Source organism: Neoarius graeffei, chromosome 7 (genome assembly GCF_027579695.1).
Source record: "Neoarius graeffei isolate fNeoGra1 chromosome 7, fNeoGra1.pri, whole genome shotgun sequence".
Taxonomy (NCBI): Eukaryota; Metazoa; Chordata; class Actinopteri; order Siluriformes; family Ariidae; genus Neoarius; species Neoarius graeffei.
Genome location: NC_083575.1, coordinates 18,737,254 through 18,798,201, shown reverse-complemented (window position 1 = coordinate 18,798,201; position 60,948 = coordinate 18,737,254). Strand labels below are relative to the sequence as shown.

Below are 60,948 nucleotides of genomic sequence, written 5' to 3'. Positions count from 1 at the left end.
GCAGCTGACAGCATCCACTTTAACAGGAGTATAATAAAGTACTTAGAAACCCACCCAAGAACAGGAACCTGAGGCCACGGTAGGCATAGGTTCACAGAAACTGGACAGTTAAAGATTGTAATCTTTCAGAGAACCTGTTCCCACTGTCACCTGTGTTGCTTGTTCTAGGCTGGCAGGAGCAGAACGTGATGTGGTCTTTTGCTGTTTTAACCCATTTGCCTTGTGCTGGAAATTCTGAGACACTTTTCACCATGATTGCAAAAAGAGTGGCTATTGTGTTAGCTTGAACCAGTCCGGCCATTCTCCTCTGACTCCTCCTTCCCCCACACACAGTTCCGAACAGGCAGAAAAATGGCTTTTTCAAGCTTTTAGTTTTAAACTGTATAAAGAATTTCTTTTTTTTTAACTGGATATGGCTGTGGGGCGGTACGGTGGTGTAGTGGTTAGCGCTGTCGCCTCACAGCAAGAAGGTCCGGGCTCGAGCCCCGTGGCCGGCGAGGACCTTTCTGTGTGGAGTTTGCATGTTCTCCCCGTGTCCGCGTGGGTTTCCTCTGGGTGCTCTGGTTTCCCCCACAGTCCAAAGACATGCAGGTTAGGTTAACTGGTGACTCTAAATTGACCGTAGGTGTGAACGTGAGTGTGAATGGTTGTCTGTGTCTATGTGTCAGCCCTGTGATGACCTGGCAACTTGTCCAGGGTGTACCCCGCCTTTCACCCGTAGTCAGCTGGGATAGGCTCCAGCTTGCCTGCAACCCTGTAGAACAGGATAAAGCGGCTAGAGATAATGAGATGAGAATGGGATATGGCTGTATTAAAATGCTTATTAAATGACAGATCTTGAAGTTTAATTTTTAAGCCCTTATTCATGCAATCTCAGAATTTAAGTGGTACAGAGCTACACCTGTCCACCTCCAGCCTGTTCTTTTGACACTAGCTTTCTGACCCTACCCACTCTGTGCGTGTTGTAGGCTCATTTATCAAAATTACATTAAAAGCAACATAATGACCTAATTATCAAATGATGAATCAAATACTGAAACTACATAAAATGTTTAAAGTAATAATTTAATACCCATCAATCGTAAGAAATATGACTTACTGGAATCATGCTGAAAACGGGTACTTTTGCAACAAGTAACAGTACAAAAGAAGACCCATGAATAAAGAATATTTACATTTGAAGTAAACTATCACAACACGCACGATGAAAACAGATGTAATTGAAAATCTGAAAAAGAAAGAATCTGATATCCTACAGCAAGGCGGAAAAATAATTCAGGAGAAGATACAAAAACCTCAAGTACACTCTGAAGGAAAAGGTAATAGAAAAGACAAATACTGTACAAAAATCAGTCTAACCCCTGCATTCATGTGGTTTATGTTTTATATATATATATATATATATATATATAAAAAAAAAGAGAGAGATATTCCACGCTTATGAGTACTGAAATGGGGACATGAACTTATTTTTAAAAATTCACCTAAAATCATTTCTTTTTTTTTTTACCATCAGGTCACAAAACATGTAATCTTTAATGAATGATATGTTAAAAGATAACTTTAATTTTCTGAGATGTAATAAAAACATATTTATATGCCAAAGTCAGAATGTAACAGAAGTGTTGTGGACATATATATTCTCAATTTTAACAATGTAGAATTACTTTTTGAAACATAGGAAGGTGATGTTTTAGCAAATATAATTAATAAACATGTGTAGTAGAATAAACATACACATTCTTTCAATAAGATTAACATGGTATATAGCTAGATTGTAATTAATTTGTAACAGACGTGAGATGGACAATTGTAACAGAAGTAATGTAACAGACATCATTTTGGAACTCATAGGCTTGACTTTGGCATATAAATATGTTTTTATTACATCTCAGAAAATTAAAGTTATCTTTTAACATATCATTCATTAAAGATTACATGTTTTGTGACCTGATGGTAAAAAAAAGAAATGATTTTAGGTGAATTTTTAAAAATAAGTTCATGTCCCCATTTCAGTACTCATAAGCGTGGAATATCTCTCTCTTATATATATATATATATATATATATATATATATATATATATATATATATATATATATATATATATATATAAAAATAAAACAAATGCAAAATTAGCATAATTTATTTTATCTCTGACAAGAAGGTGAGCACACAAGTAGGCTACAACAGATTCTAACCATCCAATTCACACCAGTTGTCCTGTGGGTGTATCTCTGTACAGCAAACTGTGCTTTTCTCTGAAAAGAAATGAAAACATTCAACATAAAACAGGAAAAATGCGTGATTCTACAAGACCAACTATTTTTATGATTAGGTGTTTAAGGTTTATGATTTTAAAAAACAAAACACAATGTATTTTTAAAAAGTGCACAAGGCAATGGAGGAATATTAACAGCATATTGCTTTTGGTGCAAGAGGCACTTTTTGCTTCCTGCTAAAGTGATCCAGCTCAGTTCAGTAGTAATTACCCTGACTAGAGTTGAAACTCTTACGTTTTATTTTACTCATTACCCAGCCATTTAAGAAAACATGTATATTTACAAATTAAATCAGAACATCCTGCTCCCATACTGTATTTTCAGAAGCAAAATGGCTCACCGCCATGAAACACAAACAAGCATAGAGGACACCTGAAGAAAATTTCGGATTTATTTCCTCTACTAAAGACGAAACAAACCAGGTCTTTGGTCATTCAACTTCTTGTTCTTGTTAAATAGAGATGTTCATTAAAAAAAAAAAAAAAAAAAAAAACACCCACTACACCCCAAAAAACAAAAAAACCACCCCACCCCCACTTCTAAACTCAAGCCCTAAAGTGGCTGAAACAAAGTAGTGAAAATTGGTAGAGAAATAAATTATAGTATATTTCTGCTTAGATTGATGGGCTGTTTGACTTGTCTGTTTTTATGACGAATGGAATGATTCTAAAATGCGTGAATGAGTAATCGTATTTCTGGTGGATGCAGGAACCTTTCACAATAGATGTCAAAGTCATGAATACAGAAAGGACTTGCTAGGTGAGCCAGGATACTCCTGTGACTTGAAGCATAATTCTGCTTCCCTTCTGATACACCATCAAACTCTTCGCCTGTCTTGCCTGGTGTTTATCCTTTTCTCACTGGTAAGGATCTAGTACTGGTTGTGGGAGGAGCAGCAGCAGCACCACCACCTGTGGTCTCAGAAGGAGGCCATTAATTTGTGCTTTCACTGCATTTTTGACATCTCATATTTTGTCGTCATGAGTTCCTGCAAAGTGACCCACATTGAAAAGCACAGTAAATTCTGTATTTAAAAAAAAACTTAACTTTGAAAAAAAATAGTGTAAAATTGATTTAACAAACCTCATCGGAGTCAAGAAGAACAGGCAAAGCACTGAAATTCAAGAAACATACATAGTCATGCAAGTTAGAGGAGCTCTGAACACTTTCTGCTTAGTGTGCATGAAACCATGCAGGAAAAAAAAAAAAAAAACACAACAACAAAAAAAACTATTTTAAACAGGACACATGTTGAAACAAGGAACTTCAGTCAATCCAGCCTGAGAAATACAGTGGGGCAAAAAAGTATTTAGTCAGCCACCAATTGTGCAAGTTCTCCCACTTAAAAAGATGAGAGAGGCCTGTAATTTTCATCATAGGTACACTTCAACTATGTGAGACAGAATGGGGGGAAAGAATCCAGGAAATCACATTGTAGGATTTTTAATTAATTAATTGGTAAATTCCTCAGTAAAATAAGTATTTGGTCACCTACAAACAAGCAAGATTTCTGGCTCTCACAGACCTGTAACAACTTCTTTAAGAGGCTCCTCTGTCCTCCACTCGTTACCTGTATTAATGGCACCTGTTTGAACTCGTTATCAGTGTAAAAGACACCTGTCCACAACCTCAAACAGTCACACTCCAAACTCCACTATGGCCAAGACCAAAGAGCTGTCAAAGGACACCAGAAACAAAATTGTAGACCTGCACCAGGCTAGGAAGACTGAATCTGCAATAGGTAAGCAGCTTGGTGTGAAGAAATCAACTGTGGGAGCAATTATTAGAAAATGGAAGACATACAAGACCACTGATAATCTCCCTCAATCTGGGGCTCCATGCAAGATCTCACCCCGTGGGGTCAAAATGATCACAAGAATGGTGAGCAAAAATCCCAGAACTACACGGGGGGACCTAGTGAATGACCTGCAGAGAGCTGGGACCAAAGTAACAAAGGCTACCATCAGTAACACTACGCCGCCAGGGACTCAAATCCTGCAGTGCCAGACGTGTCCCCCTGCTTAAGCCAGTACATGTTCAGGCCCGTCTGAAGCTTGCTAGAGAGCATTTGGATGATCCAGAAGAGGATTGGGAGAAGGTCATATGGTCAGATGAAACCAAAATAGAACTTTTTGGTAAAAACTCAACTTGTCATGTTTGGAGGAGAAAGAATGCTGAGTTGCATCCAAAGAACACCATACCTACTGTGAAGCATGGGGGTGGAAACATCACTGTGTAAAGGAAAGAATGAATGGGGCCATATATTGTGAGATTTTGAGTGAAAACCTCCTTCCATCAGCAAGGGCATTGAAGATGAAACGTGGCTGGGTCTTTCAGCATGACAATGATCACCGCCCGGGCAACGAAAGAGTGGCTTCGTAAGAAGCATTTCAAGGTCCTGGAGTGGCCTAGCCAGTCTCCAGATCTCAACCCCATAGAATATCTTTGGAGGGAGTTGAAAGTCCGTGTTGCCCAGCGACAGCCCCAAAACATCACTGCTCTAGAGGAGATCTGCATGGAGGAATGGGCCAAAATACCAGCAACAGTGTGTGAAAACCTTGTGAAGACTTACAGAAAACGTTTGACCTCTGCCATTGCCAACAAAGGGTATATAACAAAGTATTGAGATGAACTTTTGTTATTGACCAAATACTTATTTTCCACCATAATTTGCAAATAAATTCTTTAAAAATCAGACAGACAATGTGATTTTCTGGATTTTTTCTCTCATTTTGTCTCTCATAGTTGAGATATACCTATGATGAAAATTACAGGCCTCTCATCTTTTTAAGTGGGAGAACTTGCACAACTGGTGACTGACTAAATACTTTTTTGCCCCACTGTATATGCATACAGTGATGCTTGAAAGTTTGTGAACCCTTTAGAAATTTTCTGTATAAATATGACCTAAAATATGGGATTTTTCACACAAGTCCTAAAAGTAGATAAAGAGAACCCAGTTAAACAAATGAGACAAAAATAATATACTTGGCCATTTATTTAAGGAAAATGATCCACTATTACATATGAGTGGCAAAAGTATATGAACCTCTAGGATTAGCAGTTAATTGGAAGGAGAAATTAGAGTCAGGTGTTTGTCATCCCATTGATTGAAAATCAGGTGTGAGTGGGCACCCTGTTTTATTTAAAGAACAGGGATCTATCAAAGCCTGATCTTCACAACACATTTGTGGAAGTGTATCATGGCACGAACAAAGGAGATTTCTGAGGACCTCAGAAAAAGCATTGTTGATGCTCATCAGGCCGGAAAAGGTTACAAAACCATCTCTAAAGAGTTTGGACTCCACCACAGTCAGACAGATTGTGTACAAATGGAGGAAATTCAAGACCATTGTTACCCTCCTCAGGAGTGGTTGACCAACAAAGATCACTCCAAGAGCAAGGCATGTAATAGTCGGCGAGGTCACAAAGGACCCCAGGGTAACTTCTAAGCAACTGAAGGCCTCTCTCACATTGGCTAATGTTCATGAGTCCACCATCAGGAGAACACTGAACAACAGTGGTGTGCGTGGCAGGGTTGCAAGGAGAAAGCCACTGCTGTCCAAAAAGAACATTGCTGCTCATCTGCAGTTTGCTAAAGATCAAGTGGACAAGCCAGAAGGCTATTGGAAAAAATGTTTTGTGGATGGATGGGACCAAAATAGAACTTTTTGCTTTAAATGAGAAGTGTTATGTTTGGAGAAAGGAAAACCCTGCATTCCAGCATAAGAACCTTATCCCATCTGTGAAACATGGTGGTCGTAGCATCATGGTTTGGGCCCATTTTGCTGCATCTGGGCCAGGACAGCTTGCAAATCATTGATGGAACAATGAATTCTGAATTATACCAGCGAATTCTAAAGAAAAATGTCAGGACATGTGTCAATGAACTGAATCTCAAGAGAAGATGGGTCATGCAGCGAGACAATGACCCTAAGCACACAAGTCATTCTACCAAAGAAAGGTTAAAGAAGAATAATGTTTTGGAATGGCCAAGTCAAAGTCCTGACCTTAATCCAATCGAAATGTTGTGGAAGGACCTGAAGCGAGCAGTTCATGTGAGGAAACCCACCAAACATCCCAGAGTTGAAGCTGTTCTGTACAGAGGAATGGGCTAAAATTCCTCCAAGCAGGACTGATCAGCAGTTACCAGAAACATTTAGTTGCGGTTATTGCTGCACAAGGGGGTCACACCAGATACTGAAAGCAAAGGTTCACATACTTTTGTCACTCACATATGTAACTTTGGATCATTTTACTCAATAAATAAATAACAAATATAATATTTTTGTCACATTTGTTTAACTGGGTTCTCTTTATCTACTTTTAGAACTTGTGTGAAAATCTGATGTTTCAGGTCATATTTATGCAGAAATATAGAAAATTCTAAAGGGTTCACAAACTTTCAAGCACCACTGTATGTTGAAAACATTTTCACTTATGCGCCTTCACTCACTCATGAATATATTCACCACTCAGAGATAAACGTCATATCTTGGCACAACCATGTAATATCCTCTATGTTAAGCACAATATATTCCCCAAGTAAAATCACCATCAGCAATATTTTGTTAGAAAATGTCTAATGTGATGACTGTTCATGCCAGCTTCCTCTACTGTTGACTTGCAGCTCTTCTTTCTACACAACAGATATTATAATTTCATAACACTGAGAAAGTTGATGAGATACTGTTACTCTTCAGCAGGGATCATGTGTAAGATACAGATCAAGTAGCAAAACTACAAGCATATGGAAAAAGAAAAATCAGATTAAAAACACTTGCATTAATCTTTTTCATGATCATTAGGATAAATTTGTGATATTACACGAGGATAAATCAAATGAAAACCTTAAAAATGCAACATAAAACAGCAACCAGAAGATTTTTTTTCTTCTACAGGAATCTTGGTAAGTGCTGGAACAATTGCATTGAACAAAATGGAGATTATGTAGCAATATTAAGCACTTCTGGGACACCCATTTTCAATACACAATACCCAAAAAAAAAAAAAAAAAAGGTTTTCCTTTAACTTACCCTGTATAATTAACCTACAAGTGAACAAAGCAACATTTTTTTCTTTAATAAGATACTTACACATCTGTTAAAGAGGAAGGAATGTTGTCTTCCACCCACTTCAAGTCTTCATCCTGGGGGGGGAATATTCCTCCAGTCAGTTTGCATACTATTTGTTTTAAATTACAGTCCAAAATTACTGGCACCTTTGGTAAAAGGTATTTGTGGTTAATAAAATAATTTCATCATAAAATCTACCCTGCCCGAGTGAGAACCCTGCATTTAGTACTGTGTGCAACCTCCCTTTACCCAAAATAACAGCACTGAGGCTCGTATTATGCTTGAGAAGACACCGAGAATAAAGAGCAAGGAATCTACAATACACAAGCTCTCCACATTCACCAGGCCTCATAGGTTTGCAATGATATTTCGCTCAGGGGATTGGGATGACCACATCAAGAGCTTGAGCCTGTTGGCACCGAATCATTTTTGTGTGGACTGGGATGCATGTTTTGGACTGTTGTCCAGCTGGAAATTCCAACCATGACCCAGGTGGAGCTTCCTGGTAGAAGCAGTTAGATTTTTATTTTACTTCATGGCACTCATTATGCCATGTATCCTAACAAGAGTCCCAGGGTCTTTGGAGGAAAACCAACATCAGAAATCCAACACCAACAATGCAGATTAGGCTCTTTTCTGTATGACCATAAATCTTTTTGCACCAAACCCATCTTTGTGTTTGTCACCAAAAAACTATTTTTGTTTCACTTGACCATAGAACGCAGTTCCAGTCAAAGCTCGAGTAGCATCTAACAAACTACAAGGATTTTTTTTTTGTTAGATGAAAGAAAACACCACCTTCTGGTCGGCCTTTCAAATCACGCCTAGTAGCATGGAGCCGGTAGTAGATTTGGAGAATTTGGAGTGAGCCCAAAATACTACCAACAACTTCTACACATGTTCCTCACTGTTCACAGAAGAAAATTACATGGTCCTCTTCCAAGTCATGCTTATTACATCTCCAGTTCTTTTAACCATTTTGCTTATTGCCCCAACAGTGGATATGGGCATTTTGAGGTTTACAGCTTTTTTTTTTTTAATATTCAAATATTTACTAATTTACGTGGTGTAGTAGTTAGCACTGTTGCCTCACAGCAAGAAGATTCTGGGTTTGAGCCCAGCAGCCGGAGGGGCCCTTTCTGTGTGGAGTTTGTATGTTCTCCCTGTGTCTCCGTGGGTTTCCTCTGGGTGCTCCAGTTTCCCCCACGGTTCAAAGACATGCAGTTAGGTTAACATGGGGCGGCCTTGGGCTGAAGTGCCCTTGAGCAAGGTACCTAACCCCTGACTGCTCCCCGGGGCGTTGCGGTATGGCTGCCCCACTGCTCTGGGTGAGTGTGTTCACTGCTTCAGATGGGTTAAATGCAGAGGATGAAGCTCACTGTGCTTGAAGTGTGCATGTGACAAATGGCTTCTTCTTCTATTTGTATTCATTGAATTTGTGTATCTTCCCCATGTTAACAAATGACTATGTTGGTGAATTTGGCCTCTTTGTCATCCCATATTTACAGTTAAGGTCAAAATTATTAGCCCCCATGAAATTTTGGAACATTACGATAAAATTCTCCCCAAAATTTGTAACACTGATGTAATTTTAAAATATCAACCATTCATAAGTGTTATTCAGTAGTATCTGGTGCATTTTGGAATGTAAGATTAATATTTAAGTATCCTTAATCTCAAATATAGTGAAAAATGGGGTGGTCAAAATTATTAGCCCCTACGCAATTTCCTTGCGTTTAAAACACACACGACCAGCCTGTCAGCTTTCAAGCCACACCTGTGCAGTCAATTATCTCCCAGACAATACCTGAACATCCAATCAGCATTGATTGTTACTTAAGGGACTTGAAGGAACAGGCCTAGAGGCAGTTGAACACATTTCTGAGAGGGATCTGCATTTAAAGCCATGCCGATGACAAAAGAAATCACTCTGGACCTCAGAAAGAAAATAGTTGAGGCCCATACCAAGGGGGAAGGCTATACTGTCATTTATAGATGCTTCACAGGCTCTAGAACAGCTGTGCGATGCATCATTGCAAAGTACAAGGAGTTCCATTTTGTGCGTAACAAACCTGGGCGTGGATGAAAATGCAAATTATCTCAATCCCAAGAGAGAAAAATCATCAGGGATGTTGGCAAGAATCCCCGCACATCCACCAAAATGACTGTTGCTGACCTTGCCTCTTCTGGAGTTGAGGTCTTGAGGAAGACAGTAGCAAGGGCTCTTCATTGTGGAGAGCTCTGAGGTCATTGCCCAAGAAAAACCCCATTACTCCAAAAACGGCATCTCAAAGCCAGACTGAACTTTGCCCATGCACATTTGAAAGTTAAAGATGAGTTTTGGAAGTCTGTCCTTTGGTTTGATGAGACAAAACTGGAGCTGTTTGGGCACATGGATGTTGCCTTTGTTTGGCGAAAGAAGGGCAAGGCCTACAACCCCAAAAATACAGTTCCCACAGTGAAACATCGTCGTGGGAGCATCATGTTATGGGACTGTTTTGCTGCCTCAGGCACAGGGAGCCTTGTTCGGGTACATGGAATCATGAAAAAGGAACATTATGTTGACATTTTGAGGGATAACATCAAGACATCTGCTCTTAGTCTAGGCTTAGGTCGCCGCTGGGTCTTTCAGCATGATAATGACCCAAAGCACACATCGAAAGTGGTCCAAAACTTCCTAAAGGACACCAAAATTAAGGTCCTGGAGTGGCCTGCACAGAGCCCAGACCTCAATCCCATTGAGAATCTATGGCACATGCTCAAAACAAAAAAGTCCATGCCCCAAAACCATACAATTTGGACCAGCTGGAGCTCTTTGCCAAGGAGGAATGGGCTAAAATACCTACAGAGACATGTGCCAACCTTGTCAAGGACTATCCAAAGAGGTTGATGTCAGTTGTGGCACAGAAAGGGTACACTATTGATGGTCAGGGGGCTAATAATTTTGACCATGTCATTTTTCTGTTTTCTTGTTACAAGTCAGAGCATGAATAAAATATCATCAAACTTAGTGGCCATTCTGTCTTTTCTCTTTTGGAATCAAACTATACACATTTTTGGAAATTGTCACTTTCATGGATAAACAAAGGGGGCTAATAATTGTCTGATTTCACAAAGGGGGCTAATAATTTTGACCTTAACTGTAAACCCCTGTGAAACACAGATGGCTGGTTATGACTTTCTAAACCCTCAGGTGATGTTAAAAAGTAAAATATACACAGGGTAATGCTTTAGTTACATTCTGTTTATAATAATTTAGGGGAGACAATTGTGACAAATGCCATTTTGTTTAAAGATCCAAGTTATTTTCTTCTGATAAATTTATTTCAATTAATTTTAAAAATATTCTCACACTTTCAATATGAGGGTAAGTTTTATTTGAGTGAATTTTTTGTTTTCATCCATGTTTACCATGGGTGACAATAATTCTGCAGCTGACTGTATATTTGGTATTGTGTTGCTTTTTTCTCCCTCAGCTGATACTGACCACACTAGATGCAGGAGGTTTCGTAGTTCCATTAGTCTCAGTCTTAGCAGTTCTCAATTTTATGCCATCAGCTAGAAATAAAGCAAGACACTGATAAAGTCACAGAGCACACAGCATAGAAGAAAATTTTGATGCTCCCATAAAGTTATGTACAGATTGTTGCTTACCAATGTTTGCGGACACCAAGAATTCTTCAATCTCTTCATCATCGGAATCATCAATTAATGGTGTGAATGCATATCTATAGCAATGGGTAGGAGAGGACACAGAGATTCACTTTGAAAGTTCAAGCTTGCTTGCACTGAGATCAATCACTAAACAAAGTTTAAAAATGTTCTCTGGATACATTTGTCTAGGTTTAATGGTTTAAAAAAACTATAAATGAAAAATCAATCAATCAATCAATCAATCAATCAATCTAAATTTTGGTAGAAAAAAAGTTTACACTCCAGAGGTAAAGCCCAAATATGAACTTAGACTGCATAAATTCTATACACTTGAGCAACATGCCTTTAAAAGATTTTTCAAGTGTAGGTCATAAAAAGAATCTTCCATGACACCTAATTATTTTTGTTTAGTGGACCAAAAGAAACTGAATTTGAATCACAGACTTCCAATTTATGCGTTTTTTAAAATGGAACAACTAAATTTAGGGCCATATGGCCCTAAATTCACTTCCACTATTTTTTCCTGCTTCACCATGACCCAATTCAAGATACTACATCCTGAAATCACGTGGTGGTCTTTCCTTGTTAGCGCAAAGAATTGTGGGATACAAATTTGAAACAGGAGAGAAAATCGGAGGACGTGAATGTGAACGAAACGTGAAAGACCGACTACGGTAATGGAGTGAGAAGAAAAGACGTTATGTTGCAAAAGGAAGGAAATGCAGGACCAAACTAAAATATCGGCGATCAGCGAGCTCCTTGGTGTGATCAGCTGTTCGTTTGGTGACAGAATGCTGTAACCATCAGTGCATGGTCAAGGTGAACCTGTAGATGGAATTGCAGTGTTGCAGTAATGCAACACTGTGGATGCCAGCTGCCATAAAACCCAAAAGACGACGACGTAGGTAAATCTGCACGTGCACACAGACTTCCTCTGTATGCTGGACTGCGCAAAAGTGAGTGATTTCATGCACATTATTTGCTAGGGAATCCCCTCAAATTAAATAACTTCCCAGCCACAGAATGGCCTGTTTTTTTGTGGGTTTTTTTCTGAGATATTATAGAAATAAACATGCAAATCACAATGACCAAATTTCAGACGGAGCTAAATTTCAAAAGCCGTCTAGCCTTAAGGATTATTTGAGGCCCGATGACGCGACGCTGCAGCATTAACAAGCCCTGACGCTTTGGCATTAGTATAGCAGACACTGAAATCAGTCTGTTGTCAAAGCTTGCCTTTGGTTATTTGCAGATGGTCTCCAGAGAAACATGATGACAAGCAGTATGACAGAAAACAGAAACCTCCAGAAGGCATCATCTACCCAGAGCTCCATCCAATCCTGCTAAAAACAACCACCACAGGTAAAACACACCACACATCTCTCTTTTTAAAAGAGAAAGCATGAAAACTATAGGTGCATCAGATACTCACAGCCTGACAGTCTGCTAATCGGAATTTCTTTGTCGTCCATACCATGAAAATGACAGAAGCTACAAATGAGACAAAATGTAAATACTATGTACTATAGACACATGTAAAATAATGAAAACATTCAACAAAATCAATGAGTTTTTTTTAAAATCATAAAAACATCTGGGATGCCTCAGGATCTGGAGCCTATCCTAAGAACAGGAATTAATTTGCATTTTAATTTTTTAATTTACTCACCAATTACAGCGAAGATGAGGGTATTGGTGAAGTGTCTGTACAATGACAGTTTCACTGGGTTTCTCCTGAGTTTCAGCGTCTTTATGGTTTGTGCAAGACTAACAAATATTTAAGAAATCGTCAAGGAAATAAACCCTTAGAGCAGAATTGTCATAGCTTGTGAACAGCGACAACAAAAAGAAAGGTCAAAGGATCAAAGAGGCAGTCAAAGAAACTTCATTCAAAAAATAAGAGCACTGCTAATTATGAATGAAAACTACAGGATAATTCATTTTCAGCAAATGAACTGGAACCTCACTAGCATTCATTCATGTTAGCCATGGTGAAACACACCCACTAAAGGCTTATAAACAAACACTGAAGTAAGCCTGCAGAAATTAAACATGATGATGGAGGAAGCCCTTGTGTATGCACCGGTCAATCTAAAAGGATATCCACCAACAGAGAGAGGAGTCAAGCAGTGCCAGGGGAATGTTGGCCAGCAAGGCCAGGTCAGAATCTTTGGCCTGAGAAAGACAGATATGGAATGGGGAGGCAAGAAGAAAAAAAAAAAAAAAGCATTAGAAAAGCAAGAATAAGTGAAAGGATAACCTCAGGGAAAAAGGAAAGGCTTGATTGGCTTCAGATTTATCAAGTAGAGAACTCACACATGACAATATAGGTCAGTTCAATTGTTGTAACATACTTTTAGTCAGTTATACATTAAAACCATCAGATCCTGATCAAGCACGTTTTTAAGCAATTACAATTCATGACAGTGTAAAAAAAAAAGTGTTTTAATGCATTCCACATAATCCGTTTTATGTTTTTATTGCAGGCTATATAGTGGGCTGTAGTGTTCTTAAAGTTAATTAATAATGTGAATTGCACTACAAGGCCAAATGTTTGTGGACACCTGACCATCACAGCTTTCTGAACATTCCATTCCAGATTGAGTCCTCCCTTTGTTGTTATAACAAGTTTCACTCAACTCTTCTGGGAAAGCTTTCCACGAGATTCTGAAGTGTGACTATGGGGATTTTGTGCTCATTCAGTTACCACAGCATTAGTGAGGTCAGGCACTGATGCTGAGTGAGGAGGCCTGGGGTGCAGTCAGCATTCACCTCATTGCAAAAGTGCTCAGTGGGGTTTAGATCAGGGCTCTGGGTAGGCTGCTCGAGTTCTTCCACTCCAACTTCAGCAAACTTCATGGAGTTTGCTTTGTGCGGAGCACCACTGCCAAGCTGGAACAGTTCCAAGGGAAACTGTAATGCTACAGCATACAAGGACCTTCTATACAACTGTGCGCTTCCAACATTGTGACAAAAGTTTGGGAAAGACCCATATACCGCATGAGCGTGATTGCCAGGTGGCCACAAACATTTGGGCATATAGTGCATTTGCTAAATATAAAAATCTTAAGCTAAATATAAATGCCATTTTCTAATTATTTTTGGGAAAACAATTAAAAAAAAAAATAAATCACTGACCCAGAATGGTTTAGCATCCAGCTGCATTGAGCAATAAGTGACATTCATGTACAGACTACATTGAAAATCTTTGTTTTCTGAATCAATGTGAGGTCTTGAAGCCTCACTGTAGTTTGTGCAGATCTGGCTCATTTGATTACTGATGCAGATAAATGTATTACAACAGGCCAGTTCTGTCCTGTGGTGGGTCATGGGAGTTTTTATGGCTGCAAGTTGGTTGGGAACCTCTACTTTGATGGACTTTACTGGAACATGTAAACATCCAGCCAAATTACACAGATTAAAGGTTTCCAGGTTCATATGGTTGCATGACTGGAAGAGCAAAACCTTTGGAAGGATATGAACCAAATGGTGCCGGAGTCAAACATACTCAGGACAATGGCAGTGATCAGAGCTGGTCCGCTGTCCCGGCCCTTTCAGAGCAACACACAACACATTAACACAGAGCAAGAGAAACCAGATTCACCCCCTTCTTTATGTTTTACAGAATAATTATATTAACAATTACATTTTACATTTGTTAAAGGAACCCCCCCCAATGACCATTATTGTGCATCCAAGAATTTTCTTGAAACAATGCCATTTTGACTATGTGCTGATAGTTGAGGTAAACGGAGTTGTTTAAACGGAGCAATGCAGCAGTACTTTATTCCTTTAGTCTGTCCAGCTCTCTCATTTCCTCCTCTGTACACTCTGCTCAAACAGTTCATCTTCCAAAGCTTCAACTTTCATACCAATACCGCCATCAACACCATCATGTTGTCATCTTGTAGCTCTCTGCTGTGTTGTATAGCTGCACTGAATTCTGGAACTTTTGAGTTCAACATTTTTCTTTGCCTTCACTACTTCTACACTGCATTTCTCATTAATAGGACACTGAATGTTGCTGGAAAATTGTGAATAAGAAAAGAAGCTCTTGCAAATTTTTAGGTGTTAACAGCAAAACCTGACTATGATTAGAAGTTGGCAGTGACAATATAGCACGAACCAACAAATTAGCATCCCTATTGCTAAACACATCATAAATATTTCAAGAAACATCTTTAATGTGTTTTAGGGTGGAGCTTTCCTTTAATTAGATAACTAGTCAGTAGTAAGTACAATTTAAGTAAACAGAACGTAGTTAGAATTCAAAACACAAGCAGATAAATTCCAAATTACATCACAAATGGCACATTTGGCTTCATTTAGATACAGTACCAGTCAAAAGTTTGGACACGCCTTCTAATTCAATGTTTTTTCTTTATTTTTATTAATTTAAAAAGACTTCATGTCAAAGTAATGATGGACTCATTTCTCTCCACTTAATTGGACAGTTCTTAACATATGGATGACTACAGTTGTGGAATAGGGCCATTTACTACATTTTTAATTGTTTACTATTTGGTCTCAAATGCATTAAAAAAGGCAAGCTGTTAACTGAAAAGCATTTAAAGTGACTACCTCATGAAGTTGGTTAAGATAATACCAACTGAGGCCCTTCACATGACCTCAATGTAACTGCAGATTTGTTTATGCAGACATATTGCCTGGTGCGCTTTGTGTGTCAACAACCGGCACAAGCGCATGCAAGTGACTGTAAGCCCAATTCAGTAAACATCTACAGATAAACTTGTAAAAGTTACATCTAAAAGAACAATGCCAGAGACCTGTAGTGTTTTTGGATGTAATAACAGACATGGAGGTAAACTTTGTTTAACTTTTCACCGTTTCCCGGTGAACCCAGAAAAACGAGAAAAATGGCTAGATGCAGTTAAATGGGAAGACTGGAGGCCAACAAAGCATTCCTGTGTGTGTGGATAACATTTTATATCAGGTTAGTATGAAAGCTTTGTGCACCCATTATTTCTCCCAGCACTTTTTCTAGCTCAAGGCCATTCAGTTATAAAAATCCCATAGATCTATAGCATACTCAAGTTAACATTCAACAAGTCCATATGTTGGCATGACATGGCATGACATGGACAGAACTTTCTTCTAGATAGTAGAGCTTTTAACAGGTTGCATGGTCTGACAACTCAGTACAGTCTACTGGTACATAAGCGTGTCATACTTAACAGCTCTACACCAAAAAAACAAACAAAACAAAAAACACACTCATGCCAAGTGGCAAATGCATGTTAACATGTATGTGGGCTTTGGACGCGATATATTAAACCTAATGCTTGGCTAGACTAGCAGCATGTTTGTTATGTACTGATGATGTAGACTAGGCTAAACACCATAAAATATGCTAGATCTAGGCTCTGGCTTTTTTTTTATTACTGTTAGAAGTCTACAGTTGAGCTTACCTTTGTCATAATAAAGCTTTTTTCTTCTTTTTAAATCAGGAATTTCCCATAACATTCTAGTATGTACGAAATCTGCCTCAAAATATTGGCAGGCATCTGTACTTTTGTATGCCTTTAGCTTCTCCGGTGTATTTAGAAGTCCTAAATAGTTCAGGATGTCAGTGTCCCAAATCGGGTAGCTGGTTTACCAAATACTTTTCAAGTGGAAGAAATACATTTGTGGGTAAATTAAGAAGAAAAAGCCTTTATTTTTGTCACATGCACACTCAAGGACATCAAAATTACTCCTCTGCATTTAACCCATTTGAAGTAGTGAATACAATGAAAGCAATGAGCGCGCACACACATACCCAGAGCAGTGGGCAAAACAAATAAACATTTGTGGGTATGTTATATGGATCTGTGATGCCTGCATGTTTCAGCTTCTGGATGTAATGTGATCTGCTGATATAAATTTAATTGTTTCAGAGAGATTGTACTGACTGCAGTCATTTCAATTTTTATTATTAACGGTCGCAGCTGGTTTTTTGCCTGGCAATATGGTGGACGCTACATAAACAAAAATCTGTGGTGTCGGTAAAAAGCCCCTATATTGTGCAAAGCTGTCATCAAGGTAAACACTGGCTACTTTGAAGAATCTAAAATGTGAAACATTTTGTTAACGCTTTTATTTACCACATAATTCCATACAGGTTCCATATGTTATTTCATTAGTTTTGATAATCTTTGTCAATATTTTTCTACAAAATGTAGAAAATGTACAGAATCGAAAATATACAAAAACCTATGAATGAGTAGGTGTGTCCAAACTTTTGACTGGTACTGTACATAAGAGAACCTTATGCATACAAGCAGTAAAGCTTATTTACCCCAGTAATCCTCAAAATACCCTCAATGGCAGCAAAGGCAAAGTAGAGGACCCCAAGACCCACGACTCTGTGCATAACAGTGCCCAAGCGTGGCCTGGGTGGGAAAGAAAAAAGAAACCATTTAAAAACAAAACAAACAAACACCTCATTTAATGTTTGTCACAAATCACTGATATCTATTCATCTCTCTCCCGTGTATATGACAAGTGTTTTACTGGAAAATACGCGACTCATTTTTCATACGCACTACATCCGGGACATGGAGTGACACATTCTTCAATACATCACTTGTGAGGAAATCAATGAATTGTTTCGATAAATTTGGGTACTTTCTGTTTGTGAATGTGTCTATATAATAAAAATCACATGTTGGCTTGAAGATATTAAAGTTTATCTTCTCATGTTGAAAAACTTGTATTTTTCCAAACGAAAGCATCACGGATCTGAGTGACACATGTCCAGATATTTCACGCCACTGATGTCACTCCTAGTGTTTTCCAGCTGACTTGAACTGTTGTCAAAATGGCGAACCGGTTCAAAAATAAAAGTTCTTTTGATTAACTTGTGTATTTTTTGTGGATGTGTCCATATAAATATAAAGAACATTACACAGTGGCACGAAGATATGAAGTTTATCTTGTGTTGAAAAATATCTCACTCATTCGCTTTGCTCACTCATGAAACGTAGTCACCACTCAAAGATAAATTTCATATCTTTGTGTTATATATCTCATTTCCTCCTCTGTACACTCTGCTCAAAAAAATATTAAAAAAAAAAAGGTTTTTACCCACTACTCACTTGACTATACCATAGCCCAGACTGACAATGATGACCAAGAGTCGAGCCAGTGTTCTCTTCAGAGCTGACACAAGTTCAGCAAAAACCAGCAAGCTTTGAGCTACAGAAAGAAGAAAGAACCGAGAGCATTTATGGCACTCCAAATGGGCAAACAAACAAAACGAGAGTAATTATAAAAAGTATTTATATTCAAAGCTTTTTAATGTAATTTTTTTTATTAGAGGTGTGAGATTTAGACAAGTCATTTAAAAATGTTTTCACACAAGATATGCATTTCTTGTGATGGTTTAAAGGTCATAGGCAAGGGTCAGAGGTGGAACGTAGAATATCAACTTTATTTTCTAGAAGAATGACCCAACAAGCAAATTCAATCTTCCTAGTGTCTAATTTCCACCCTAAAATTTAATAAAATGGTTAAAATCTACTGGTTTGTGCAAGTTCCGAAGGTTTGTTTACATCTCTCTCACGCGCACTTTTACCGCCAGGGGACAGTCGTCGTGACGTCATTCAAGGCAAACAGAAGTTGTGTTTACTTGCAAACCAAGCACACGTGTACAGACTTTGGTCCTGAGAGGTTGTGTAAAATGTCTGAAAGCGACAGCGATTTTGAAGTAGGAACTCCCCAAATTGAATATCGAGAGGTGAAACCATATATGTATGAACCTATGGCCGTTGCGAAGCCATAGTGGATATAGGTAACGATTACTTGACAGTGCGCCAGTAGGCCACATTAGCCTGCCATCTGCAGTATTTCCCGGTGTCAATATATTGGGCCTGACATCTCATCTCATCCATCAACGATTTTTTTTCAACTACCTAGCATTTAAATGAAAAAGGTAAAAACCTCCAATTTTCTCCTTTTTGCTTGAGCGTTGCTGGTCCATTTCTTCTCCGACTGCTTGATTTTGTGCTTGAATTGTCGGAACAGCGTCAGGTTTGAGCCTTCTCTGTCCGACACGGACACCTAAACTCTCCAACAGATGGGGATTCTTCAAAAATGAATCGTCGAAGTGATTGGAGCACAGAGTGGCGTATTTACCCGGCTGCCAACCCTCTGGCTTCACGCGCACAATCCACTCTCTCCGCCTTGTCTCCACTTTCAGAAAAAGCCAACCCTCCCGCGCCGCCTCGTCTCCTCTCTTGGAAAAAGGTAAAAACTTCTTCCTGAACCGGTCCCGCTGTTACAGTTCACTGCACAACAATATGGTTTTTCTTTGGAAATTCCCAAACGTATGTCTGCACTCAAGCCGAACGGCAATGCAAGTAAACAGAAGTGGACTGAACTCAAGTGGTTTGTTTGTCTTGAATGACACCACACGCCGAGTGGTCACAAAAATCACTGAAAAGAAATTCACCGCGATCCGCGCTAAATTGTTTTAATTATTACTTAACAATACTTCTTGGGATCAGAAGAAAATTAGTTTAACATATAAAGTTTCAAATGTGCATAAATTGAAAACCGTTGCTTATGATCTTTAAGTCCAAGCAATAGCACCAGAAAAACATATCAATAACAATAATCACTGGTTTTGTGGCATGACAAAATTACAAACAGTAACATGGTTTGGATGAAGCAAGCCCCAAACCATGTTTTCAAGACATCAAGAGTCTGGCTCTCTGAGCTGCCCCTGGGCTCCAAAAACAGCACCACTGCACCAACCGTACTGAACTTGGGGCTCAAACAGAGCCAAAAACAGTGTGTCCAGAAAAGGACTCAAGTTAGCAAACTTGCAGACCAATGACTATTTCTCAAGAAAGCATCATTTTACTCAAAGTACACTTATATAACACACACACACACGTATGTACGTGTGTGTGTGTGTATATATATATATATATATATATACATACACACACACACACGTACATACGTGTGTGTGTTATATATTATATATATATATATATATATATTTTTTTTTTTTTACACGTTTGCAAATATAATATATTTTTTATATATAAATAAAAAAGACGTGTAAAATAAAAAAAAAAATCTCACACACACGTATCACTCTCCATCCAGCATCCAGTCACTAAAAGAGGTCATTGTTGAAGAATGGAAAAAGATTGATGTTGCAAAATGTCACCAACTTGTTCATTCCATGCCTAGAAGACTTGGTGCCGTCATTAAAGATCATGGAGGCCATACAAAGTATTAGATGTAGTAGTTTTTGTTGTGGGGTGTACTCATTTTTGCACCACCCTAATTTGAGTAAAACTGAAAAATCTGTAATCTAAGTTTATATTATTAACCTTACTTTCACCCCCTCCTAGAACTGCCACCTTATTGTGGTGGAGGGGTTTGTGTGCTTGAATGATCCTAGGAGCTATGTTGTCAGGGGCATTACGCCCATGTTAGGGTCTCCCAAGGCAGACAGGTCCTAGGTGACAGGCCAGACCAAGAGCAGTTCACCAAAACCCCTTATGGATAATAATCAATCAAGGACCGTGACGTCGCCCGGTATGGCGCAGCCGGGGCCCCACCCTGGAGCCAGGCCCGGGGTTGGGGCTCGTATGTGAGCGCTTGGTGGCCGGGCCTTTGCCCATGGGGCCCGGCCGGGCTCAGCCCGAAGAGGTGACGTGGGCCCGACCTCCTGTGGGTTCACCACCCACAGAGGTAGCTGTAGGGGGCCGGTGCAGTGTGGATTGGGCGGCAGTCGAAGGCAGGGGCCTCGACAACCTGATCCCCAAACACAGTGGCTAGCTGTTGGGACATGGAATGTCATTTCGCTGGGGGGGAAAGAGCCTGAGCTTGTGCAGGAGGTTGAGAGGTACCGGCTAGAGATAGTCGGGCTCACCTCCACGCACAGCTTGAGGAGTATGGGGTTCGGGGCTCTTTGCTAAGGGCTGTCCGGTCCCTGTACGCACAGAGCAGGAGTCTGGTTCGCATTGCCAGCAGTAAGTCAGACCTGTTCCCAGTGCATGTTGGACTCCGGCAGGGCTGCCCTTTGTCACCGGTTCTGTTTATAATTTTTATGGACAGAATTTCTAGGCGCAGCCAGGGGCCGGAGGGAATCCTGTTTGGGAACCACAGGATTTTATCTCTGCTTTTTGCAGATGATTATGTCCTGTTGGCTTCTTCAAACCAGGACCTTCAGCATGTACTGGGGTGGTTTACAGTAGAGTGTGAAGCGGCTGGGATGAGAATCAGCACCTCCAAGTCCGAGGCCATGGTTCTTGACTGGAAAAAGGTGGCTTGCCCTCTCCAGGTTGGCGGAGAAGTCCTGCCTCAAGTGGAGGAGTTTAAGTATCTCGGGATCTTGTTCACGAGTGAGGGAAAGATAGAGCGTGAGATCGACAGGCGGATCGGTGTGGCCTCCGCAGTGATGCGGTCGCTTTACCGGCCTGTCGTGGTGAAGAAGGAGCTGAGCCAAAAGGCGAAGCTCTCGATTTACCGGTCGATCTACGTTCTGACTCTCACCTATGGTCATGAGCTTTGGGTAATGACCGAAAGAACAAGATCGCGGATACAAGCGGCCAAAATGAGTTTCCTTCGCAGGGTGGCTGGGCGCTCCCTTAGAGATAGGGTGAGAAGCACAGTCACTCGGGAAGAGCTCGGAGTAGAGCCGCTGCTCCTCCACATCGAGAGGAATCAGCTGAGGTGGCTCGGGCATCTCTTTCGGATGCCTCCTGGACGCCTCCCTGGGGAGGTGTTCTGGGCATGTCCCCCTGGGAGGAGGCCCCGGGGAAGACCCAGAACACGCTGGAGGGACTATATCTCTCAGCTGGCCTGGGAACGCCTCGGTGTTCTTCCCGAGGAGCTGGCCGAGGTGTCTGGGGAAAGGGAAGTTTGGGCTTCCATGCTCAGACTGCTGCCTCCACGACCCGGCCCCGGATAAGCAGAAGAAGACGAGATGAGACAAGACCTTACTTTCATGTTATAAGTTAAACAGATATTATATTAAACTTTGTCTTTTCAACATTTTGGAACTTGTGTTCATTGAGATATTGTTTAAAATGTTACTTTTCAAAGGGGGTGTACTCATTTACACTGAGCACTAATACAGGTAGTTGTCGACTTACGACTGCATTTGGTTACGACTGACCGGTCGTAAACCGATCTGGTCGTAAGTCGGCCTATGTTAAATGAACGCAAGTATATTGTGATGTGTAATGATATTGTAATCATCTTAAAGTCTTATTTTATCAACATTTTCTTATTTCATTACCTTGGCTCATTATTTGGTTTAAATAAAACACTGCATACTACACTGCACACAGTACAATTCGTTTAATATGTGCAAAACAAAAAATACGAAATACAGGTGTGAAAAATAGAAAACATTTTAGTTTGAAACATAGCAAAATACAAAATTTAGTGACCGCTGACATCACTGGTGCTTGGCTGTGGGTCGTCTACATCATCATCAGCTGTTGCAGCGCTCGGGCTGGCAGGAGCATTTGCTCGTTTCATAAACCAGGAGCTGGGGCGGAAACTGTATGACGGAGTGCGCGAGGGAGCGCGAGAGAGACTGCGCATGTGCCTGGAGCTGGGGCGGAAACTGTTGTACGCAGCGAGAGGCGCTGCCAGGAGCTGGGGCGGAAACTGTCGTACGCTCAGCTAGCTCTGGGCGGAAACTGTCGTACGCTCAGCTAGCTCAGCTGGGAAACACTTGCCAGTCATAACCAGACGGTTGTAAAGTCGATCAGTCGTAAGTCGCATAGGTTGTAAGTCGACGACTACCTGCGCGCGTGTGTGTGTGTGTATATATATATATATATATATATATATATATATATATATAAAATACACACAAAACCATGTTTTTGCTTTACTTTTGCTTGTGTGTGTGTGTCACTTACATGCTGAGCCAACAGAATTAGTGTTCTCATACTCCGCACAGAACACTGCCATCTCTATCATGCCCAGGAAGATCACGCCAGCTATCCAGAACTGGATACGCAACAGGTCTTTCCAGTAGCAAGAGGCCCAGATGAACCAGAGCAGAGCATACAGGATGTAGACAATGCACATCACCATGTAGAACTAAGGAGGTGGACAAAACACCACACAAGTTAAAAGGCTTATATAAACATTTAAATAGGCCTTAAAAGGCATAAGATGATTCAAAGTGTATCGCAGCTCACAAATATCATTGCTGATCTAAAATACTTATAAAAACACTTACGATCATAAGAGGCCATTCTGTGACTGAAATATAACCATGTTCTCCTTTCATCATCACAGTTACTGTAACAAAGTAAAAAAAGACATTACACTTGTAATTAGTAATTCAATCGTAGCAATCTTACTATAAGTGCCAAAATTTATGTTTATAGAAATCCTAAAGTCTTAAATAAATAGTCTGAGAAGTTTACAGGTTAAATTCCAGTTGACTTCCTTGTCGGTCTTGATCAATACCACAAGTAGATATGGTCCATCTCTCCATGTTGTAGCAATGACATGATCCTTTTGAAAGAGGGATGTGCTGTTGATAAAACTACTTTACACCCTCACTTTTTGCAAAGATGAAAAAATTTTTGCAGACATAGAGAAACACGAACTTTACCTTTTTACCTGGTTTAACTGCAGTTTCTGCTGTAAGCCACCTGGTGTAATTGGCATCCTAATAAAATTAACACAAAAAGTTACCAAAATAAGTACCCTTTGTGAGCATCACAGCACTTCCAACCTCCACTATACAGGCCTATAGAGTCTTACATGAAATGAATCCACTCGTGGTTCTACTGTTCTTGGTTCTGCCTGGGATTTCTGCAGGTCATATAAATTACAATAGATCAAAAAGTGCTACTGAACAAAACAGGAGTTCTGAAAAGTATCTACTAATGTGTATGGCATTCTCTTCCTGCCTTGCTCTACACTCACTGGCCTATATCAGCAGGGGTTTGCATGCCATGCTGCTTCTCTGCTGGATTAAAACTTTACCAAACTTCATTAAGCAAATGACACAATCAACTCAGTGTTCATACCCTGAGCCCAAGAAACTGAAGTGATGCTGAGTTTTTTACATAATGAAATGATACCTGTTTTACATACATTTAGCATGGGGAAAACCTGGATCCCATTGCTGCAGGTTAACTTTCTGTACATGTGTTCGATGTACTCTCCAGGTGCAAGAGGTTTGGGGTCGAGACCTTCTCCTCTACTCAGTGGCGTCTTATCATACATTTCCTGATAGCAAAAATGCAACTGAAACTTTAACATGAAATATCTGGTACTCCCTTTCCACCAACATAAACTAGATGACAGTTCTGAGCTGGAGATGGTTTGAAGTTGGTTCAACTTGCAAACTGTCAATGAACCAGTTTGCTTGTCCACCACTGAGCCACATCATTACATCACTGTACTGTATGTCTGTATACATCTCCGTTTTCCCAGCAACACTAGCACCAAGCACAACAATAACGATGGACTATTGGATTCGGCAGAGTAGACACTACACTAGCTCTGTTTTTTTGTGGCTACTGCCTCACATAGAGGCCACTGTCATCATGTTGTAAGAATGTGTGTAACAATCACACACTGCGCATACACATGTTCAGATTAAGATGACCGGTGAGTGTATACAGTTCGGTTCACCGTTCAAAATAAATGGATTAGACTAAAGAAAATCACTTTCAGACATGTTTATGCTTAAACCAAGGGAAAGTGTGTTCCAATTTTAATTTATTGCATTGCCTGTTTGCACCGTGGGTCAGAGAGGACTGAAATTTCATCTGTGCTGCATGTCGAGCATGTATAGCATATTTGACAAAGTTGACTTGACTTGATTTGACTTGAGGTTGTCCCCCTTTGCTCGCCTTCTTTGGCCAGTGGTCCCATGTGTGATGTAGATGTGATGCACTTCTGAGTTGTTATGGGAAATTGTCGAAAAGAGTATTGAGACCACTCAGCTCTACGCCTGGCCATTTCCAGGAAATAAGAGTTTCAGTCATGGCGACAGCATGTGTATGTCAACCTCGGTTCGGAGGTTTTGGTTTCAAAAACTGTAAGAGGTAAGAGTAGAATAATATAAAATACAGGACACTTGGTATATTTTACTTCTGAGATTTTTAAATTGTTAATTTTTGTGACTACTGCCTCATACAGTAAATATATGCACTATATTTACTGTATGGACATGGTATCAGAAAATTTTATTTATAAGCAGTAGCCACATGTACCCACAGGGTACCTATTTTTTTTTTTTTTTAAATGGTAGTCACAAAGTCTTAGTTGGTTATGATAATCCTGGCCCCAACTCCTGACATAAGCAGTTCTTAGTTCTAGATCAGCAAAGTGTCGGAGCTGCACTTGCACCAGTTTTCCTGGCTGCGAGCCGGTTCTTTGGCTGTCAAAACCCAAAGAACTGATTTGAGATTAGGCACCAACTCCAAACCAGCTCTCAAACTGCCTTGGTGGAAAAAGTGCACAATTCATACATATGTGGTTTCATAACATACACGAACACAACTTACCTCTATGTTACTGAATTCGTTGTGACAAGGGTAGAACTTTAAATACCACCTGATATCAAATGAGATTTCTACTGAACAGTTAAAATAAGGGACTGCAAAGGAGAAAACATTACATTAGTTAACTCCCATCGTGTTACAGTGTGCTTACACAACAATCATCCAACAGTTAATATGCAGTGTGTACAAAAAAAATTTACATGGCATCTTGTTTGATAATATTTGTACTGAATGTAATCCCTACCTTTTAACTGGATATCAGTGTTCTTGTACATGGACTTTTTTAATAGCAAAGGTCTTGATGTCTGTCACAAAAAAAAAAAAAAATCCCATCAAGGTGATTAGTCATAATATCACTGACACTGACACAAAATATAGGTGTACTTCACAAAATGACCAATGGCTGTAATGTCCCTGAATCCATTTATCAGGTAAATGTACCCGATATACAATGCACATTTACGATCTTAGTGATTGCAACAGTACATTCACTGTTATCTGACATTTATTATTGTATTCATTGTCCGATGACCCATGCACTAAGCAGGCCGAAGAACTCCTGCTGAATTTAGTTGCCCTTCTTGCCTCAGTACCAACCACCTCAAACAGCGACTGGAGCTAGAAAAAGTGCAGATGATGGACTGGTCAAATCCCCTGGTCACAGAATTATCCTGAAATGTAACTCACTAGTAGTGTGACCACCTTGCTGTGTCTCACGCTCAAAAGTTCCTCCTGTGAGGGAGACGCACAACAGCACCAAGCACATTTTAAAGTAAAAACGTGAGGAGCCTGGTTTTCATTTTGTTTTCAAGAAATCTTTTGTGAATGAGTAGTATATATGACTACATTCGTGGCGATCACTAGCCAACATTCAGACCTCCAAAGCTCCTTGCATGGATACTGTTATTTGATGGGCCAGGCCCTGGATAGCTTTGCATTCAGATTTGTGACTGTACTCAGTGGAAAGGCAGTTTGTATGTGATACACCCGTACCACACATACTATGTAAATTGTGCATAGTAGTAGATAGACTAGAGTCAGCTATTGACAGCATTGCACCCTTATCCAACATTAATGCTCTGCTGCTTTCTGTAGTTTCCAGTCACGTTACTGAGACGAAGCATCACCTTTCAAACAGCCACTAGTCTAGATATCAATTGGAAAACACTAAATATTTAATAACAAAACAGGCAAATGTAAACAAGTCAAGAAATAAAAATGAGAAGGAAAAGGAACCTGAAGAACGAAAAACACTTCTCTGCCAAGAACCTTTAGACTTGTCAGGTAGTGGCTAGGTTCATTCCTGAGTGTTAGCTGAATTAGACAGCTATCTAGCTACCTAAACTGGCTAGCTACATTAGCTAGAGCCCAGCTAACACATTAGCTGGACTACCAGTATGGTATACACTACAGCTATGTGTTTAGCAATGGTTCTCGCTGTTTATGAGTGGCGCAGCAACTGTCTTTTACTTCACTAAACTCAGGCTTAGGGTACCGTACTGTATATGCCACATCAGCGTGCTACTTGTACTTAGCTGACCAGCTAATAAGCTAAGCACTTGCAAAGCTAATTTAGCGAGTGTTGTCACTTCGGGGAATTAATCACACAAACAACTATAATGTGACAATAGGAATTACGTCGAATTTAATCTAAGTGAAATGAGCTGCTATGAAAACCAGCAGTTTGGTTTGTGAGCAAGTCCTGTATACCGGTCTGACTACTGAACTCAGTTCACACCCTACACTCACTCCTAGTGTCTACTTACATTGACAACAGTAATAGTCCATTGTCCCATCTCTGGAGCGGTATAAACGCCATTGATAAGCAACATAAATAAAATGTGGGATAAAAGAAAAGACCAGAACGTCTCGTTCAGGGAAACTGACGTCATCGTACACCAAACGACAATACCAACCACAGCTAAGCAGCCCCCTGTATGTACTGCACGTATAGTGCAGAGAAGCTACGTCCACAGCAGCCAGTAGTGGCGTCCTGGTTCCACTCACTATTTAGTAGGCTACGGTACTAATCAGCCCTTCAGCTAGAGTTCATGTACACTGCCTTGAAAAAGTATTCATACCCCTTGAACTTTTTCACATTTTTCCACCTTACAACCACGAACTTAAAAGTTTTTTATTGAGATTTCATGTGATAGACCAACAGACATACGTGTGAAGTGAAACGAAAATGATAAATGGTCTTCAAAATTTTAAACAAATAAAATCATACTGATATGTGTATTCTGATACCTCTAAATACAATCCAGTGCAATCAATTGCCTTCAGAAGTCATCTAATTAGTTAATAGAGTCCTACTGTGTGTAATTTACTCTTGACATAAATACACTTGTTCTGTGAAGGCCTCAGTGGTTTGTTAGAGAACACTGAAGAACAAACAGCATCATGAAGACCAAAGAACTCACCAGACAGGTCAGGGATAAAGTTCTGGAGAAGTTTAAAGCAGGGTTAGATTATAAAAAAAATATCCCAAGCTCTGAACATCTCAAGAAGCACTGTTCAGTCCATCATTCAAAAATGGAAAAAGTATGGCACAACTGCAAACCTACCAAGACATGGCCGCCCACCTAAACTGACAGAGCGAGCAAGGAGAGCACTGGTCAGAGAAGCAGCCAAGAGGCCCATGATCACTCTGGAAGAGCTGCAGAAATCCACAGCTCAGGTGGGAGAATCTGTGCACAGGACAACTATGTCATACACTCCACAAATCTGGCCTTTTTGGAAGAGTGGCAAGAAGAAAGCCATTGTTGAAAGACAGGCATAAGAAGTCCCATTTGTAGTTTGCCAGAAGCCATGTAGGGGACACAGCAAACATGTGGAAGAAGGTGCTTTGGTCAGATGAGACCAAAGTTGAACTTTTTGGCCTAAATGCAAAGCGCTATGTGTGGCGGAAAACTAACACTGCTCATCACCCTGCATACACCATCCCCACTGTGAAACATGGTGGTGGCAGCATCATGCTATGGGGATGCTTTTCTTCAGCAGGGACAGGAAAGCTGGTCCGAGTTGATGGGAAGATGGATGGAGCTAAATACAGGGCAATCCTGGAAGAAAACCTGTTGGAGGCTGCAAAAGACTTGAGACTGGGAAGGAGATTCACCTTCCAGCAAGACAATGACCCTAAACATACAGCCAGAGCTACAATTGAATGGTTTAGATCAAAGAATATTCATGAATTAGAATGGTCCAGTCAAAGTCCAGACCTAAATCCCATTGAGCATCTGTGGCAAGACTTGAAAATTGCTGTTCACAGACGTTCTCCATCCAATCTGGCTGAGCCTGAGCTATTTTGCAAAGAAGAATGGGCAAAAATGTCAGTGTCTAGATATGCAAAGCTGGTAGAGACATACCACAAAAGAATTGTAGCTGTAATTGCAGCAAAAGGTGGCTCTACAAAGTATTGACACAGGGGGGCTGAATATTAATGCACACCACATTTTTCAGATTTTTATTTGTTTAAAATTTTGAAGACCATTTATCATTTTCATTTCACTTCACAATTATGTGCTACTCTGTGTTGGTCTATCACATAAAATCTCAATAAAAAACTTTTAAGTTCATGGTTGTAAGGTGGAAAAATGTGAAAAAATTCAAGGGGTATGAATACTTTTTCAAGGCACTGTATATTTCATACTCTATGGAGAGGTCAGAGAATAAATTGGGATTAGTTCATTTTGTCCTATGGACTCCCAAAAATAACCAAAATAAATAAATCAACAGCTCGAATAATATACAGCTATGTAATAAATTACGAGCTCTTTTTTTTCGTAGCTTCTAAAAATATAACTGAATACAAAAAATGATTATCGAGTGAGAACAAATACACGCTATCAGTCATTTCCTAAAGTCTCAAAAGGTCCAAAACTCATCATTCTCATCTCATTATCTCTAGCCGCTTTATCCTTCTACAGGGTCGCAGGCAAGCTGGAGCCTATCCCAGCTGACTACGGGCGAAAGGCGGGGTACACCCTGGACAAGTCGCCAGGTCATCACAGGGCTGACACATAGACACAGACAACCATTCACACTCAATTTAGAGTCACCAGTTAACCTAACCTGCATGTCTTTGGACTGTGGGGGAAACCGGAGCACCCGGAGGAAACCCACGCGGACACGGGGAGAACATGCAAACTCCACACAGAAAGGCCTTCGCCGGCCCCGGGGCTCGAACCCGGACCTTCTTGCTGTGAGGTGACAGCGCTAACCACTACACCACCGTGCCGCCCAGGTCCAAAACTCGTATAATATAAACAACATTAAGCCTATATTATTTATCCTTCTATCATTTATTGTCTTTTTATATTTCAGTTCATCTCTTTTCCGAGTTAATTAATTGTAGCACATATTCAGTCATTTCTCTATTTCCTATTTTGCTCATGCAACATACACTATGTAGCCAAAAGTTTGTGGACACCTGATCATCCCATTCCAAACCATGGAGTTGATTCCTCTTTGTTGTTATAACCTCCACTCTTTTGGGAAGGGTTTCAACTAGATTTTGGAGCATGGCCCATTGATTTGCCCATTCAACCACAAGTGCATTAGTGAGGTCAGACATTATTGATGGGCAAGAAGGCCTGCTTCGCAGTCAGCATCCCAACTGATTTAATAGGTATAAGGGGTTGAGATCAGGGCACTGTACAGGCCACTCAAGTTCTTTCACACCAGCCTTGGCAAACCATATCTTTAGGGGCCTTGCTTTATGCACAGGGGCATTGTCATGTTGGAACAGGATTCGGCTTAGCCTCTTAGTTTCAGGGAAGGACAATTTATTGCTACAGCATACAGAGACATTAGAGACAACTGTATGCTTTCAACTTTGTGGCAAAAGTTTGAAAAAAGTGTGTGATGATCAGGTATCCACATACTTTTGACCATATAGTGCATTTCACTGTCCTCATTTCATATACCGAATGTCCTGTGCCAGACAAAAAAAGCAAGCACAATAGGGGAAAATGTGAAGTATTGAGTGTATTGGTTTTCATTTGACACATGAGGACAACGTTCCACACTGAAAAGGAAAACCTTATTACATGCTCTTATGTCACTTTATCTCTTATATCGCTCTTCGACCAACAGGGAATGAGTTCTTGAACCAGTTCTGTTCAGGATTCTCTGAACCTTGGTGCCAGCTAGTGTACCAGCCCATGTTTCCACCAGTTTTGAGCGGAACCATTGTAATCAAGGATGTGTCATCAACAGAGGGCGTTGGACAATGCACAACAGAAGTCAACAGTAGTAGCAAGATGGCGGATCTTGATTAACTGCAAGCTTTATCGCTAGGTTCACACTGTCAGTCCAAATCTGATTTTTTGCATATTTTATCTGAATCCAAGCTTCCTGACTGATGGTACATATTATATATTGCAAGTGATCTTCACGTGGCACTCCTCATTTTCAGTCTTATTCACATTGGCTGCTATAGTAATGACATTGTGCCTGAAACTAGAAGTAGTTTACTTCTAGTTAACTGAAGGATCCACACTGTGAAGTGTGAACTGGAGACACTACAGGACACTGAATCTGTGAGGCAGCAACTACACACTTCTGTCAGCTCATTAATTAGAGGACAGGTTTTTCTTGATCGACCTATATGATGTGTGGAATATAGTGTAGAGTGTGTTATAGAATATAGTGTAGATTATGTTATAGAATATAGTGTAGAATGTGTCATGGAATATATTCGAGTGTGTGTTATAGAAAATAGTGTAGAACGCATATGGAATATATTATAAAGGGTGTTATAGAACATAGTGGATGATGTGTTATATAATATAGTGTAGAACGTTTTATAGAATATAGTATAGTGTGTTATACAACATAATGTTAAATGTGTTACAGAATACAGTGTAGAATGTGTATTTAAGGCAGTGGGCATGTGCCGTCCTTGACTGCCATGCAATGGAGTAGTAAGGCATCTCCTTCCCTCCATGAGCCTGGGGTGATGCCTTGAGCAAGCACTAGCAACCCCTCGCTCCCCCTGGTCAGGGTTACAACCAAAAACTGGACTAGGGAAACTGCGCGGAGGAGACGACCACCTGGTTCAATGGGCAAGAAGGCAGCCCGAGCAAAGCGGTTTTGGAGCACAATCAGGGCACAGTGCAACATGTGGAACACTGTTGGCCATCCACTGCATCCTGACCTAGCTCCAGCCGTCTTGATTCTGTCTTGCCCCTGGACCCAGTTAGATTGGGACAAGCTGCGCAACTCTCCCTCACTCTAATCCCAAGTCACGCACAAGTCATGACTTCAAATTCAAGTCCTGTGGCAATGGGCAAGCGGCGAAGCAGTAGGAGCGTAAACACTGGAAGCTGTAGTAACGAATGTGCACACAGGCGGTCCAGGGCATAGGGACGCTCTCTGCTGGAATGAAGCAGCAGCAGAGTTCGGCAGCCCCCTGGGTGTCTGAACAGCCCTGTTTAGGATTCACTCTGCTCACCTCCAGAGGAAGAGGCTAGAAAAGGTGCCCCAAACAGAACCTGCTTCACCTCACCCTGGCTAGCATGTTTCAGTTGGCGGGGATCCCACTCAGTGGGCAAAATACAACAAAAAGATAGTGAAGGTACTTAACCTTCGCACCTGGAACATCAACATGTGGGCATACCTTCAAAGCCTGGATTAGCCTCATCAGTCACCTCTGGACCCACAATTGGTCATGGTCATCTTCGACCCCAAAGGACAAACAATCAATTTAAATAAGCAAAACAAAATGAAGGGTAACGAAATGGGTTTGCTTATTTACCACATGGCAATGTGGAGCCAAGGTGCAGGTTTTATAAAAATAATGAGACAGCCTCAGAGACAGAGGAGGCTTGCCTGCTCTGCTTTATTTCATGCACCACCACACTAGCATATTTCTTGTACAGGTGATGTAACCGTGAACTTTATGTGGCGTCAAAAAGTCACAGACGTAAAAAATAAAATAAAATCCGATCAGAGCAGTCAGATCTAAACGGATTTGCAAAAATGCGATTTCAGTCATATTTCAAACCACATGTGGTTTGAAACGGATTTGTAAAAATCAAATCTTGTAGTTTTCTGCTGTTCAAACTTGCTACATATGATCGGATTCCAATAGGATGTGCACATAAATTAGATTTTGGCTGGCAGTCTGATCATAGCCTTTGTTCTGTTATTCCAGATATTTCTTTTCATCCAAAAAAACAAGCATGACCGCTCTTACCTCTAATGGATAGAAACTCACCAAACTAATGACATACACTGCAGACTGCTATTCAGGCCTCATTGTAGTACGATAACCCCTTCTGGAAAAGTTATGCTTTGGTAAAAGGGTTAAATATGATCAAAATGCTTTCTAAAAAACTGTGAACAAAAAGTCTAGTCCAAACAATATTGTACTGTTATAGAAAGCCAGTTGCTGGGAGTATTGGAGTTAAGAAGGGGACTCAGTATACACAGCAGGGGAGTCCAAACTTTCATGGGGGTTGTTAGGGTTAACCTTGAAAACAAAATTGTAAGATCCAACCACTTTTTCTTGATTTTTGATACTTTGATACTTAAAATCAAACAAAACCCAAAAATAAACTCCTTTATACTGACAGATAATATCCATACATGACCTGTTTGAGTGTTCACTTGTTCATATTTGTACCTGTATACAGTGTACAGATTGTTTTTCTTTGAAAATAAAATGTCCCTGGGCGCTGACATCTCCCTCTCTCCGAGGTTCAAATATCGTGCTCTGACGTCAGATTGTGACGTCATTTACTTGCCACATGACTTACCAAAGCTAAGACCACGTGTATAGTATATTGCTTTTAAATTGTTGTAAACAACCCTAAAGATGCCCAAATGTCGATTGTTTGGCTGTAAAAATAAGCCGATCACTGAAGCAGTGGTACCTGGGGAATTTTTTATTTTTATTTTTAGAATTAGGAGTCTTTATTTGATGGCTCTGTGTTACTAAGGCAAACAGTGCACTAGTGATCCACTTACATCACAGGTGGATATCCAGTTTCAGTGCAAATGGTTGCATCCAGGTTCCAGGTTGCGTTCCAGCCTATTTTTTTAGCAATATCATAACTTTTAAAATGGATAAATTGTTGTTATAAAGTTTTACTTTTAATTTAAGCATGCAGGGGCATATAAGCGCACTCGCTGTAATTGGCAAACAGTGTTTACTTTTGGGTTTTGTTTTCCTTTAAGGTTCCTACAGTAGGTACATGTGAGAAACTTGTACTTGAGTAGTTTCCTCATTAATTATTTTAGCTTTTACTTGTGTTGGTTCATACATTGATAGTTTGACTATAGGTGACACTGTATATCATATTTCTAGGTGATAAAATGTTTTTTAAAACCAGGTCAAAAGGGGTGCTTATTGGTTCCCTGCGTCTCCTGTTGTTCAGAAAATGCTAGCCACAAGGGGGCGTAACAGTCCTACCAAAGCAACAGGTTTTGGTGCCTGCTACAAAATCATACAAATAGTATATTAATCTTTCAGTTACTGTACAGTATCAGTCAAAAGTTGGGACACACCTTCTAATTCAGTGTTTTTTTTCCTTTATTTTTTCCCCACAATTTTTTATTGAAATTTTCATATACAGCTGCAGACTTCATATCATATAAAATAATGCATAAAGTAGCTGCCTTGCAAGAAACAGAACGAATACAAACAAAATGCTCCTTGTTCTAACACATGGCAATCTATATCAAATGAGATAATAATTTAACATTTAGAAGAAAATGAAAGTTTTATAAGCTCATAACTACTGACCACACCCACACACCCACACAAACTCAATCTCTTCGTCATCTGTCAAATCTAAATCCTTAACATAAGTTTACCCTTTAATATGTAAGTTATCTGCTCTAATGGTAAAGTTGACAACATTTGTTTTATCCATTGTTTGGTACTTGGTCTGTGAGCTGATTTCCATATAAGAACGCAATTTTTTTTTGTATTATAATCAAGCTGAGGTCTATAAATGCTTGCTCATTTTTTACTATAAGTAGATTTTCCTGGATGTAAACCCAACAGGAAAAGTTTGGGATCCAATAAAAATTTTTTTTTGAAAGAATTTTTTCAATGACTGTTGTGACCTCTTCCCAGAACTTTTTTAATTTACCTACACTGCCACATACAATGAGATAGTGTTCCTTTGGATTTTGTACATTTTGTACACACACACACACACACACACACACACACACACACACACACACACACACACACACACAAAACCCCGATTCCAAAAAAGTTGGGACAAAGTACAAATTGTAAATAAAAACGGAATGCAATAATTTACAAATCTCAAAAACTGATATTGTATTCACAGTAGAACATAGACAACATATCAAATGTCGAAAGTGAGACATTTTGAAATTTCATGCCAAATATTGGCTCATTTGAAATTTCATGACAGCAACACATCTCAAAAAAGTTGGGACAGGGGCAATAAGAGGCTGGAAAAGTTAAAGGTAGAAAAAAGGAACAGCTGGAGGACCAAATTGCAACTCATTAGGTCAATTGGCAATAGGTCATTAACATGACTGGGTATAAAAAGAGCATCTTGGACTGGCAGTGGCTCTCAGAAGTAAAGATGGGAAGAGGATCACCAATCCCCCTAATTCTGCGCCGACAAATAGTGGAGCAATATCAGAAAGGAGTTCGACAGTGTAAAATTGCAAAGAGTTTGAACATATCATCATCTACAGTGTATAATATCATCAAAAGATTCAGAGAATCTGGAAGAATCTCTGTGCGTAAGGGTCAAGGCTGGAAAACCATACTGGGTGCCCATGATCTTCGGGCCCTTAGCATGCACTGCATCACATACAGGCATGCTTCTGTATTGGAAATCACAAAATGGGCTCAGGAATATTTCCAGAGAACATTATCTGTGAACACAATTCACCGTGCCATCCGCCGTTGCCAGCTAAAACTCTATAGTACAAAGAAGAAGCCGTATCTAAACATGATCCAGAAGCGCAGATGTCTTCTCTGGGCCAAGGCTCATTTAAAATGGACTGTGGCAAAGTGGAAAACTGTTCTGTGGTCACACGAATCAAAATACTGAAGTTCTTTATGGAAATCAGGAATGCCGTGTCATTCGGACTAAAGAGGAGAAGGACGACCTAAGTTGTTATCAGCGCTCAGTTCAGAAGCCTGCATCTCTGATGGTATGGGGTTGCATTAGTGCGTGTGGCATGGGCAGCTTACACATCTGGAAAGACACCATCAATGCTGAAAGGTATATCCAGGTTCTAGAGCAACATATGCTCCCATCCAGACGATGCCTCTTTCAGGGAAGACCTTGCATTTTCCAACATGACAATGCCAAACCACATACTGCATCAATTACAGCATCATGGCTGCGTAGAAGAAGGGTCCAGGTACTGAACTGGCCAGCCTGCAGTCCAGCTCTTTCACCCATAGAAAACATTTGGCGCATCATATAAAACGGAAAATACGACAAAAAAGACCTAAGACAGTTGAACAACTAGAATCCTACATTAGACAAGAATGGGTTAACATTCCTATCCCTAAACTTGAGCAACTTGTCTCCTCAGTCCCCAGACGTTTACAGACTGTTGTAAAGAGAAAAGGGGATGTCTCACAGTGGTAAACATGGCCTTGTCCCAACTTTTTTGAGATGTGTTGTTGTCATGAAATTTAAAATCACCTAATTTTTCTCTTTAAATGATACATTTTCTCAGTTTAAACATTTGCAATGTCATCTATGTTCTATTCTGAATAAAATATGGAATTTTGAAACTTCCACATCATTGCATTCCATTTTTATTTACAACCCTGATTCCAAAAAAGTTGGGACAAAGTACAAATTGTAAATAAAAACGGAATGCAATGATGTGGAAGTTTCAAAATTCCATATTTTATTCAGAATAGAACATAGATGACATATCAAATGTCTCACTTTTGACATTTGATATGTTGTCTATGTTCTATTGTGAATACAATATCAGTTTTTGAGATTTGTAAATTATTGCATTCCATTTTTATTTACAATTTGTACTTTGTCCCAACTTTTTTGGAATAGGGGTTGTACAATTTGTACTTTGTCCCAACTTTTTTGGAATAGGGGTTGTACAATTTGTACTTTGTCCCAACTTTTTTGGAATAGAGGTTGTACAATTTATACTTTGTCCCAACTTTTTGGAATCGGGGTTGTGTGTGTATATATATATATATATATATATATATATATATATATATATATATATATATATATATATATATATATATATATGGTATGTTTTTGTTGTATTTATTCAAGTCCACTGGTGTCACATAAGTCCGCATTAGCCGTTTGTATTGAGTTAATTTAAGGCGTGTATTGATAAATTTTGAGTGAGCTTTGATACAGGCTGCTTTCCAATCATCCTCTGATATATCCAGCTGAAGGCTTTCTTTCCAGGCATTCAATTATATTTCGAGTTTTCTGATGAGTGAGATATCAATAGGTGGTAAAACTCTTATATAATACCACTTTGAAAGCAGTCTTTCTTTACCATTGCTTCCAAAGGAGAGCAAGAGGTTTTGGAAAGTACATTATTTTGATTTACCTTAACAAAGCTTCTAAGCTGTAAGTATTTAAATAATTTTTAAATTTTTTTTATTAATTAAGACACTTCAGGTCAAAGTAATGATGGACGTAATTTCTCTTTACTTAGTTGAACAGTTCTTGGCATAATATGGGTTATTATAGTTGTTGAATGGGCTATTTACTGGATTTTTATTATTGACTATTTGGTCTCAGACAAATTAAGAAGGCAAGAAATTCCACTAATTAACTTTTGATGAGGCATAGCTGTTAATTGAAAAGCATCCATGTGACTACCTCATGAAGCTGGTTAAGATAATGCCAAAAGTGTGCAAAGTGTCAAGGTAAATGGCGGTTACTTTGAAAAATCTAAAATATGAAACATTTTTTAACACTTTTTTGTTCACCACATAATTCCATACAGTGCCTTGCAAAAGTATTCATCCCCCTTGGTGTTTGTCCTGTTTTGTCGCATTACAAGCTGGAATTAAAATGGATTTTTGGGGGACCATTTGATTTACACAACATGCCTACCACTTTAAAGGCGCAATTTTTTTTTTTATTGTGACACAAACAATAATTAAGATGAAAAAACAGAAATCTGGAGTGTGCATAAGTATTCACACCCTTTTGTATGAAACCCCTAAATAGATTAGATTAGATTAGATAAAACTTTATCGATCCCTTTGGGCGGGTTCCCTCAGGGAAATTAAGATCCTAGCAGCATCATTCCAGATAAACAGAGAAAATAAATAGAGAAAACTTCTAGATAAATTAAAATAAATTATTTACATATACAAATATAAAAAGAATAAAATATGGGGAAGGGGGGAAGGAGAGGAAAAAAGGGGGGGGGTGGCGGCAGGAGAGATATTGCACTTTATATTGCACATTATATTGCACATTGTCCGGTATTGCTTATTGTTAGGCTAGGCTACTGCTCCTTCCCATCCTCTGTCCTCCTGTTACCCCTCCTCCCCCCCAGAGAGGAGTTGTACAGTCTGATGGCATGAGGGACAAAGGAGTTTTTGAGTCTGTTTGTTCTGCACTTGGGAAGGAGCATTCTGTCACTGAATAGGCTCCTCTGGTTGCTGATGATGGTGTGCAGAGGGTGACTGGCATCGTCCATGATGTTCAATAGTTTGTCCATAGACCTCTTCTCTGCCACCATCACCAGAGAGTCCAGCTTCATGCCGACCACAGAGCCAGCCCGCCTGATCAGTTTGTTCAGCCTGGATGTGTCCTTCTTGGATGTGCTTCCCCCCCAGCACACCACGGTGTAAAACAGGACACTGGCGACCACAGACTGATAGAACATCCACAGGAGTTTCCTGCAGATGTTAAAGGACCGCAGCCTCCTAAGGAAGTATAGTCTGCTTTGTCCCTTCCTGTATAAGTGTTTGGTGTTGCAAGTCCAGTCCAGCTTGCTGTCCAGCCACAGCCTGAGGTACTTGTAGGAATCCACAGCCTCCACCTCGACTCCCTCGATCAGAACTGGTCATGACCTTGGTCTGGACCTCCCAAAGTCAATGACCAGCTCCTTGGTCTTCGAGGTGTTGAGCTGCAGATGGTTCCTGTTGCACCACACATCAAAGTCCCTCACCAGGCTCCTATACTCCTCCTCTCTGTTGTCACTGATACACCCAATGATGGCTGTGTCATCGGCAAACTTCTGAATGTGACACAGCTCCGAGTTGTAGCAGAAGTCCGCGGTGTACAGGGTAAAGAGAAGAGGGGCCAGCACTGTGCCCTGAGGTGCTCCGGTGCTGCTAATCACAGTGTCAGATGTGATGTCCTTCAGCCTGACGTACTGCGGCCTGTCAGTGAGGTAGCTGGAGATCCAGGTGACCAGGCAGGGGTCCACTCACATCCTGCTCAGTTTGTCCTGAAGCAATAGGGGCTGGATGGTGTTGAAGGCACTCGAGAAGTCCAAGAAGAGGATCCTCACTGTGCCTTATCCAGATGTGAGTGGGCTCGGTGTAGCAGGTAGAGGATGGCGTCTTCCACACCGACACCTGCCCGGTACGCAAACTGCAGACAGTCCTGGGCATGTTGTACCTGGGGTCTGAGGAGGCTGAGGAACAGCCACTCCAACGTCTTCATCAGATGTGAAGTGAGTGCCACCAGTCGGAAGTCGTTCAGCTCACTGGGCCGATTCTTTTCGGGAACTGGAACGATACATGATGTCTTCCAGAGGGTTGGCACTCTCCCCAGCTGCAGGCTGAGGTTGAAGATGCGTTGGAGTGGTTCACCCAGTTCAGCAGCACAGGTCTTCAGTAGTTGGGGACACACCTTGTCCGGGCCTGCTGCTTTCCTGGGGTGAAGCTTCCTCAGTTGGCCTCTGACCTGGTCTGCAGTAATGCATGGAGGAGTCTGTGTTGAGGTGGGGGAGGAGGGGGCTGCTGTGGTGACTGGGGGGAGGTGTGTTGAGGGAAGAAGGGGAGATGGCTGCAGTGAGGGAGAGGGTGGGGGGACGTGGGCTGGTTGAACCAATTGAAAAAGTCATTCAACTCATTTGCCCTCTCCACTGTCCCCTCAACGACTCTGGTCTTTGTATTGTGGCCTGTGATGGTTTTCACACCTTCCCAGACCTCCCTCATGCTGCTCTCCTTCAGCTTCTGCTCCACCTTTCTCCTGTAGCTGTCCTTAGCTTCCCTCATGCAGCGTTTTACCTCCTGCTGTGCTGCTTTCATTGCCTCCCTATCCCTGCTCCTGAAGGCGGCCTTCTTCCTGTTGAGGACAGCTTTGACTTCTTGTGTTACCCATGGCTTGTTATTAGGGTAACACTGTACAGTCTTAGCGGGGGAGACCATGTCTGCACAGAAGTTAAGGTAATCCGTCAAACAGTGTGTCAGCCCCTCTATGTCCTCACAGTGTGGGCTAAGCAGCACATCCCAGTCCATGATCTCATAACAGTCCCTGAGGGCATCTTCCATTTCAGGGGACCACCTCCTGATGGAGCTAGTTGTTGGAGGCTGCCTTTGAACCAGGGGGGTGTACTTCGGCTGTAGAAGAACTAGGTTGTGGTCAGACTTCCCTAGTGGGGGGAGGGGTGTGACTCTGTATGCATCCCTCACATTAGCATACAGCAAGTCAATTGTCCTGTTGTTCCTTGTTGGACAATCCACAGCCTGGTAAAAAGCAGCCAAAGTAGAGTCCAAAGTAACATGATTAAAGTCCCCAGAAATTATCATAAATGCCTCAAATATAGATCTGGTCCAACCAATTCACTTCATAAGTCACATAATTAGTTGATTAAGATCCACCTGTGTGCAATCAAAGTGTCACATGATCTGTCACATGATGTCTGTATAAATCAACCTGTTCTGGAAGAACCCTGACTCTGCAACACTACTAAGCAAGCAACATGAAAACCAAGGAGCACTCCAAACAGGTCAGAGACAAAGTTGTGGAGAAGTATAGATCAGGATTGGGTCATAAAAAATATCCCAAACTTTGAATATCCCAGGGAGCACCATTAAATCCATCATAGCAAAATGGAAAGAATATGGCACCACTACAAACCTGACAAGAGAAGGCTGCCCACCAAAACTCACAGTCCGGGCAAGGAGAGCATTAATCAGAGATGCAACAAAGGCACCAATGATAATGCTGAGGGAGCTGCAAAGATCCACAGCGGAGATGGGAGTATCTGTCCATAGGACCACTTTAAGCCAAACACTCCACAGAGTGGGGCTTTATGGAAGCATGGCCAGAAAAAAAGTAATTGCTTAAAAAACATATTTGGAGTTTGCCCAACAGCATGTGGCAGACTCCCCAAACACATAGAAGAAGATTCTATGAGACAAAAATTGAACTTTTTGGCTATCATGGGAAATGCCATGTGTGGCATAAACCCAACACCCTGAGAACACCATCCCTACAATGAAGCATGGTGGCAGCAGCATCAGGCTGTGGGGATGTTTTTTATCTGCAGGGACAGGAAAGCTGGTCAGGACTGACAGAAAGATGGATGGCACTAAATACAGGGCAATTCTGGAGGAAAACCTGTTTGAGTCAGCCAGAGGTTTGAGACTGGGACGAAGGTCCATGGTCTAGCAGGACAATGACCCTAAACATACTGCTAAAGCTACACTGGAGTGGTTTAAAGGGAAACATTTAAATGTCTTGGAATGGCCTAGTCAAAGTCCAGACCTCAATCCAATTGAGAATCTGTGGCATAACTTTAAGATTGCTGTACACCAACTCAACCCATCTCACTTGAAAGAGTTGGAGCAGTTTTGCCTTGAGGAATGGGCAAAAATCCCAGTGGCTAGTTGTGCTAAGCTAATGGAAACATACCCCAAGAGACTTGCAGCTGTAATTGTAGCAAAAGGTGGCTCTATAAAGTACTGACGATGGGGGGGATGGGGAGTATTTATGCACACTCCAGATTTCTGTTTTTTTTATCTTAATTATTGTTTGTGTCACAATAAAAAAAAAACAATGTGCACCTTTAAAGTCAGTGGCGTGCACAGATAGACACGAGGTGGTGCTCAAGCACCTGCCCCTCTGCCCTCTGTCCAAAAAAGTGCCCTTTTGAATTTTTTTTTTACAGTTTACTGAGGCCAATGTCGACATGATCTTTTAGAAAAGCCACGGCATTAAAAGCGTGTGTGAAAATAATGTCCCGATGTGTGCCCCCTCCGCACACACACCGGACCTCTGTCTCTCTTGCTCTGTCACGTGAACAAGCGTGCAGTGCATTCAATGTGAGGTTGCAGCAGCATAGCGTCCTGGAAGCCACGGCCTTGTCGTAGCGCAGACAACACATTGGGCAGTCAGTCAGCTCTTCCCCTGCCCCACCAGCCAGGTAACACATGAATCGAGTGAAAATGTATTGTTTGCCCTCTAAGCCCAAGCTGTAATTATTTTGTCGTGAAGTAGCCCGTCGCATACAGAAACAACTGCACATGGCAGCCTTTGCCAGCTTATTTGCTCCCTTTCCATATGGAGAAACAAACTGAACAACATTTTAAATGTAGCCTAAACCATTGAGGCAACCCCACTCTCCATCAATTCCGACCTGTTTTTATAACATGATTAAGAATATCACGTTATGCTAGTATGCACGCCGTTATGCAAATAAAGGAGAGCTCCGTTGAGCCCATTGAGTGTGTATATTTCATTACAAATTTTAAGATGATCTCACGGAAATCTGTGAATAAACACAGTCTTGAGACTCAAGTCAGTGACGGGAAGATCAGACTTTCAGACTTTATCAGACTTTTTAAAGATGGAACTACAGAAAAATACCCCAAACTTTGATATGATTATGAACACAAGAGGAGGGTTAAATCTCAGACTTTTATAATAAGGTGTTCCACATGCGCAAAAAAGTGCCCTTTTTTCCCCCCAGAGCACTTGCCCCCCAAAATGTCTGTGCACGCCACTGTTTAAAGTGGTAGGCATGTTGTGTAAATAAAATGGTGCTAACCCCCAAAAAATCCACTTTAATTCCAGCTTGTAATGCAACAAAACGGCGCCAAAACCAAGGAGGATGAATACTTTTGCAAGGCACTGTATGTGTTCCATATGCTATTTCATAGTTTTGATGTCTTCAGTATCGTTCTACTGTGTAGAAAATAGTCACAATACAGAGTAGGGGTGTACAAACTTTTGACTGATACTGTATTTATAAGAAAAATAATAACTTAATGCAACCCATGGGCAAAATAAAGTTTGTTATAAGACTTAGAACAAACTCATCTTTGAAGAACTAATCCAAATGCTCTTTAGTCCTGATGAAGATAAGCAATAAATACGTGTGGAAATATTTTACAAAATAAATTTGTATTTTTTGCTGCAGCTTTAGTCCACAATATCAGCACAGTTGATGAAAACTTAAAACAGAATACCTACAATGTCAGTCAAAAATTTCTGAACACCTTGCATTTACATTTTGGGATAAACATTTAAAAAAAATGCTTTCAAGGTAAATCCATAGAATTAGCAAATCTAGCAAATATATACATGAACTGAGAAATAATTATGACTTTTTATTTTATTTGGCAGGAAAACATCTAGAACTAGAAAAGGCATCTCTGGATTTCTTTAGGTACTGCTTCACCAAAGAAGTGCACTTGCCTTTAATGATGCACTCATTACAATTAATTACTATTTAATCAAGTCCCATTACAATCTGATAGTGGGCAATTAATAAGTCCTTGAATAAAAACAGATACTTGATTGAACATTTGTTTAATTTTTTTTATTCTTCTTTCCAAACTGCCAGAATTGGTGGTGCAGCAGGTAACATTGCTGCCTCATAGCTTCAGTGTCCCAGGTTTAATCCTGAGTTTGGGTTACTGTCTGTGTGGCATTTCGTATGTCCTCCCCATTCTCCCCAAAGATATGCACTTGATAAAGTGAGGTCTGCCAGATAATTTGTTTTGAACCTGCATTTTTTTATTTGTCTTTGTCATAATCAAAATTCAGTTTTTAACCAGACAGCATTAATAACACCATAGCCTCAAGCAAAACTAGAAGGGTACTCGGTAGAGTGCATACCTCAACCAAGCCACATATTAACATCAAAATCAAATCACTTGAACTTATGATAATACTAAAGCTGTACACCAAATTTCATCAAAATGCGTTCACTACTTTTTGAGTTACGCTAGGAACAGACAAAAGAACCAGATACACCAGATACTGAAAGCAAAGGTTCACATACTTTTGCCACTCACAGATATGTAATATTGGATCATTTTCCTCAATAAATAAATGACCAAGTATAATATTCTTCTCATTTGACTGGGTTCTCTTTATCTACTTTTAGGACTTGTGTGAATATCTGATGATGTTTTAGGTCATATTTATGCAGAAATATAGATAATTCTAAAGGGTTCATAAACTTTCAAGCACCACTGTACATATCCGGAGTTGCATCCAAATCTAATCAATTGTTCTTTGGCCCATGGCTCATTTTTCCTCAAAATTTCATCAAAATCCTTTCACTACTTTTTGAGTTACATTGGGAACAGACAAACAAAATGGAGGAGAAAACACAACCTCCTCCAACAAAGTTGGTGGAGGTAATTAAGTCAGCTATCACACTTGACTTATGCTACATGCTTCTATCGAGTGAATTTAAGGAGTAATGCTGTAATAGGCAGTTCAGATTCAACCATATACAGCCATCAAGCATACAACCTAGCACTGCTTTTTGAGCAGTTTTACATGTACATTTGTTCAAATAATATCTTAAACTGGGGTGAACGGGTCAAAATTTCCAGCCCAACTACATCGAACACACACACACACACACACACACACACACACACACACACACACACACACACACACACAATTTGGACATTGGAAAAAGGAGATACGTTTCTTCTTTACTCAGTCTTTGTGTGGGAAACAAGTATTTCACATACTTCAGATGTACTTTTGTTTTTCACTCCATAATCCCCCTATCTAACTCCAAATTGTCACAATATATCTTACAACAGAGATGGTTCTGTACATCACAGACACAGTACTTAGAGTATTTACTTTAAATCAAGTTCTTATTGGTCACAGAGTATTTTTAAACTAGGCCAATCTGGCAAAACTGTCCTGTCTGTTGTCCCTCCCTCAGTGAAAAATGTTCATAGAGTGAGCATGGGATCATAGTGATTTCTGCAAGTCAAAGGAAAATTGGATTATATCTGTCAAATAACCATATTGTGAATGAGGACTTTATGAAGATTAATAATTTGAAAGGCTAATATGGTTGAGGCCAAATGGCCCCAGTTGCCTCTATCGATGAGCTGCCACTAGTTTTAACAATTTGATCAAAATCATCAGCATAAGGTATATTTACTATATGTAGAGAACAATGTGCATTAATTAGAACAATGGTTACATTGCAGCTCATCGCTCATTTTCCTTAAAGCCGTGGCTCAGGGGATTTCTAATGCACTTAATATTTCTACCTCCTGAACTGGCCCTGACTGTGTGGGACACAAACAATGCAATATAAGATTTAAAACATGAGCAAAACCATCAACCAGAAAGTCTCAAAGATGTGATTACTAATAATTATGCTGCTGAGGTCTGAAGATTAGAGCTCACTGCCATTTTGAGGCCAAGGCACATAGTCCAAATGTGCTTCTAGAAATATGTGGTCCTTTTCATCTGCTCATATTACAGTACTAGAGAATGGATGCATTAAACAGCAAGATGGTTAACATTCCTTTTCTATACTTCTCAAAATAGATCATTACAAAACACACTGCTGTATATTATTTCACTTTTCTGGCCAATGTTGATCCTGGCATTCATCATGAAGAAACTCTGTGAAAGAAGCAGAGATTTATTTAGAGATACCTGGCTTATTATGCACAGAACCAAAATAGTAGTTATGAATACTGCATGTCCAGTCACTTTACCACTTAATCAGGGTTTGTGAGGAAAAAAGTAAATACAAGAATAATTTCATCAAAGATACATTTTTGTTCTCTGTTTAATTCATACAAGAGCTGTTTAGCTGAAAGGCCTATATACAGTACATAAATAAATCAGTTAGGTTCACAATGGTCTGTTACTTTGTATTATTTAAAAAAAGCAGCCATAACCAAGGTTCCAAATTAGTCTGAGAAAAAAATTATGGAAAATATAAAAATAACACAAAATCTGATACAGAGCTGATTTAAAAAAAAAGACAATTGAGAGCAGAAATTTTGTAGGTAGGCATTTTTAAGTTTTACTGCTTGGTTTTTAAAGCCAGTTGAAAATAAAGTGATAAAAATTTGTTTCAGATTTCCAAATATTTAGATTTTTTTGGCCATAATGTTTCAGTTTAAAAAAAAAACTTATTCTACCATCATTTCAGTTTCAAAACAGAACTGAAAGGTCAAAAGCTTGCTTGTGGAATTTCTCCCTCATCAGAACATATAGGGAGAAATGAGCACATGGACTCGGGCGAGGTGCTTGGCTTGGAAGGTGCGATCCAAGTACTCAGCCATTTCCACGTCCACACTGAGCTCCTGTGGCCCGAGCAGTGGCTGGACAAGGATCAGCTCACCAGTCTGGCGGTCTGAGCGCTGCATGACAAACATGCCTTGTGCAGCTCCTTCCTCTACGATGCTAAAGCGCAGGCTGTCAGGTCCTGGTCGTCCAGGGGCAGTCGCTGTGGCCATGCGGAACAACGTAGCTGGGGTTTGGAGGTTTGAAGGCAGAGACAGGTAGTGATAGGAAACGGTTTTTGGGGCCAGGTGACAGGTGCGGCTTGTCATGGAGCAGGGGTTCTTCTCACATTGACTACAAAGGGGTAGGACATAACTAATGATTAACTAATTGTTTATGAGCGAAATGTACTGGCACTGCACAAATCCTAGCACATATCACTATTATACTGTGATTACAGCTAGCTAGATTAGCATTATTCCCTTATTAGTATAAATACGGAAATTATTACAGGAAATTGTGCTCACTGATTGGTCGAGAAATTCGGACCATTTCTCAATAATCACCTCGAGCGACTCAGCAAATTGGCGGCCAATCGCTTTGTCACCGTAAGTGAGGAAGAATTACACATTATGAAAGAAAATGCTGTTCCCAAAAGACTAAAGTTGCTACGAAGTTTGATCTAAAATTATTCAAAGGTAAGGTGGAATTGTGATTTATTTTATCTATTTCAAAACAAAGTATTTTATGTAAGTCGGCATAGATAAGTGACACAAGTCTGCACGCATTACATTTGCATGCCGCTTTTGAAGTTTGAAATAAATGAATTTTTTAAGATGATTTTTAAAAAAAATCACCTGTGTATTTATACTAAAACAAATATCCACCTCAGGCTCAGTGAATATCAGTGAATAATCACCTCGACTTCGTCTTGGTTATTATTCACCGATATTCACTGTGCCTTCAGCGAATAATTGTTAAATAATGGGTAAAAATCAATGTAGGTCAACTTTCAAGTAGTATCTTAATATCTTTAATCCCTTGAATGTTTTATAGTATGATTTTTAGACTTAGATTGCTGGCACAGATTAAACTGAAATGAATAGTTTGTGGAAAAGAAATACTTTAGTAGACTCTTTCATTTAAAGCCTAAACCTGGCAAGAATGACCACATTTGACACAAATTAAAATGGTTTCTAAATCAGACAAAAAGCTCATTGTAAAGTGTCTAGCCAGTATACCGTGGGGTCCAAAAGTCTGTGACCACAAAAGAAAATGCTTCCATTTTGCAAGCATTACAAATATTATCAGCAATAACTTGACTGAAAAGTAAAATCTGATAGAATAGTGACATGAATTTGAACATTTTCATCATAGTTGGCATGTCTCCCTTTTGCTGTAATGATGGTGTGCACTCGAGCTGGCATGGACTTCACAAGTTTGGGTCAAACCTGATGATTCATATTACATCAAATCTATGGGCGTGCCATTTGAACATGTTCTTCAGTGGAAGGGATAAACTGTGCTTAATCTTGAATCTTGAATATTTGAATAAATTTTTCCTTCTTTTAATGCTTTCTTTAAAACATTCTGTTTATTTCCAGTAATAAATAAAAATAAATAAAACAACAGAATTTCAATGTGCTCTCAGACTTTTGGATGCTACTGTATATCCTGTTGTTATTGTTGTTGTTGCAGACGTCCATGCTGAAGTACTAAGAAGGCATTAAGGTAAGAACAACATTGAAACAGCCATTGTGCTGTTTTAGTTGTGTGTGCACTCGCACTCACAGAGGTGATGTCTTGACGTAGCTGATATTTCCATGCAAGTGTGGGCACTCTGGATTTACACACTGGAAACTTCCTCCGGTGTTGACACAGGTGGTGCCACGGCTGCAGTTATGCTGTTGTGTAAGACACTCGTCTACATCTGGAGCAGCACAGGCATGTGAGGAAGGAGAGAAAGAGAAACAAAGAAAAAAGAAATGAGTTTGAGTGAGGAACAAAAAAAATGCCCTCAACATAAAAAAGGGTCATGTCGTGCTAAGGCGCAGGTTTAACAAAACATGCATAACAAACAACTGAACATCTTTTCACCTAGATACCACATGCCAGCCTGCAGGATTCACAGCCCAAGATATTCATCCTGTTTCATCTCGTCAGCAATACACATCACGTTTTCCTCACAGAGACATGGCTACACAAAAATACATTCAACTCATGGTAGCCTAGATGGATTTACAACTCTAAACACAAACAGAATTCACCATCAACACAGCAAGAAAAAGGGGTTCAGCCTGAGCTTGTGAATAATAGTTGGTATAATCCAGGACATTTTACAGTTGGGTCATTCCATGCCAAATCAACAAGAGGTTATGCTCGACCATCTCAGATTTCAATGAAATTTGGAGGGCTCAGAGATACTATTAAAAGAAGTTAATCCCCAAAATGTAAGCTTCCTATCACCAATAGTTTCAGAGATACAGGCATTTGAATTTTTCGATTTTTTTGTTTTTTGCTCAAAACATACATATTTCAAAGTGCAATATAATTCAAATCAAATCAAATCAAGTTTATTTGTACAGCGCTTTTAACAATAAACATTGTCGCAAAGCAGCTTTACAGAATTTGAACGACTTAAAACATGAGCTAATTTTATCCCTAATCTATCCCCAATGAGCAAGCCTGTGGCGACGGTGGCAAGGAAAAACTCCCTCAGACGACATGAGGAAGAAACCTCGAGAGGAACCAGACTCAAAAGGGAACCCATCCTCATTTGGGCAACAACAGACAGCCTGACTATAATATTAACAGTTTTAACAGGTATAACCCTCAACTGTCCTCATGGGGCCGTCCTTCACAGGAGTGGGGCGATAAAACTCCGACCAGACACAGGGCACCAGGATGGATCAAGCAGGTCCGAGGGGCAGAAGAGGCCAGCATCTCAATCCCAGGATCAACATGTAACTCAGAGGGACAGATGGGGGGGGGGGGGGGGGAAGAAAACACGTTGTTAGGTATGCCCTAAAAATGACAAGTATTAAATCTGTGTGGTAGGCTCGCAGAGACGAGAGTCTTTACATCAGGCATAACACACAATGGCATGTTAATATGACGCGGTACGCGGTGGTCCGGACTACCGTTGTGGTCCGGACCACGCCGTTTTCAGGTGTGGTCCGGACCACCAAGTTCAGAAGACAAATAAAAAGTCTTACTGTGATGTTGCATGGTTTAGGCCTATCCATAAAGATAAATTATTTTTCACTTCCCTCGTGGCAGCTCCTGCTTTTTTACATGCGTTAGAACTGGTATCTTTGATTGCGCGTGTGTTTTACGCATGCATTTCTCTTCCGGTTTGAGAAAAAATAACAAATGATGTACGACTTTGTAAAAAACCTCGTATTAAATGACAAACACAGTATGATTTTGGTAAGTTTTTATTTATATCGTAATATAATACAGCATACGGTGAACCGGACCACAATCCAGGAAAAATAATTAATTAATGCCCTCGTTTTGTATGGAAAATACGGTGATCCGGACCACCGCGTACCGCGTCATATGGTAAAAAATATATCATGACCTGCTCTGGTTGGATGCTTGATTGGGTGATGGGAGCACACTCCTCAGCAATGATGAGATGCAGATGGGACCCTTAGGCCTGGCCAAGACAATTCAGTTACATTTCACCGGGTCTGGGACATGCGACAGAATGTCTGACGGCCGATTCCCTGCAGGCTACGATAGCCAGTCGAGGTCCCCACCGTCTCCACCAAAAGATTTCCTGTTGACTCCATGTAACTCAGAGGGACAGATTTGGGGTGGGGGGGAGAGAAAGAAAACACAGGTGGTTAGGTATGCCCAATGTCACCTGAATAAGTAGGAACAGTATACATATTGCACCGAGTACAAGCAGGGACTCCGGCAACTAACTATGACAGCATAACTAAAAGGAGAGAGCCAGAATGTAACACAGGCATGAGGGAGCCCTGGGACATAAAGCAGCCAGCCACTACACCGTCAACAAACTCGAGTGAGCAAGCGAGTGGGGACTGACAGCATCCATACATCCCAGTTTACCAAAACACTCTATGTCTGAGGACCCTCCAGATCTACTCCTTTACCTCATAAACACCATTAACAAAAGGCTTGACTAAACAGATGTGTTTTCAGCCTAGACTTAAATGCTGAGACTGTGTCTGATTCCCGAACATTACTTGGAAGGCTGTTCCATAACAGTGGGGCTTTGTAAGAAAAGGCTCTGCCCCCTGATGTAGCCTTCACTATACGAGGTACCAGCAGATAGCCTGCACCTTTTGATCTAAGTAGGCGTGGCGGGTCATAGAGGAGCAGAAGTTCACTCAGGTACTGTGGTGCGAGACCATTTAGTGCTTTAAAGGTCAATAGTAGTATTTTATAATCAATACGAAATTTGATTGGGAGCCAATGCAGTGTGGATAAGACAGGCGTGATGTGGTCATATTTTCTAGTTCTAGTAAGGACTCTTGCTGCGGCATTTTGAACTAACTGGAGCTTGTTTATGCACTTATTGGAACATCCAGACAGTAAGACATTACAATAATCCAACCTGGAGGTAACGAAAGCATGGACTAGTTTTTCTGCATCATGCAATGACATTAAATTTCTTATCTTTGCAATATTTCTGAGATGAAAGAAAGCTATCCGGGTGATGTTATCAATGTGAGTTTCGAATGAAAGACTGGAGTCAGTAATCACTCCGAGGTCTTTTACTGCTGCACGTGAAGAAACAGAAAGGCCATCCAGAGTTACTGTGTAATCAGAAAACTTACTTCTAGCTGTATGTGGTCCTAGCACAAGTACTTCAGTCTTGTCAGAGTTAAGCAGAAGGAAATTTATAAGCATCCAGTGTCTAATGTCCTTAACACATTCCTCAATTTTATTAAGCTGGTGTCTCTCATCAGGTTTTGCAGAGACATACAACTGTGTGTCATCAGCATAACAGTGGAAACTAATACAATGTTTACGAATAATATCGCCCAGAGGTAACATATATAGAGAAAAAAGCAGTGGACCCAAGACAGAACCTTGTGGAACACCAAACTTTACCTCGGTACGTCTAGAAATATCACCATTTATATCAACATACTGATAACGATCAGTTAGATAAGACCTGAGCCAGGAGAGGGCCATTCCCTTAACTCCCACAACATTTTCTAGTCTATCCAGAAGAATGGAATGATCAATGGTATCAAATGCTGCACTAAGGTCAAGCAACACAAGTAGCGAGACACAGCCCTGATCAGACGCCAACAGTAGGTCGTTTACTACTTTAACCAGTGCTGTCTCTGTGCTATGATGAGGTCTAAATCCTGACTGATACATTTCATGGATGTTATTCCTATGTAAATATGAGCATAACTGCTGTGCCACAGCTTTTTCAAGGATCTTGGAGATAAAGGGGAGGTTTGATATTGGCCGATAATTGGACAGCTGACAGGGATCAAGGTCAGGTTTTTTAATCAGGGGTTTGATAACTGCTAGTTTAAAGGATTTGGGTACATAGCCAATCATAAGAGAAGAATTTATTATTTTTAGAAGCGGTTCAATTACTCCAGGCATTATCTGTTTGAACAGATGTGTCGGTAAGGGATCTAGTACGCAAGTTGAGGCTTTTGATGTAGAGATTAATGAAAGTAATTCAGTTTCTTTTAGGGGAGTAAAACATTCTAACTGATGATCTGATACAGTTATATTGTTAACTACAAGGTCACTTTCATTGTCTAACCTTAAATTAGTAGTTTGAATTTTTTGTCGGATATTCTCAATTTTGTCATTAAATAAATTCATGAAGTCGTTGCTACTACATACTGCAGGTGTGCATGTGTTGATAGTGGACTTATTCCTGGTTAATTTTGCTACAGTATTAAATAGGAATCTAGGATTATTTTTGTTATCTTCTATTAGGGAGGAGAAATATGTTGATCTCGCAGCACTAAGAGCTTTTCTATACTTCAGGAAGCTCTCCTTCCAAGCTAATTTGAACACTACCAATTTTGTTTGACGCCATTTACATTCCAATTTTCGAGTGGTCTGTTTTAATGTGCGAGTGTCATCATTATACCAGGGTGCTAATTTTTTGTCTCTGACCATTTTCCTTTTTAGAGGAGCTACATTATCTAAAGTATGGCGGAATGTTGACTCTAAGCATTCAGTTGCCTGATCAAGTTCTGCAGGGGCTGACAGTGACCCAATCAAAGTTGACAGCTCTGGGAGATCATTTATAAAGCTCTGTGCAGTAGTTGACGTGAAAGTACTTTTAATACAGTAGCGTGGTGAGGTGCATATATTATTACTCAGACATATTTTGAATGAGATGAGACAATGATCTGAGGTAACTTCAGACTGTGGAAGTATGACTATATTGTCTACGTTTAATCTGAATGTTAGTATTAGATCAAGGGTGTGACCACCATTATGGGTCGGTCCTATGACATTCTGCTTAATCCCGACTGAATCTAAGATGGACACAAACGCTGTTTTTAAAGGGTCTTCTGGGTTATCGAAGTGAATATTAAAATCTCCGACAACTAAAGCTTTGTCTAAGGAAATAACCAAATCTGAGATAAAATCTGCAAATTCAGAAAGAAACTCAGAATATGGCCCCGGGGGCCTGTAAATAATAAGCAATGGAATTAACTGGGTAGACTTATTTTTCGAGGCTACATACATTATATGAGTATGAAGAACTTCAAATGTATTAAATTTATAACCAGGTTTGTGTGTTACACCTAGATAATCGTTATAAATAACCGCGACGCCTCCTCCTCTGCCAGTTAGACGAGGCTGGTGTATATAACTGTATCCAGGAGGACTCGCTTCATTTAATGCTATATATTCATTTGGCTTAATCCATGTTTCTGTTAAATACAGTACATTAAACTCCTGATCAGTAATGAGTTCATTAACCATTAGCGCTTTAGATGTAAGAGATCTAATATTTAATAGCCCCACCTTTAGATCAAAGGTGCTGGCAGCAGCTGTACAGTCAGTCTGATCTAATTTTATATTGATTAGGTTACTGGAACAAACTCTCTGAAAATTTCTACCTTTTTGTTGAGCTCGGGGAACAGACACAGTCTCGATGTAGTGGGTCCTGAGTGACGACTCTGTGCAGCTAGCAGACAGTCGGTTTAGCCTGTTCGTCTGCTCCCTGGCCTTGGCTCTGGAATATAATCTTTATTATGCAAGATAGAAACCTAAAATTTTGCACAGAGAGACTCAATGTCTTGTACTACAAGCTTCAACTTAGAATTTCAGTGGTCATTGTATATTAGATGGTGATTTTAACAAGGAAATTAAAAAGACAAATTTGCATTTTTTGCATTTTTAATTCATTCTGGAAGCTTGCCTGTGGCAGTAATGCTTAAATTAAGAATGTTATTCAAATCTACACAGAAAACCAATTTCAGTTTTACCAAGTCTCCACTGTTCCTAGTTTGTCTGTAATAGGGTTTTGAAATTCGCCGATTTCTAAAACATGCCATTTTCAGTAGCAAGAAATCCAATGTGGGATAGCAGTTAGGAACTTGTAAATTTTTTTCAGTAATCCCCAAGACCCATATTTTATATTTCCAAATTTTTGTTCTGTGTCTCTCAAGTATTTTTAAACTACAGGGGTTTAAAAAATCCATTTTCACCAAATTCAAATTTTTTATATATTTTCATATAACTGATATTTGAGGGTTAATAAATGCTTCAATAAGGCTCAAGTAGGTTAGGAGACATCTTTCTTCCTCAATTTTAAATAAAATTTCAATTAATGCTCAGTATTAATTATTTGTAAATTGATTTTAATCTAAGACTGTGTAACATTAGCAATCAATGACCAGCTATTGTGTACCAGTCAACAGCCAGCCTTATCAATATCAACACAGCACAATAGGTGACCTTTGATACCAGAACAGGTGGCTCATATCTTATAGTTTTAGAGTCTGTAAACTGCATACTTGTTCAGATAACATTACAGTGGTGCTTGAAAGTTTGCGAACCCTTTAGAATTTTCTATATTTCAACATAAATATGACCTAAAACATCATCAGATTTTCACACAAGTCCTAAAAGTAGATAAAGAGAATCCAGTTAAACAAATGAGACAGAAATATTATACTTGGTCATTTATTTATTGAGGAAAATGATCCAATATTGCATATCTGTGAGTGGCAAAAGTATGTGAACCTTTGCTTTCAGTATCTGGTGTGACCCCCTTGTGCAGCAATAACTGCAACTAAATGTTTCCGGTAACTGTTGATCAGTCCTGCACACCGGCTTGGAGGAATTTTAGCCCATTCCTCCATACAGAACAGCTTCAACTCTGGGATGTTGGTGGGTTTCCTCACATGAACTGCTCGCTTCAGGTCCTTCCACAGCATTTCAATTGGATTAAGGTCAGGACTTTGACTTGGCCATTCCAAAACATTAACTTTATTCTTCTTTAACCATTTTTTGGTAGAATGACTTGTGTGCTTAGGGTCGTTGTCTTGCTGCATGACCCACCTTCTCTTGAGATTCAGTTCATGGACAGATGTCCTGACATTTTCCTTTAGAATTTGCTGGTATAATTCAGAATTCATTGTTCCATCAATGATGGCAAGCCATCCTGGCCCAGATGCAGCAAAACAGGCCCAAACCATGATACTACCACCACCATGTTTCACAGATGGGATAAGGTTCTTGTGCTAGAATGCAGTGTTTTCCTTTCTCCAAACATAACATTTCTCATTTAAACCAAAAAGTTCTAATTTGGTCTCATCCATCCACAAAACACTTTCCAATAACCTTCTGGCTTGTCCACGTGATCTTTAGCAAACTGAAGATGAGCAGCAATGTTCTTTTTGGAGAGCAGTGGCTTTCTCCTTGCAACCCTGCCATGCACACCATTTGTTGTTCAGTGTTCTCCTGATGGTGGACTCATGAACATTAACATTAGCCAATGTGAGAGAGGCCTTCAGTTGCTTAGAAGTTACCCTGGGGTCCTTTGTGACCTTGCCGACTATCACACGCCTTGCTCTTGGAGTGATCTTTGTTGGTCGACCACTCCTGGGGAGGGTAACAATGGTCTTGATTTTCCTCCATTTGTACACAATCTGTCTGACTGTGGATTGGTGGAGTCCAAACTCTTTAGAGATGCTTTTGTAACCTTTTCCAGCCTGATGAGCATCAACAATGCTTTTTCTGAGGTCCTCAGAAATCTCCTTTGTTCGTGCCATGACACACTTCCACAAACATGTGTTGTGAAGATCAGATTTTGATAGATCCCTGTTCTTTAAATAAAACAGGGTGCCCACTCACGCCTGATTGTCATCCCATTGATTGCCAACACCGGACTCTAATTTCACCTTCAAATTACCTGCTAATCCTAGAGGTTCACATACTTTTGCCACTCACAGATATGTAATATTGGATCATTTTCCTCACTAAATAAATGACCAAGTATAATATTTTTGTCTCATTTGTTTAAATGGGTTTTCTTTATCTACTTTTAGGACTTGTGTGAAAATCTGATGATGTTTTAGGTCATATTTATGCAGAAATATAGAAAATTCTAAAGGGTTCACAAACTTTCAAGTGCCACTGTATATTGCTTGGATTATATTAAATACATTGTAATACAGAGCACTGAGAAAATTTACCAATGTTATTAACTGAATGTGTTTCTTTGCAAGGATTGGATATTTTGAATAGTTGACTAGGGAAGTTAATTGTAGTTGCTTTCAATTTGAGATCAGTATAAATGAGTTTGTTCTTAGACATCTAGAAATGGCTGAACTTCCTCCCTGTTCTATAGGAATTGGACTAAAGAAAGATTCTGACTGCCATAAACTAACATACAACAGAAATTGTAAGTTAAATACACTCAGTATAGTTTGGAGCAAATTTCATTAATTAAACAGAGAACTGAACTTGAGAACATTTCAAGCACAGACACAGTATGTCTGCATCATGAGAAACTGTTTCTGATGAAATATGAAGAGCTATAGAAAACTTTACGTTCTAAAATGAAATTGTATTAATGAATGAAATTTGCTCCAAACTATACGGAGAGAGTGTATTTAACTTACAATTTCTGTTGTATGTTAGTTTATGGCAGTCAGAATCTTTCTTTAGTCCAATTCCTATAGAACAGGGAGGAAGTTCAGCCATTTCTAGATGTCTAAGAACAAACTCATTTACACTGATCTCAAATTGAAAGCAACTACAATTAAATTCCCTCGTCAACTATTCAAAATATCCAATCCTTTCAAAGAAATACATTCAGTTAATAACATTGGTAAATTTTCTCAGTGCTCTGTATTACAATGTATTTAATATAATCCAAGCAATATAATGTTATCTGAACAAGTATGCAGTTTACAGACTCTAAAACTATAAGATATGAGCCACCTGTTCTGGTATCAAAGGTCACCTATTGTGCTGTGTTGATATTGATAAGGCTGCCTGTTAACTGGTACACAATAGCTGGTCATTGATTGCTAATGTTACACAGTCTTAGATTAAAATCAATTTACAAATAATTAATACTGAGCATTAATTGAAATTTTATTTAAAATTGAGGAAGAAAGATGTCTCCTAACCTACTTGAGCCTTATTGAAGCATTTATTAACCCTCAAATATTAGTTATATGAAAATATATAAAAAATTTGAATTTGGTGAAAATGGATTTTTTAAACCCCTGTAGTTTAAAAATACTTGAGAGACACAGAACAAAAATTTGGAAATATAAAATATGGGTCTTGGGGATTACTGAAAAAAATTTACAAGTTCCTAACTGCTATCCCACATTGGATTTCTTGCTACTGAAAATGGCATGTTTTAGAAATCGGCGAATTTCAAAACCCTATTACAGACAAACTAGGAACAGTGGAGACTTGGTAAAACTGAAATTGGGTAGATATTTCTGTGTAGATTTGAATAACATTCTTAGTTTAAGCATTACTGCCACAGGCAAGCTTCCAGAATGAATTAAAAATGCAAAAAATGCAAATTTGTCTTTTTAATTTCCTTGTTAAAATCACCATCTAATATACAATGACCATTGAAATTCTAAGTTGAAGCTTGTAGTACAAGACATTGAGTCTCTCTGTGCAAAACTTTAGGTTTCTATCTTGCATAATAAAGATTATATTACACTTTGAAATATGTATGTTTTGAGCAAAATGCAAAAAAATCAAAAAAATTCAAATGCCTGTATCTCTGAAACCGTTGGAGATAGGAAGCTCAAATTTTGGGGATTAACTTCTTTTAATAGTATCTCTGAGCCCTCCAAATTTCATTGAAATCTGAGATGGTCGAGCATAAATTTGTCAGATATTTGTTGATTTGGCATGGAATGACCCAGTTGAAGAATGACTTCTTTTGGAATACATCAGCAACAAGAATTTCCTCAAAGCGTTTTGGTCAGCATCATGTACTACTCAATAATCACAACAATAAAAAGCACATCTGTGGCAGTTTCAAGGGATTTTAATTAAATCCATCTTATTTCTGGCTGAATCTACCAACATTCAGTCAGATTGTGAAATGCAGAATGTGAGAACACAAGATATGCTGTATAATAATGTAATTGATACAGACAGGTCCTCTGGGGAAATCATACCACAACCTTTTTTACAGCAACTTTGGTATGGATATTGTAATACCATATATGATTGTTTGCTGTTTTCCCTACAACAAGCTATAGGTGAGTATTGATTTGAAATCTCTTCTTAACCACGAAAAGAAATGAAGTGGATGCAATAAAAGTTCATGAATAAGGAGCCAGGAGGAAAAGGACGAAATTAGAAACGGCTGGTGAACTAGTATTATCATTAGTAATGCATTGCCAACTGTTTTCTACTCAGACAATTAACTTGCAGTTGTAGAGTTTAATTTGGCCAATTTTAAAAGAAATTTGCAGCTTATCTTTTGGAAGTCATGAAAATTATTGGCAGATGCGATTTGCAGCCTGGTGTCAGTAGCCAACTAAGCTATTTGTACCTGGGGTGGATTCTGTTTAGTATTTTAGTGTGGATATTTCTGTTCAGTGTGGATATTTCCACCTGGGTATAGCAGCACCCAGAGACAAGACAAGCACCCAGGTGTCATTAGCCAACAATGCTATTTACACCCAAACCCTAACCAGCTGTAAATAGCTGAATAGGTTCCATTTGACTATTCTCAGCCAGGTTTAAAGAAACACTTCGAAAAATATTTTAATCACCCAAACTGTTGTTATGGAAATGAAATGATGCAGCCCTTATATCAGCAGTTGTTTTTTGAAAAACTGAGTCAAAAACAAGTGCTTTTGGGACTGAAAATAGATCTACTGAAAATAGACCTAGCACTAGTATCTACACCAGCACCTAACTGGTGCTAATTTTTATTGGTGTGGTAATGTTTTAATTTCCTTCTATTTTTTTTTGTAAGAGCATAGAGATTTTGTTTATATGCTCCAAATACATATTATTATGAGCTGAAAAGAGCCAGGATTACTACAATGCATTTTTTATGAAGCTGTAGACTCAAAAATAAATAAATAAATAAATAAATAAATAAATAAAAGGTTGTAACATGCAACTCTTCTCTCTTTCGCTTAATCATTGTCTGCAATAATGTTTTTGCACTGTGTAAAAATGCTGAGAATTTTAAAAAATTGTTGATTTTACCTTTGTTAATTTGAAAGCCTTATGAGCAATTGAAATTATTTTCATGAATCCCATTTAAAAAATATAAGTGCATAGTAGAGCAAGTGTCATGTCATGAGGCGGATGAATGGACATAAATTCAGGAAGAGTTTATTAACAAACAGGCAAGCATACAGATCCACAGTATAAAACAAAAGCAGAGTGAGAAAATAGGCAAAGGTCATACAATGTGCAAATAGAGTATCAGAGGCAATAATAAATCAGAGTTGAGGAAAACAGGAAGTAGAGTTGATAAGCAGAATAGCATAGAAAATACAAGGCTCAGTAACGTGGGATACTATGTACAATGTGCATACTACACAAAGTCTGTGCGCTTGCAGAGTCATTATAAGAACATGCCATGATTGCGCTCTGATCAGAAATAGATGTACGGTAATTGGGCCTTGCAGCATGTGCTGCGCATGGTAATCTTCAGTGTACGCTGCACACTCACAACGCAAACATGCCTTGAAGTGACAGGAAACCCCCCCCCCCCAAACAGGAGCTAAAAACCTCTTTGGTTGGCCCTGGGGATGAGGACCTAGTGCTAGATGAAGATCCCTTGGAGCTCCACTCTGGCTTGGGAAGGACATGGCACCAGAACATGGGCTTAGGCAGAGGTTTGGGTTCCGGTCAGGCTTTGAATGGAGGTGTGGACACAGGTGGAGGCTTTGGTTCAAGCTTGGACTCTGACATGGACATAGGTTTCAACATGTTCATGGGGTCAGGCATGGACGTGGTCATGGGCACAGGCATAGACTCAGGTATGGACCTGGGCTTGAGCATGGGCATGGACCCTGGCATTGGCATGGGCATGGACTGGAACATGGGCATGGTCTAAGGTGTCAGCATGGGCATGGACTTAGACATGGACCTGAGCTTGAGCATGGGCATGGACCCTGGCATCAGCATGGACATGGACCTGAACGTGGGCATGGATTCAGATGTCAGCATTGGGCATGGTCTCAGGAGTGGACCTGGGCTTGGGCATGGACATGGACCCTGGCGTTGGCATGGGTATGGACTGGAACATGGGCATGGACTCTGGCATCAGCATGGGCATGGACTGTAGCTCAGACTCTGACCTTGGCATGGACATAGGCTTGGACTCTGGCATGAGCATGGGCTTGGACTCTGGTGTTAGCAAGGGCTTGGACTCAGAGACAGGCATAGACTTTGGGCAAGGGCATAGGCTCTACCATTCTGGAACAGATGCATTCGACACAGGATGAGACATAGTTATGCACATCAATGAGCATGTGGGGCAACCAGTATTTGGCCCTAAGGAGCTGATATGTGCCCCTAATGCCTGAAGGGCCCGTGGATGGTGAGGTGTGAGCCCATGTGATGACACGGTCCCTGTGGGCCTCTGGCGCTGTCTTTGGAACAGAGGCTGTAGTATGCTCTGGCCCCATCCCAGTGCAGTGTGGCGATACAGCTTACAGCAGGTTATGGTTGCTGAACTGCTGGTTGTCCAGATGGTGCTCTGAAAACAGTGTGGGCTTTATAGATAATTGGACTAATTTTGAGGGCACTGCTGGCCTATTAGGGCGGGACGGTATCCATCCCACTCAAGAAGGTGCTGCGCTCATTTCTAGCAGCATAGCGCATAGTCTCAGAACAGGCCTAGTTAACTTCTGACAATCCAGAGCCAAGGCCAGGGAGCAGACGAACAGGCTTAAACCGACTGTCTGCTAGCTGCACAGTCATCACTCAGGGTCCACTACATCAAGACTGTCTGTCCCCCAAGCTAAACAAAAAAGCAGAAATACTCAGAGAGTTTGTTCCAGTAACCTAATCAATATAAAATTAGATCATACTGGCTATACAGCCACTGCCAGCACCTTTGATCTAAAGGTGGGGCTATTAAATATTAGATCTCTTACATCTAAAGTGCTAATTGTTAATGAACTCATTACTGATCAGGAGTTTAATGTACTGTGTTTAATAGAAACATGGATTAAGCCTCATGAATATATAGCATTGAATGAAGCTAGTCCTCCTGGTTACAGTTATATATACCAGCCTCGTCTAACTGGTAGAGGAGGAGGCATCATGGTAATTTATAATGATTATCTAGGTGTAACACAAAAACCTGGTTATAAATTTAATAAATTTGAAGTTCTTAATACTAATATAATGTATGTAGCCTCGAAAAATAAGTCTACCCAGTTAATTCCATTACTTATTATTTACAGGCCCCCAGGGCCATATTCTGAGTTTCTTTCTGAATTTGCAGATTTTATCTCAGACCTGGTTATTTCCTTAGACAAAGTTTTAGTTGTCAG

At 39.9% G+C, this 60,948-nt stretch overlaps 2 protein-coding genes across 13 annotated transcripts in view; both read right to left on the bottom strand.

The window, feature by feature from the left end:
• Nucleotides 1-2,129: 2,129 nt before the first annotated feature.
• tmem87b (transmembrane protein 87B) lies at nt 2,130-27,507 on the bottom strand. 3 transcript variants are annotated; one of them, XM_060925365.1, is made up of 20 exons: nt 27,287-27,507; nt 25,765-25,825; nt 25,524-25,615; nt 24,103-24,237; nt 23,767-23,817; nt 23,615-23,671; nt 23,424-23,514; nt 23,234-23,295; nt 22,908-23,091; nt 18,108-18,207; nt 17,309-17,402; nt 13,114-13,185; nt 12,680-12,788; nt 12,443-12,501; nt 12,247-12,353; nt 11,011-11,084; nt 10,844-10,914; nt 7,378-7,430; nt 3,365-3,395; nt 2,130-3,269 (listed from the first exon to the last, which is right to left on the bottom strand). In XM_060925365.1, exons 1-20 carry the CDS (start codon nt 27,410-27,412, stop codon nt 3,228-3,230), a joined length of 1,671 nt encoding a protein of 556 aa, XP_060781348.1. In that variant the 5' UTR covers nt 27,413-27,507; the 3' UTR covers nt 2,130-3,227. The 3 variants fall into 3 exon arrangements, with proteins under 3 accessions (XP_060781348.1, XP_060781347.1, XP_060781350.1); XM_060925364.1 differs by lacking the exon at nt 13,114-13,185 and adding an exon at nt 14,490-14,561 and having other exon boundaries at nt 27,287-27,506; XM_060925367.1 differs by having other exon boundaries at nt 12,247-12,350; nt 27,287-27,506.
• A 15,793-nt stretch (nt 27,508-43,300) lies between these two features.
• LOC132889141 (fibulin-7) overlaps nt 43,301-60,948 on the bottom strand; it is a 199,710-nt gene continuing 182,062 nt past the window's right edge. For 9 of the 10 annotated variants that reach the window (XM_060925352.1, XM_060925355.1, XM_060925356.1 and 6 more), the window contains 2 exons: nt 47,750-47,888; nt 45,725-46,312 (listed from right to left, as the gene is read on the bottom strand). In XM_060925352.1, the coding sequence (XP_060781335.1) occupies nt 45,937-46,312; nt 47,750-47,888 (515 nt within the window). In that variant the 3' untranslated portion in view covers nt 45,725-45,936. Of the gene's footprint in view, nt 45,347-45,724; nt 46,313-47,749; nt 47,889-60,948 lie in introns of those variants that run through there. The other variant, XM_060925359.1, reaches the window with a different exon arrangement.

What these genes read in the sequence shown, in the direction of transcription:
- tmem87b (XM_060925365.1), bottom strand. Translation starts at nt 27,412, where the DNA reads ATGACGTCAGTTTCCCTGAACGAGACGTTCTGGTCTTTTCTTTTATCC. An exon ending in GTATTTTGAGGATTACTGGG is followed by an intron (nt 13,186 to 17,308) that starts GTAAATAAGCTT and finishes TGTCTTTCTCAG; the next exon opens with GCCAAAGATTCTGACCTGGC. An exon ending in ACTCCTCTCTCTGTTGGTGG is followed by an intron (nt 12,789 to 13,113) that starts ATATCCTTTTAG and finishes ACGATTTCTTAA; the next exon opens with ATATTTGTTAGTCTTGCACA.